Raw genomic sequence first — 67,695 nt, 5'->3', positions numbered from 1 at the left:
AAACTTGACGAGGCTGGCTGGTTTCATTCAGTTACATTGAGATGCATCCTACCTGAACAAATGAGAATATGCATGGACATGCTTCATTGTAATGTAAATCAGTAAATCAGAAGTCAGAAAGGGGGTCTGCAGCCTGTTAAACAAGCAATCTGGGAAATTAAAGAAAGGATTTGGAACCACTACTATATAATTAGTCAATCAATCAAACTTTATATATATAGCACTTTTTGTACACTAAAATGCAGCACAAAGTGCTTTACAGGGTAAAAACAAAATAAAACAGAATGACACCCGCCCGTCCGCCCTCCCCTGCCATTGTTTATACATATACATAATGAATTAATGAATAAAAAAATCTAAAATCCTACATCAGGTTAAAGCCAAAGGGAGGCCTTGGGCCTGCATTTGAAAACATGAACATTCTCTGCAGCCCTCAGGTTCTCCGGCATGCTGTTCCATAAACGTGGCGTGTTATGCTGGAAAGCAGTCTCACTGTAGGTTTTTGCATTAAGAGTTTGGACCTATTAAAAGACCGGTGCCGGCAGGCCTGAGGGTTCGTGATGGTTCATAAGTTAAAATTCAATCTGTAAGATAAGAAGGCAAAAAAACATTAAAACATTTAAAAACCAATAAAGAAGCGATTTTATCAATCCTAAAAGGCGCGGGGAGCCAATGCAATGCCTCTAAAGCCAATGTAATGTGATCCCACTTTCTGGTCCTCATAAACAGCAGCTGAGTCCCGGAGAAGCTGAACCTGTGAGACGGTTTTTATAATAGTCAATCTGAGACAAAGGCATGCATCTCCGTGTTGACCCGAGAGAGAAACAGAGTCTGGGTGTTTTCCTAAGATGATAAAAACATGTTTTAACCACCTACTTTACATGTGGAATAAAAAAACTAAGCTCAAAGTTGAAAATGACGCCCAGATTCTTGACTTGATCTGATGTTTTAAAAAACAGTGCCTGTAATTTTGACAAATGTTTCTGTCTCTTAGCCTTAGGACCGAAAGGCCGAAAACTGAAACGCCAGTTCTGTTCTTACTGAGCTAAAAGAAGTTTTCTGCCATTCACGATTCAATCTAAAATGTAATTGAATACGTCATCAATCGGTTGCATGTTTTCAGGAGACATGGCAATGCACAACTGTGTGTCATCGGCATAGCTGTGAACGTTAATGCCATGGCCCGTGATGACATCCCAGAATGGAAACATAAACAAGTTAAAAAAAAAAAGAAGAAGGCCTAAAATTGAGCCCTGGGGCACACCAGACTAGATTTCCCAAATTCCTGAGAGAGCATGTATCAGATAGGCGCAGACTGAATTTTGACTCAGAGTGCCTGCAGAGACAAATGAAATGCAAAGAAATCTTTGGCTTGTTTGGAGAACAGGGAAAAAGCTCTATGGTTAGGCGAGTGGTGACAGTGCAGGATCGGAGGCACGAACATGATCAGAGTTCAAACACTGATAGAAAAATGGAAGACATGTAAAAGATGGCATGACAAAACCATCACAACACCCCGAGACAACAATCACTGACAGCAAATTCTTAGTTTCATCCTTGATTTTCCTTAGCTTTATTTTTATACAGGCTCTGCAGCAGACGGGGGCCGTGGAGCCAAACAGGGCTCCAAAGAGTAAATTTAATATGTGTAAACCCTGAAAGTGATGTTAAAATCCAAGCAGTTTGCTTATTAAAAAAAAAAAAACACACACACACACAAAGCACAATGAACATCATCTGGTAGAAACAGCATTATATGAATCTGGGCCTGAGCTGACCTCCTATCGGTCCTTTGGTGTGTATCAGGCTAAAGGATAAGCCCTAGCTTGCCTTGTCTGTGCCTTTGAAGGGAATTAGGCTAAAGAGTAAGCTTTGGCAAGCCATTTTGGCAATAGTGGAAACCAATCTGTAGTGTTGATTGGGTTTTTTCTATATTCTGTGTCATCTTACTTGTCGTATTAAACCCACACAAATGTTATGAAAATATTCTTGAATAACATTAGAGCTGTAAAAATGATATAATATACTTGAATCCTGTTAGTTCTTTGGTTAATGTTAGCCTAGTGTTTACTGTAAATTATCATAATCTATTTAATAATTATCAGGAATCTTGTACAAAGTGTGCACTGAATGAATGTCTACTTATCAGCACTGTATGTTTGTGTGTGGATTTCATTGTTAGACCCTGCAGGCCACTTTGGGTGGTGCCTTTGTTGATCCGTAAAGTAACTCTGGTACCATCAGTGTGTCGTTAAAAGCTGCTAGTGCTCATCGTTTTGACCGTGCAGTGGAGGACCACGTGCGAGGAGAGGCTCCCTATGGAGATGAAGCAACGTCTGGTGACGAGTAGCTGAATCTCCATCTTGGAAAATAACAACGCTGGCTTTATGAGGGAGAAACACTGAACGTGACGCAAGCAGCCGAAAGCATTCGACTCCGAGCTTCAAATTAGTTTGCAAATTGCAGAGCTCCTGGATGTTTCTGGTTGTAAGACATGCCATTTAATTTCCCAATAGAGCCTGGATTTAAAAAGGTTTCACTTCATGTGAAATGTCTGCAGCTGAAAAGGCGTGACATGAACTTTTGTTTGATTTGATCATTTGATTTTAATTCTGATGTGAAAGATTTTATGCTATTTCCCTCATATGACCCAGATCCTGCTGTTTTTCTGTCTTTAGCTCATCAGAAAGGATCGCTTATATAACACGAAATGAAATTAGTTATTCTATTTCTGTTTATTTGTCTTTCTGTTCTACTTTGGAAGTGCTTAGATAAACATAGTGCAGTCATGGGGCATCGGGAGTTTACAGTCATGTTTTGGGTTACAAAAAATGTGCACTGTGCCTTTAATGTTGGCTATGATCTCCTCTGCACTTGAAGATAACAATGACGAGGTCAAAAAAAATGTACATATTTATGGTATCAAACATAAAACGCTTGTCTTTCAAAATTGCTATTCCGAGGATTTTTATTCCTTTAAATTAAAAAAAAAAAATAAATCTTTTTATTCTTCAGAAGTCACTTTAGGTCATGGTGAAAATGATTTTCAGTGTGTCTGACCTATACAATATCAAAATGAAGTGTATTTCTTGTTTTTAATAAAGGAGAAACACCTTCACCTTTTATTTATAATAATAACAGTTCTGCACAGACACACACAAACAAACACACGCGCGCGCGCGCACACACACACACACACACACACACACACCAACACACACGCGCATAATTAAATAAGTCAAAGGCCTGTTCGGTCCACATAATTAGATGTGCTAGAAAGTGAAATGGACAACCTCATCCTGGCTTTCTCTGGGCTTGGTTCAGTTTGCTGTGGGTTGAGGCAGCTGTTCACATCTTGTGTTTGTCTCTGGAGCACAAATGCACACATCTGACCAAACACACGAGGACACTCAGGAGAATAGCACTGTGAGGACAGAGCACTGTGCTGGGCTGGGAATTCAAAAGCCAGAGGGAGAGACAAGCGGCAGATGAAAAATAAAATGGCAGGCTGTTTGTTAGCCCACCGCGCTGCACAGTTTAATCAAAAAGGAACAAAAGGGAGCTATAACCAAAGCTGTGTGAGAGAGACACGGCTAGTCAAGGAGCTTTTTTTCCCCTGTTCGAACGAGTTGCAGTCTGTTAATAGCACTCCTCCTTCTCCCAGAAATAACACGCTTTGTCTTACTTGAAAGCTCTGGTAGCATAACCTTTTATTATGTTGACAGGCTCCTGGATTCAAAATGAGAGTCACACTTCAGTGCAGCTACTGAACACCTTCAGCAAATGCAGGAAATGCAGTGAAGGAGACGAGGAGATGCTACAAAGTGGACAAATCCTACACACAACATTTTGCCGGAAACCTTTTGGTACTGTTCATTGTCATATTCATTTTGCAGTAGCAGATCTGAACATTTTTGCACAAGAAATCACCTTCTCATATTTTCTTGACACTTTGACTTGGACCTTCCGGGCCAAATTGAGCTGCTGCTCCATAAATACCTTCTGTTCACCGTAACGTGAACCTTGATGGTTTAAATATGGCTTAGGGAGAAAATGTAAATTGAAAAACTGTGTGCAACAAAGTGATAAAACCCCAAATCCATTAGCAAAGAGATCACTGAAGGCTTCCCTCTCCTCTACTCTGTTAAAGCTTTTTGGAAAATGCCAAGTTTATTGAAGTCACGAGGCTTTTGGCTTTGGTCTGACTGAGCATACGTGTACACCAGTGTTGTACAAATCACTGGAAAATAGTAACTGGATGCAATTACGAGTTGCTTTGTTACAATTGAATGAAATTACATTTCTGGCTACTGCAAGTTAAAAGTAATGGACGAGGGAAAGTGCGCCACTAATAGAGTCCATTTTATTTGTTGCCCCATAGGGCAATTGGTGTTGTGCAAACCAATGCATATATATCCAAACATACAAAAATGGCTCACAAAACACACATTATGGCTACTTATGTTTACTGCCTTAAACGTAGACGATACAGGAAGTCATTAATTAGGAGGTGTGATTTCCCATGATCTCCCAGTAGTTTTATTTTGGCCCTTTCTTTTACCCTATAGAAAAAAAACATGGAACTGTGTTTGAACTAGTGTTTCTTCAGACTGTTTGCAACTATTTTGTCCTTTTGAAATGCACAACAGTTTGGTACTCAGACCCCAAGAAGATTTATATAAAACTAAATTCATTTGATTGTGATTAACAACACTTGACACAGAGCCTCCATCATTTTTCAAAAGTAAATGATTGCACTTAAAACAACTTTGAAGGATTTCTTTGTGTGATTTAGGAAATCTTAACAGCCAGCAGGCTCCAACTGAAAATAGACTGATGAGTGTGAAATAAGACTGAAACACAATTAGTGGCTAATGAGTCGTAACCTGACAAACCACCGGTGAAGTGCTGCTCTTAATCAGAACTGGATGCTTAGGAGTGGGGAAAAAAAAAAACATTTTACACAAAGGAAAACAAATGTTTGTTTTCTTTTTAAACCCCAGCATTATGAAAACACTGTGTTAAATAATTGAAGGTATTTCCACAAATTGTCTATTAACTGTTATTGAGTTTGGTAGTGTGGCAAACTGCACTTTTGTTTGATGTGTGTTCACTAAATTGGAATGGATTGCTTACAAGAGCTGTTCAGCTGTTTGGTCTTTCCTTATGTTAAAATACTCCAAGTAATCAAGGTACTGTTATCATTTGTTTTGTATTTAATTGTTCCAGACAATGGGGGTTTGGGGGGGGGATCACTAACTATGATATACTGACATTTATTTCACCGTTATTAATAAAAACTGTAATCCGATCGCTCCTTGAGCTCCATAATTTAAGAGTTAAACTTCAGTGCGTTGTTGTAAATGACAGAACTGTTACATATTGCACCATATAAATTGTACCTGGTATATTTTGTGCATGGGTAAAGTTATATTTACTAACTGTTGAGATGTTTCTAGTATGGAGAGAAAATGCAAGAACGTTTTTAAAAGGTTTATATGACTGGATGGTTTGGAAAATTGCTGTGATGAATTGACTAAATCACAACTTTGCACTGAGAAAACGCCGGTGTTCATAAGGGAAAGTAAGGTATTTATTGTATGTTGTTCCATTTGAGGAAAGACTTTACTATCGTGGTCAATGTGTCTCTGCCTCTGGAGAATTTTTATTGTAATATTCATAAGGTGAGAAACTGAAACTATTACGGATGTGTATTGTATCTGTAATTCTGTGTTTTTCCGTGTGCCGCATTGTTGGACTGAGCAGATCAGGGCAGATGGGCGACATTGTGAGGTGAAACAGAAAACAAAAATACAGTAATATGTTCCAGCTCAGTGGTCTTAAAGTGTGTTGAGGACTTTCAGTGAGTCCTTCAAGTGGGGATCCCTTTTCCAAAAGTTTTTAACTTTTAATTTTAAAGAAGAAATCTAGATAATAAGACAGTAAAACTATGAAATAATGTATCAAACCACACATTTTCACTTATTAAAAGTGTAATATAAACAAAAAATAGCATAAGATATAATTTAACATTCATGACAGTTGCAGACTATATGTTTACAATAATGCCTTATAATGTTAAAAACATCAGGAAGCAAAAAAAATAAATAAATACGCATAGATCCTGACATGGATATTTACAAAACAAGAGGATGTTGGACATTTCCAAGCCTTCAAAGTTGCCTGCTACAGCAGAAACACGATTAATGTCTAATTAACATGAAACATGTATTTACATGAAAGAAACAAACCCAAAATCACCGAAGGTCTGACATTTACTGAAAAAATTGATTGATTTTCCTCAGTCAAGTCCAATAAGTAGCAATCCTCATCAGTTAGACGCTCCGCTGTGAAAATGAGGCTACAGATCCATGATCACAATTACAAATCTTTGATTTTTGAAAGGCTTGGGAGAATTTTTAGCCCTGTAAATGTTATTTGGCTACAAATAGAAATCATGCTGCAGCTGAGGAGAGATGATTTTGCAGGATTTCTAACATAAAATATGTACTAATGGAAGAGATGAAACATTTATAAGGTTCACCTAAACTGGAAGGAAATTATTTCTAGAGCATATCATTATTTAATGTGTATGTATGCCATTTTTTCTGGTATTCTTTGTGCATTTTTCTTTTTTTTTTTTTTGTTTTAGGAGGATCTGATTAGAACAACTAACTATTGTATTTGCCTTTACTTCTTTAATGCAGCATCTCACTGAGCCACTGTTAATTCTGGGCCGACACTAAGAAAAGCAGAGGGGAGAAATGGTTATAGCACTTAAAAGCCTATAAAACTGCATGTACTCCTCTGTGGAGACACATTCTTAAATGTCAAACATCTGACATGAGATCAGGATCAAATGGTTGAGGAAGACTGAATGAACCACAAGAAAACATGCAACAATCTTCACAAATATCTGTCACCTTCCTCATAAAAGACAACTGTGTGAATATCTTTGACACTATTGGAAGAAGATGTCAGAAACTCTCCAAAGCCTGAAATAAAAGCAGAGTCCAAGTGAAAAGATGATCTCTTTCACCACCTGAGTACGAAACACGATTTTATTTTACTGAAAACAATCTGGTTCTCTCCAGGTTGTGAGAGGACACCAGTGTAGAGACTAGTCGCGTGCAGTTCCTGGAAAAACATGCAAACTCCACACATTCAGGAGATAATCAAGCAGCAGGTTTGTTTTGGTGACATAATTGCTGCAACAGCCACATTCATTGCTGTGCCACCTGCAATTTAATGTTTAATCCATTTTGATATTGAGTCTTTACATCTTTAAATCAGAATTTAGATTTTATTAGTTATTTTTGCCAAGGATTGTTTTTTTTTAGAGGAATTGAAGAAACCAGTTCATTAATGCAGGCTGGTTGCATTCCAAAATTGAGTTTAATATAATCTAATCATCGACCGATGGTGCCTATATTAGTTTTAATTTCTAATGTAACTTCCTCCCACTATTTAAATGAAGCACAAGTGTGCTTGTTACAAACTCAGAGCAGGTGTTTGCTATCCAGTTTCATGAATACTCCAATCAAAATAGCAAAGAAAAGCCTAATTGATTACAATACAAGATCATTAAAGTGAAAATAGTTTAACATTACATCATTCAAACTGATTTATTTTAAAAGTAAAGCAGATCCAGAGATTAAAAACAGGAAGGATAGAATAGCAATATTAGTATTATTTCAAAAACAGGAAAACATTTCAGCGTTTGCTCACAGTGCAGGATGAAAAGAAATACAGAATATGAGAGCACTGCAGCAAATTAGAATTTGTCCAGTATGTTTGAGACAACCTTCAGCCCCTGTGACCCAATAAAGCAGATATGGAAGATGGACCAAGGGATTATTGATTCCTCTTTTTCTCCCCCCACCGTTTGTGCAAAGCTTAACGTAATTGGCCCTCCACTCCCAGGTTTATGTTTTGGCATACAGATCTGAAAACTGCTAAACTCTTGGCTTAGAAGTGATTAAACAGAGTTTATAATATGTTTACTTTGCCCCCATGTGTTGTTTGTGCCTGCCTCTTTCAGCTGTTATGTTTTCCAGCTGATGTTAATCCATTTTTAGAACAGATAGCACTGGCCTCACAGAAAAGCCCATGTGTCCTGATCTGGAGACTGAGTCGGTCTTGTACGCTGACATATTTCAGGACCCTCCACCCACCCCCCCACCTTCCCTGAGTCCCTGTGAGGGTCCCGACACCTCCGTGCAGTACCTCTGCAGGACAGTACATACCTTCTGTTGTAATCTCTGTGAAAACCTCAGCACACTCTCAGTGCCTCTGAACAATGTTGCCAACACACACCACAAAGAGACTGACTCACTGGATGGATGGATGGACGGACGGATGGATGGATGGATGGATGGAATACTGATGTGCTGATCTCTGAAGCTGTGTGTGCGTGCGTGCGTGTGCGTGCGTGTGTGTGCTCATTCTGACAGATGAATAAACTGTGCAGATGATAATAACTGACCCGAGTTGATGATCATTACAGTGAATGTGTGTCTCGTGTGTTTTCTTCCCCGGCTCAGTTCGCACCGCTCCGGGGGAAATCAGCGCTCTGTTAGCTGATGCTGTTATTGGCTCACAGGGGGAAGACGCTCCCCATAGCCTAGTTTCCTCTGTGCTGATAACCGGGCTTTACTCATTATTCTTTATATTACTTCTACCAAGAAAGCTGTCTTTTGTGCCTTTGGTAGTTTTTTTTTTTTTTTCTATCTGCCAGAAGGGTAACTGTCCAACCTTGTGAACACATTGCCTGAAATTTGGGTTTAAAGTTTGATTATTAGTCTTTAATGAAAAGCCACAATCTCCATTTTCTGCGAATTGTTGTAGCCTATTTGAACTGAGCCACTATTCTTGTACAGATATTGTTTTTATTGATATTTAGGCGAAATAGACATGTGCAATAAAAACAGATGCAAACAAAATTTTCAGTCCTTTGCTTTCACGTCATCATACTCTGTTCTCATCATTCACATTGACTACACTCACTCCACCTCTGAATGGGATTTATACACTGAATCTAAAAAGATACTCTTCTCTTTACATGCAGAAGCATCAATTTTAATCTGCATAAAACTTCGAAACCGACTCTTAACATTTAACTTTTCAGCTCGAGCTCACAGTTTGTGTATCTGTCAGTGTGCTTCAGGAAGATTTTTTTTTACTCCACAGAGACAGTTGAGCTTAAAATAAATTATAAGTATCTACTTTAGCAAGACAAATGTGCATCCTGTTAAACACCACTGTTTAGTTTTCTTAAATATTGAAGGGGACATGCTTGATATGTAGGGTGCGGCACAAAATTTTCATATACCGTACAAGTTTGTGTGAGAAATGAGGAAGTCTATGGAAAGACCTGATTCAACACATAAAGGACATTCAAAAGGAGCAGACACTGCAGTCTGTCAATACACTATTACTACTCTCAACCCTATAAACCAGATCTGATGGGAACATTGACCTAAACTTAGATCTAAACAGTCTTCATTGAAATGAAAAACCATTAGCGAAATCTGCTTCACCCTTATTTATTTATTTACTTACGTCATAAGTCAAAATATCTGCCGAGTAGAAGTAAACAGTCTTATTAAACACCAAAGATAATATAAATGTGACATTTTTAAGAGCTCATGATAGTTCAGGGCTTTTATAGACCAATCACTAAGCAGGCAGCCTGTCTTATGATGTTCATTCACGGTGTTTGTTGGAAATTATTACATTTACAAGTTACTTCTGTAAAAAGTAGTGGATTTATTCAATCAGGTACTTAAGAAACAGGGAACTTTGAGAGGTGATGATGGGAAGACACAGCATCAAAATGCTGATGTAAAAGTGTGGGGACTAGTATAACAAAACTCTGATCGGAAAAATGGATCAAAGATGACAGTGCTTATTGTCAACCATCATCTGATTCAGCAGGAAACAGTCGCTAAACACCTTTAAAATGCTTAAATATGATGAAAAACCACAAGTTTATTAAAAAATAACTATAATGTAAATTTCAACATGAAAATCAGTCCAGGGGAGAACCGAATTTGAAACAAAGGTAACTTTATTTGCTATGAAAGGAAGACAGATTAGAGCATTTTAGCAGAAATGTGTGTATAAAAGCATGTAGATCAATGTGAGGGTCGACCCCACCAGACCCAAGGCCAAATCGTCTCCTGGACAACATATTCCTGCAAATTAACTTCTTAGAAGTTTCTTCCTTTCATGGGAACACAACTTAAAATCCTGAGTTATACCAGGCATGGATGCTGTGTTGTGTTCCTTGACTTAATGTTCCTCCCTGTAACTTTTTGTATTTTAAGCTTCACATGAATCACCAGGAAGAGTCTGGACAAACACAAACATGAGTGCAGCCACGAGTTACAGTCCTCCAAGCCCTGTCAGGGCACTGGGAATGAAGGCAAACAGTTGTTTAGACATTTATGAGGAAGTGATGACCCCCATGTGGAAACCGGATCTTTCCTGGATGAGACACAGGAACACAAACATTGCGGTTTCATATGAGAGGCAGCTGTGGATTTCCGACCGTGTCCCGGGGAGCCGGGGGACACGCAACAGTGGTCTTTGTTCCACTGTTTTGACAGAACAGTTGAGGAAGGGAGGAGGGCATTCAAAAACAAGAAGTCAGCCAGTGAGTATAAACGCAGGACGCCCAGGAGTTACCTGGAGGCGGACATTTGAGGGGAGCATATCTGTAAAACTGTGCAATGCACGAGTTGGAGGGATTGGCTCCAGTATTTAAGAGAGAATGGCCCTTTGAAGGCCAGTATTCTTCCACCGTGCTCTGTTATCATTTTACTGTGATTTTAGTGCATAAATCGATCTATCTACTCTTTATATTATCAAATATAACAGAATTTCTGATATGATGAGATGATGTGAGAATATTTACAATGAAACACTAATTTTATGGTACGTGTTTATGAGCTCTGACTTAAACTTTCCACAGGCTGAACCTTCAGGCCTGTTCAGTCAAATCTGTCCTGCAAACTAACTCTGTTCTGCTGTGTCACCACAATGTCCAACCCTATTCACTGACTTCTTTCCCTTTGTGACACATGAGGATGTCTGTAATTCACAGCTCCTAATCGCACAGTCTTTTTTATTAAAGCATTTGAATAGTAACCAATAAATTTCAGTAAGAAAGGAACTTAAATACTTGCTTTTGATACACATGTAAGTAATACTGTGATTTTTCTGTGTTGACTGGATTAAACTTATTTGTTAACAACACAAAGCGTGTTGCTTTCAAACTTTCAGGATTTATGCCTTCATGTAGTTCTTGTCATAGTTGTGTCCAAACTGTTCTTGTCATTTAGTGCCCTCTAGTGATGCTGACACAGCCTACCATACAAACAGACTCAATAAAAAAACTGTGATGATGCCAGTGGTAAAGTGTCAAATGCTGGTAACCTCCAAAACCCAAATACAACAACATGCGTATGAATATTCATGCATCTATTTCTACTGCTGAAAAAAGTTTTTCTTAATGATTCACTCTAGCGGGATCAACCTTATATTGAACTGACTGAAAACACATGGACATTTTTAACTTAGCTTATATGTTTAGTGACTGTGAAAACCATAATTTCCTCAATGTACTGGTTTTTATGGGATTTTACCAACTAGAGACCCAGAGCTGTATAAAAGCACCACGACTTTAAAGCTGAAACAGAAATCATTCAGAGCAACATGCAAAAAAATCAACTTCAGACTACTTCAGTGGTTATGCTTTTTTTTTAATTGGCATCCATGTCAGAAAAAAAACATAACCTGTTCTGTGTTTTGAACTATGAAAATTTGCTTCACATGATAATGTGTTTCATTTGCATTGCACATGTGCATGTACAAACCCATTGGGCTTCGTTTCCTCCTTGCACCATTTTTGTTGATGTCTAATAAATAAATAAAATAAATATAAAACAATGATTTTACCTAACAGTGAAATCTGTGGTCATTCACTATCTTTGTGGCTGCAGTGCCAAAAAGATGAAGGACTACCACGTTTTCTGAGAATATACAGTACAAACACCCGATTTAAAATGCCCATATATCAGATCATTAGGTGAAAATCTGGTGTAACACATCCAGCAGAACCTTTTCTTGCACCATGTGCACGTCATTATGTTACATCCTCCAATCTTCTGCAAAAACAAAAAAGAAAAAAACAACAACAACATATTTACATGTAAAGATATCTGCCGGTATATCAGTTAGAAATGCACACACACATCTCAAACAGATAGATAAATGAATACCTGTATTTTGCTGGAGCAGTGAGGACAGTGTTTGGTATTTCTGGCCAACCAGCCTTCACTTAAACCTGCTTCCAAAACACATTGCAGGATATCTCGTCCATATTTCATCTCCAAGAGGCGCCTCCTCTCCTTGCTGCCAGTGACATAGTCATTCCAAAGAAGCTCCCTTTGCACTGCAACACAGTCAGGAGCACAGATCCTCCCTTCAGACACACACATGGAGGCACACCAACATCCGTTCTTCACATTTAAGAAATAAACATCCGAGATATAATCACTTAGCTGCAATAATAGTGTGCATTTTTTCAGGTACAAGGGAAACAAAAACACTAAAAAGTCAAACACATCTGAGATACAACATTTGAACCACCTGCTAAATATTGTTTGACTCCTTCAATTAATTAAATGTTTTCAATAAATACATCATTGCATGAAATAAAAGGCCAACAACTCCTGCTGTTCTGGCGATGCTGTGACCGAGACTGTTATAAGGATTTAGATCCTCATGCTTGCATCTTCTGTTTGCATTCTCAGCTCAGTCAGAAATCTTGATGTAACGTATCTGCAAAAGCACATTTATTCAGAATAATCTACTTATACTGATAAACTGAAAGTGAATCTGAATGTTCTCCCTAATAGGTGCACATGCTAACCACTACACAGCCATTTCGTCCGATGTGTTTCCCTTCACTTGTCATTAGTTTTAATGCTGTTTCTGATCGATGAATGCTGTGTGTTCTGGTGTACCTTCAGATTCGGGCAGTTTCCTTGCACGTATATAAACAACCCTCTCCGATTCCTTCGGCGTTGTACACTCATCTGTGCCATGGTAGGTTTTCTTGCACCTGACACAGAAGGCAAAGCCGCACACAGAGCACATTGCCAGAGCGCTGGACTTCTCCAGGATGACGGCTGAAGCACAGGAAGGTCGAGGACAGTACACCACATCTGGAGACATGAACAGAGACACTCTGCTAAATGATTACATTGCAGGTTTTTTTTTTTTCCTCCTTAATGATAAGAAGGAGATTAAAATACTGTTGCTGTTTGTTGACATTACTGGAAGCAATTACTGAGATAACGTCCAACCTCACTTTAAACATATTGAAGAGAAACACACCAGACATGCTATCCAGAGTCGACTGCAGAAGGAGACGATCATAGCGGATGAAAAGTTCCTCTCCGACCAAACTCTTGACCTACAAAAACAAACAATGGACAAAAAAAGATGGAAACTCAGAAGGACACGGGAAACAAATTAATTATCTGCAGAAATACACATGAGAAAGAAATCAAATCACATCAAGTTCTTCAAGGAGCAACACAAAACCACTGAAAGCCATTCATTCATCTTTACACTGCTTTTTCTATTTCATAGAATCTGATCCCAGCTGACCATGGGAAAAAGCAAAATACACCCTGAACACATAACCAATTGAAAATCAATATTAGGGCAAATATATTCACTCTTAGAAATCAACACTAAGATGCATGCAGTGGCAGTAACCTGGAGTGGCCAGGAGAAAAGCAGGTGTAGATGGATTAACTAATTAAGATATGTCTATACATGTGCAGACTTTGTCAGAATCAAAATCCTCAAACATAGTCTTCAGAAATATGCTCATTTTTATTTAGGAAATACAGACTGATGATTGTACCTGTGCAGGTGTAGGTGTAGCAGTGCAGTCGGCCTGAGGACAGCTGACATTGCGGACGTTCCCCTCTGAGATCTGGAATTTGCAAAACTCCCCGAGACAGGTCTGGCAGAAGATGTGGCCGCACTCGAACAGCTGCACACACTCTGAACCCAGATAACTCAAAAAACAAACAACACAGTCAAACACTGTGCTGTCAAAAACTCTCTGTTTCTGTGATGCGTCATAGATCAAAATCTGGGACAGGAGGGCCTGAGATGGAGCGACATCGAAGAGAGATTGGTCTTCATCCTGAGGGTAATCCTCGAAGTGGGCCAGCAGAGATGCTGCTCCTTCTGCACTTGTTTCTAATAGGCCTGAGGCTGAACGATCTTCTTCATGCAATAAATCTTCCATTTGATTAGACAAGCTTTGATGAGAATCTGTGCAGCTGGCTGGAAGCACGGTGTCTGGTGAAGAAATATCCAGTTTGCGTGGATTTAGTGCATTGCCACACTGGGCGTCTGCAGGTTTTGAGTCTGAAATGAGAGGATTAATCCTCATTTCTGATGCTGCAACACTGTGTTTATCCTGCAGGGTGCTGCCTCCATCAGAAGGAACTTCCAGCTCACTACAGATACCCAGAAACATCAGGGCATCTTTTCTCAGAAACTGCACCCAAGAGAAAAGTACAACAGCTCCCCCATTGGCCCGGTAGAGCTCAACGAGCTGAGCGCTCAGTGCATCAAGCTGTGAAAGGAAATTACAGTAATATAATAGCAGCAATCCTTGTGATTGGACATTTAAAATAGTTCCACATTATTTTTCATGATTACCTGTGTGTGAGTCAGCCAGCTGCAGATGAGGGTGAAGGAGGGAGGGGAGGAGGATGGGTAGTCCTCAGGGAGCTCAAAGCTCAGAAGCAGAGGTGGGAGAAAGGAAATCTCATACTGCCTCCGAGACTCACCTGATGAGGAAATGCTATTAATCCGACTGTATTTCATTGAAATCTGGAGCAAAAAGTGCTCATAGTTCAAAGATGAAAGGATGATGGGCAATAACAATTAAAAGAAAGTGGGAACATTATGAGACATAAATTACTGTTACAAATCAGAAAAAAAGTCTAACTCCTGAGTTTTATTGAACAGTTTCTGATCTTCTTTATTTTTATTTATTTGGTCATTTTAGGTTCATTTAATTCATCACATGTTCGGGTCAATAAATATGAGTACTTCTAAAAATAAAGTATTTATTTGCTAGCACACAGTACTGAACTGGGCTGATGGTTTTATTTACCTTCTGTCAGAAACACGATGAACTCCGCGTGAATGTCGGCGCACAGTCGGATTTTTCCGGCAAACTTCGACTCTTCCCGGACGAACTCCTCCGAATAGATGCTCTGGAGCGCGAGAAGTTCATCTTCCTGCTCCTGCAGGTCTGCGCTCATAATCTCAATCGACCCGGGAGTAACGACACACACCTCCCACTCACACCCGTCTGTATTTGTTACCGGGAGTATTTCCGGTGGAGTTTGTACGGTGACAGTCGGATTCGTGTCTTTACGGGGGGATTATTGTCCTGCCCTGCAGATATTTAACGCTGGGTGTGTGTTGAGTGTTAGCAGCCTCTTCCTGGTGCACGCTGGCTCGTCCCTCTGCTGACTCATCCGTGCCTGATGCAAAACAAAAAGAACAACAGCCAATCTCTGGTTTCTCCACAGCACACCTCCTCGCTCACGCCCTGTAGCAACTTTCAAGAAATAAAAATATCCTGACCTGGACTATGAAAAGATATTATCCCTCCAATTCATCCTGACGCAAGCCCAGCTTTTCTCACATTGTTGTAGATTATTATAGTTTCTACTCTGAAGAAAAAAAAAAACCAGTGATTGGTGTAATGTTTTGCATTTGTGCACTGGCTCTACTTCTGCTGGCACATCCACACATGTTGCTAAGACCAGAGATTCAGACGTGGCCTCTCTCTGCAGGCCTACAGCAGTGCATCTCAAAACAGGTCAAGCCAGTCTTTCACCAGCACCTGTTTGTGGCATTAAACATGCATCTCTTCGCACAAACATCAAGCTGGGATTATTGTACAAAATCCCCTACATATTATATTGGGTTATAACTACTTGGTGCATTCATTATTACTGTGCCTGCCAGATGAACAACCTAGACATACAATACAGGAGGCTAAAGTTATACATAATTTACAAAATGTTAGCTTCTAATATATAATGGTTTATTGATTATGTTGGAAAACTGCCTTGTCTATGTTAAATACAGCAAGTCAGGTCTTCAATAATAAGAGCAGCTTTTTCCAAATCAAAAAATAATGATTTGTAATCAAACAACAGAAAGACATTTCATTAATATTAATAATGAACTGCAGTTGTTTAAATGAAACCAGCTGTATTGTTCCTTGTTTTTTCACAAAGGGCCAGTATTTCAGTGCTGAGCCCAAGAACTCCCTCTGAGATTGCTAAAGTATTTCTTTTCAGTTCTAACTAAACAGATGATTTCTAATTTAAAACGTCATTGCTTGAGCTTAATTAAATATCATTGACATCTGAGCTATACCATGAGGGTGAGATTATTAAAACATGGAAACTGAAGGCTGCAGAAGCTGTGCAGTCTGCAAAATGACAGGCTTTTGCCAGTATATGGCCATGTCTGCACAACAAAAAAGGTTTTTCGATTAGATTAGATAAACCTTCATTAGTCCCATGCCCAAGTGAGGAAATTGCAGTGTTGCAGAGGTAAAGTGAACAGTCATACACCTACAAATTTAGAATTATAAATAGAAAAGCAGGAAGGGGGCAACAAACAAGAACAGCAAGCAACAAAAAAATGGGAGCAGTCAAAAAGAAAACAAGAATTTTAAGAAATTAACAAATGCATATGAACAGTATACACATTACAATGCTCAGATAGTTGCAATCTGCTCAGTTGCACCTTTAAAGAAAATAGATGTTGCAAACAAGTATTCCACAAAAGAACCAAGTGTTTATTGCACAGTTGATGACTATGATGATGATGATGATGAAGATAAGCAGTGCTTATTATACAGTCTGACAGCAGCAGGAAGGAAAGACCTGCAGTATCTCTCCTTCACACAGTTTGGGGTGAAGCAGCCTGTAACTGAAGGAGCTCTGCAGAGATGTTACTGTGTCCTGTATGGGATGGTAGTGATTGTCCAGCAGCTTAGCCATCGTCCATCAGTCTCTCACTACCCGCACTGAGTCCAGGAGGCACCCCAGGACAGAGTTGGCCTTCCCGGTTAGGCTGTCCAGTCTCATTCTGTCAGCAGATGAGATACTGCTGCTCCAGCAGACCCCTCCAATAAAAGCTAGCAGATGCCGCCACAGTGTCAGAAAATGTCCCCAGCAGTGTCCCCTGCACTCCGAAAGACCTCAGTCCCCTGACCAGGTGTAGCCCACTCTGGTCTTTCTCAGTGGAGAGCTATGGCGCTTGTTGTCCAGTCCAGTCCAGTGTGTGTGTGTGTGTGTGTGTGTGTGTGTGTGTGTGTGTGTGTGTGTGTGTGTGTGTGTGCGTTCCAATCATAATTTGGATGTAAATGAATAGATGTATGGAAGTTTTTGTTTAATACATGACACCATTGCTTTGCTTTACATGAACAATGCATTGAAAATAACAGTGATAGTTTCAAACACAAGATTTTTCGATGGTGAACTTCAATAATGTATGTGACAATTTCTTTGACAAAATCACATCTAAATTGCTTATTGATCAGCCCCTTATTGTCATTGGTGAAGAGAACAACCGCCCAGATGGAAGTGAGAGTATCCTGATTTCCTGTGTGCAAGTTTTGTGAGGCATATCCAGCAGAATGACTGCTTACAGCGAGAGCACAACACCAGGTTACAGCCTTCCTCCTTCTGTTAAACAGAAACACAAACAAAATAAAACAGCAGACAAGTTCATTTAGAAATTCGATCCGACTCCTCTTTGGGATAACGCTTAGTTTGGTCAAAGCAAACATTTACCTGTATTTTGCAGAAGCAATGAGGACAGGGCTTGCTATTACCGGCAATCCATAGGTCACTGAGACCACACGCCAATGTGGACATCAGGATTTTGCGGCCGTATTTACTCTCCAGTGTGTGCTTCCTGTTCTTTGTGCCGGTGATATAGTCATTCCACAGACCCATCATCCCCTCTGAGACAAACAGAAAAGCAAAGGATTCAGACACATCTGCATCCAAGTAAACTGACTTATCAGCCAAGGGGTGGTGCTGTATAAAAAAAAATTAATGTTATAAAAACACCAACTATTGTTAGCCTATGCTTCCTTAGCTCTCCTTTCAGAGGTCACTGTAACAGGTCATCTTCCTCCACAACTTCTGTACAAAACATCTACATCCTCATCTCTGCCACATTCATCTCACTGCATAGATTTGGCTATTTGATTTCATATTTCTTTGTGTTTTAGTAGATCAGACAATCATTAGGGGTGATCTGAGCTCAAATAATGTTTTATTATGTTTCCTTTAAATGATTTGATTAAGAAGGACTATTTGACTTATTTGGATATTTATGACTGTATTTATTATTTGATTGGTTAAATCAGCAATCAGACTTCAAGTTAGTTTGGCATAAACTTCTAAAATCTTTGGGGCTCTAAAACAACTCTGAAACACAATACATGACCTTACAGCGCCTCTGGCTGGCATTCAGGTTGTCTCCAATAGAAGTGAGCACATAAAACACATGACTTGCTCTTAACCGCACAATATCATAATGAATGTGTAAACATACTGTGAGACTCAGGCAGGTATTCATGGAAATTTGACTTTTTCACTTTCTTCCCTGCTGGACACTCCTCTGTGCCGTGGTAGGCACTTCTACAGATGACACAGAAGGCGAAGTTACACTCGGGACACACAGCTTCGCTGCTGAACTTTGTCAGAATGACAGCAGTTCTACAAGAGCGCCGAGGACAGTACGCCACGTCTAAGAGGAGAGAAATCAAAAGAATAAAGACAATGATGTTATATATATATATATATATATATATATATATATATATATATATATGTGTACAACAATACCTTCTACGTGTGGCAGATAAATATCTTTCTGACTGATCATGTTTTCAAATTTCCTCCCAGCCTGACACTTATCTGTGCCATGGTAGGTTTTTCTGCAGGTGGTGCAGAAGGCAAAGTCGCACACAGAGCACATTGCTGCATTGCTGGACTTGTCCAAGATGACAGCCGAACCACAGGAGTGCCGAGGACAGTACGCCACATCTGAGAGGATGGGAGAAGAAAGAAGTGACACGAGAAGGTTCTCCTCAATTCCTTTTCACAAGAAAAGGCGAAGTTGCTTTTGTAACTTTGCCTGTCAGAGCAACTGCCTCAAGCTTTGAATACACACTCAGTTTGATAAAAAAAAAAAAAAGAAAGAAACACACCAGGCATACTGTCCAGTGTCGACTGCAGCAAGAGACGATCGTAACGGGCGAACAGCTCCTGTCCAACCAGGGGCTTCACCTACCCAACAGAGAAGCAGAAAAAAAGTATTGCACCATAATACTATGACTGTCTCAATCATGTTTGCATGAAAAATAAAAACAAAAAAAAAAAAACTCAATTGTATTTAACTTATACTACTGTATATGGCAAAAGTTTCATTCCAGCATTGATTCAATGTATCACCACACAAAAAATATTCACATGAAAACTGCAAAACACTTTTCTAGGACTGCCACATCAAGGGTGGGATACATTTTACAGAGCAACTACAAAAAATATGAAATACTGTAAGTTGCTGATTGTAAGAAGGCCTGTACCTGTGCAGGTGTAGGTGTAGCAGTGCAGTCAGCCTGAGGACAGCTGACATTGCGGACGTTTCCCTCTGTGATCTGGAGTTTACAAAACTCCCCGAGACAGGCCCGGCAGAAGATGTGGCCGCACTCAGACAGCTGCACACACTCTGAACCAAGATAACTCAAAAAACACACACCACAGTCAAACACCGTGCCGTCAAAAACTCTCTGTTTCTGCGATGCATCATAGATCAAAATCTGGGACAGGAGGGCCTGAGATGGAGTCAGAGACAGATCAGAGAAGATGTGGTCTTCATCCTGAGAGGAGTCTTCGGGATCTTCCAGCAGAGACGCTGCTCCTTGTGAATCCGTTAGGTCTGGGAAACTGGAGTGAGGTAATGAGGCAGAAATATTCTCTGTTTTTGAGAAATCATCTTGAATGATTTGATTCAACTGTGCAACAAGAAGATGGCTGGCTTTTCTTGCTCCTGAGAATTGATCCTGAATCTCTGTCTCTTCTGGCTTCGTTACGTCTGATGCTTGTGCAGTTTGGTTTTGGACGTTTGATGGAAATGTCTTTTGATGATCTGCGTTAGATTCATTGTCCGCCCAATACCGGCTGGGATGTGAGGATGAAGTACTGAGGTCAACTGTGTTTGATTTTGAAGAGTCTGTGCTGCTCACATCTGATGTTGAACAATTTGTTTTTAAATCCAAGGAAAATGCAGAATGATCTGATTTACAAGGATTCACATCACAGCGTGGGTTCTCTGTAGGGTCTGATGAAGGGAGGTTTGGATCATTCTTCAGTTCTGCAGCACTGTGCTTATCTCCATCTGAAGGAAGCTCCAGTTGACTGTGAATATCCAGAAATGTCAGGGCTTCTTCTCTCAGAAACTGCACCCAAGAGAAAAGTATCACAGCGCTCCCATTGGCCTGGTACAGATCAATAAGCTGAGCGCTGAGTGCAGCAAGCTGTGGAGCACAGAGCCAGTAAACCATTACACTAGATTCCTTCAGATATCCACACATATGTTGGAGGTTATACTGATGAAGCAATGTGTAAATTGACCCACTTTGTTTCACACAATCTGACATACATTTCTCAGGCTGATTACCTGTGTGTGAGTCAGCCAGCTGCAGGTGAGGGTGAAGGAGGGAGGGCAGGAGGATGGGTAGTCCTCAGGGAGCTCAAAGGTCAAAAGCAGAGGTGGAAGAAAGGAAATCCCATACTGCGTCACTGACCCACCTAAAAACAGTGAAAAACGAAAACATTAACCCAAATGAGGTTTATGGGAGGGTGGAGCCTTTTACAGCCAACACAGAGTGATAAAGTCTGGACAGAGTTCCACCACATTATCCATTCAGTGCATGTATTTAGACTTTGGGAGGGAACAAAACTCACACAGGTAAACCGACACAGCTGAACCTGTTTTCTCACAGTAATGAGTGCCGATAACTACCCAACCATGGCGGCGCGCAGCAAACATAAACAGATCTGCAGACAGTGAGAAACTCATCCACGTTTCCTCTTAAACATCAGCATGATCATGCCAGAGCTGGAAAGGATTCCTTGACCAGGTTGCTGGTGGGCAGTGAAAATTTTGACTTAGGAGTATGTATTCACTATTTCCTTCTTCTTTGTCTTTAAAACTGTTGTCTTTTCCCATTACAGTGACATATGACCACAGTGTAATATTCGTTTAGGCATAGCAACAAATACAAACACTGACTCAACTTTACTGTAGTTCATTACTGTCATTTAATGTTCGTTGTTGTGTAACTGCTCCACTTACCTTCTTTGAGTACTACACTGAATTCAGCAGGGAGCACAGCACACACTCTGATTTCTCCAGAAGACTTGGTTCCATCCCAGACAAACTCCTCAGGATCAAAGATACTCTTGAGAGCAAGAAGTTCATCTTCCTGCTCGTCCAAGTCTGTGCTCATACCTCAAGTTCAGACACACTTCCTCTTTCTGTTGTGGTAAAAGAAAAAAAAAATCACCTTTTGAAAGAATTTATCTTCCAGAGTTCCCCTCTAACAACTGATGTGTAGCCTGTGATCAGTTTAATCAGCTGTCTCTTTTCTCAGTCGCTATTTGCTTCAGTTTTTAACCGTCACAGTTCAGAGTCAGTTTATTGCCAGGCTCTGGTGACTGTCGCTTTACGGACTACAGCAGGTAAACAGGCCTGACAAGTCTCCTCCCATGAGCTATCTGTGGCATTAACACACCTTATTGTAGACAATAAAACTGACCTGCATGGTGATTCCAGTACTGCTGTTTTAACACCACATAGATAGGCCATCATTACAGTGTAACACACACAAGAGCACACTTTAATGTTTAATACACTTTAATTTGAAGCTGTGCATGTTTAGACGTGAGGTTTGAGTGTTGTCACAGGAAACTGAACCAACTCAGTACAGGATGTCAGTTATCTATCTATCTATATATCTATAAAAAAAAAGTAGGCAGTGTAAGATCTGAATCGAATAACTGTCCTGTAAAACACACACACACACACACACACACACACACACACACAGAAAAACCCAAATAAACATAAAGCTGGTCAAATTTGAGGTTGAAAGTTGTTTTTTAATTTATTTTATTTCAATGAGAAAAATCAAAGGGCAACATAAAAAGCAGTTTCAATGTAAGATGCTGGCAAAAAGTGTCAATTCCATTGAATGGTGGCTGGGAAGATCTTGGCAGGTTATGGAAATAAAATGCAAGAACCATCCTGAAAGTGTGTGGATGTATTTTTAGCTGAAAAAACGGTGAGACAGGCCCAGCAGAAACAGTGGTGACACTGGGTGCAATACATTCTGTTACATCCCCCATTTTTCTGCAACACAAAACAGAACAACACAGGTTAAAGAGAACCACACTTGTTTAAAATCACCAGAAACAAAACAATGCTTCAAAGTTTGTGTGTTGATAAATGTGCATGAGTGGATAAATTCGCACCTCTATTTTCCTGGAGCAGTGAGGACAGGGTTTGCTGTTTTTTTCTATCCAACCGTCACTCAGACCTGATTCCAAGAAAACCATCAAGGTCTTGCGACCATATCTATTCTCCAGGAGGCGCTTCCTCGCCTTACTGCCGGTGTTGTAGTCATCCCAAAGTGCCGACCGCCCCTCTGAGACACAAACAGCAGCACAGGAAATTCAGTTGATTTATTAAATGTTCTGAAAAAAATCATCTGGGGAAAAAAAAAACAAAAACAAAAAAAACCAACAAGAACAAGACAAAATATCCAATAGAAAATACTCAATATTCACACATACACATCAAGGCATCCAAACATACTAAAGTAAACTGCTGGTGTGTGAGTGTTATTTCCATACGAGGCAGAAGAAAGTGACCAGATATACAACATTTCATCTCAATTACTATGAAGAGATGGGCAGAGTTCTCAGTATCTGTGCTCAGGCACAACTACATTGGGTAACCTGTACTCAGTTGAAAATAAAAGTACTGTTGTTTGAAATAAGTCAAGTGTAAATATGCTCCAGCATGGGCTACTCAAGCTTCAGTTACCTCAGAACCGCATTTAAAGCGATACTTCAACATTTTGGCAAATTGGCCCATTTAGTGCAATTCCTTAGTCATTTCAAACAGCATACTTACTTTTTTTGTGAGGGCGAGCTGTTGTTTATTCAGAGGTGAGTCGGGGAAGGTTTTCAGGACAGACACAATGGAAGTGGATGGTATTTTTGGTTCCCCTCAAACTCATCAAATACAAAATCCAACAACCCCAAAACACTTTGGTGGACACGTTATAATCCACACATTCACTACGCTGTGGAACACCAACAAATAATATTGTAGAGTTACGACACTGAAGCAAATACTGGGAACTACTTTTTCTTTTGAAATCACTACGCCCAAATGCCATGTTTAGTAAGTAGTTCCGTCTCAGCAATCTTTGCATAAACAACTCAATCTCGTAATGTGGCATTAATATTTCACAGCGTAGTGAATGTGTGGATTATAACGTGTCCACCAAAGTGTTTTGGGGTTGTTAGATTGTGTATTTGATGAGTTTGACGAGGGGGAACAAAAACACCGTTCACCTCCACTGTGTCCGTCCCGAAAACCTTCCCCAATTCACCTCTGAATAAACAACAGTTCGCCCTCACAAAAAAAAGTAAGTATGCTGTTCAAAATGACTAAGGAATTGCGCTAAATGGGCCAATTTGCCAAAATGTTGAAGTATCGCTTTAAAGGTGCTGTAGGCAGGATTCCGTATCTCCGCCATCTTGCTTAGGTTTACCTAAACAAGATGGTGATTTGACCCATCTAAGATGGCGATTTGAAACCCAGCACAGCCAATCCTGTCCTGTTTTCTCTGACATCACGCCCTTACGCAAGTTAAGCCCCTCCCACAAGAATGTTCGACGAACGCCCCTCGACCAATCACGGTTAGAGCCTCAGGGGCTCTTCTGATTGGTCAAAGATACCTGGAGCTGTCGAGATTCCTTTTCAGCTCAGAACAGAGACAGATGGAAACGCTGCGGCCTCGCGGTAGTGCAATTATGCTACACTCCTAAAGGATTATCAATGGATACTCGAACATTTAATCCAAAGAAAACACAGAAAAATTAGCATTGACTATCAAAATCCTGCCTACAGCACATTTAACTGCACTGTCATCGCAGTTATTAGATTCAGTTTATCTACCTAGACCACATTCCTCAGACAATATACAACGTATAACAATTACACTGTGGCCATTTCTTTGTAAATAAGTGTAGATGTCAAGGAGGAATTTTCACTTACTAAATAAAAAACGTACTGCCTGAAACAATACAGATTGAAAAATGTGAAAGTTAATCACAATTGTTCTAATTTGCCACCCTTCATCCAGCATCTTATATACTACTTTCTCCAACCTATAGCTACATGGAGGTTGGAACCAGCTGATTATAGATGGAGGCAAGGTTCAACCTAGGGGATCATAGTCCATTGCAGGACAAACGCTGCACATCCTGGAGTACCTTGGGACTCTGGTAGTGGTAGGCAGCTGCCTACAATTTTCTGGTATTCCTCTTTTTCTTTTATCTTCTTATCCTCACATTCATCTGTGCCATGGTAGGTTTTCTTGCACTTGACACAGAAGGCAAAGCCACAGACAGAGCACATTGCTAGAGTGCTGGACTTCTCCTGGATGACAGCTGCAGCACAGGAAGGCCGAGGACAGTACGCCACATCTGAGAGGGGGGCAGAAAAATGTTTACTAATTGTTAGTTTTACAGTAGTACCTGATATGCTATAGAAATGATTGTCTTCATTCCAAAGCTTTGGAAATATCCTATTTTTCAAAGGGGAAAACACACCGGACATGCAGTCAAGAGTAGTTTGGAGCATCAGACGATCATAGCGACTGAACAGCTCCTCTCCCACCAGAGTCAACACCTGCCAATTAGCATGTATAGAGAAGCAAAGAGGGCAGAAAAAAATATGCAGTTCAGTAAAATGCACTCACAATACAATATTTTAAGAACCCTTAGTGCGGCCACAAACCAGAGACATATGTGAGGCCTGTACCTGTGCAGGTGTAGGTGTAGCAGTGCAGTCGGCCTGAGGACAGCTGACATTGCGGACGTTCCCCTCTGTGATCTGGAATTTGCAAAACTCCCCGAGGCAGGTCTGGCAGAAGATGTGGCCGCACTCAGACAGCTGCACACACTCTGAACCCAGATAACTCAAATAACACACACCACAGTCAAACACCGTGCCGTCAAAAACTTTCTGTTTCTGCAGCGCATCATAGCTCAAAATCTGGGACGGAAGGGCCTGAGATGGGTCTTCTTCATCCTGAGAGGAGTCCTCGGCCTCATCCAGCAGGGACGCTGCTCCCTCTACAGCTGGACTGAGTTGGTCCACGGAGTTGGAGGACGGCACAGAGGCTGGTGCAGAACCACCTCGCTTGCCTCGATTCTTTGCATTGCCACGCTTGCCGTCTGCAGGTTTTGAGCCTGAAGTGAGACTATTGTTCTTTACTTGCGGTGCTGCAGCGCTGCGTATGTCCTGAAGGGTGAAGCTTGAATCAGAAGCAACCTCCAGCTCGTTACAGATACCCAGAAACTTTAGGGCTTCTTCTCTCAGAAACTGCACCCAGGAGAAGAGTATCACATTGCCACAGTTTGCCTGGTAGACCTCAACAAGCTGAGCGCTCAGTGCATCAAGCTGTGGAGGAAAGAGCAAATGCAGTCAGTAAATACTGTCTGTTATAAACAGTCCGTCGTTCAATTTATGTGACACAAACTGCAAGTTGTTATGCAGGTCAACATTTGAACTGACGTACATTTCTCAGGCTGATTACCTGTGTGTGAGTCAGCCAGCTGCAGGTGAGGGTGAAGGAGGGAGGGGAGGAGGATGGGTAGTCCTCAGGGAGCTCAAAGCTCAGAAGCAGAGGTGGGAGAAAGGAAATCTTGTACTGCCTCTGGGATTTACCTAGACAGAAAAAATGAATGGGGATCAGCAAAATTTGTTATGAGCTGCAAGGATGGGCATACAGACTGACAGACAGACAAAAAAATTAACCTGCCATTCACGTTGCTATTTTAAATCTATAATTGGGCTGCTAACATGGTTATTCACGTCCATATAACACTCAGGCCTTATGTAAGAGAAATTGTCAGCAGTTGTGTATCGGTGTCGTATTTACCTGCTTTCAGGAAAACAGTGAAATCCGCAGGAAGCTCAGCAGACACTCGGACTGTTCCGGCAAACTTCGACTCATCCCGAACAAACTCTTCGTTACTGAAAATACTCTGGAGAGCAACAAGTTCATCTTCCTGCTCCTCCAGGTCCGTGCTCATAATCCTCCAAAACCCCGGGATTAAGCTCTGCCTCACACTCACACCTGTCAAAACGACTTCTTCTCTTTTTTTTTTTAATATAAAACAAATAAAAAGCAAATTTAAGTAATTACCTAATTTGAAGTTAAGACGATGTTTGTCTCTTGGTTGTTAAACGGTGGAGTTGTCAGAATGTTGTCGTTTAATCTTGTCGCATGACTGTGTGTGTGTGCGTTCGTGTGTGTGTGTGTGTGTGTGTGTGTGTGTGTGTGTGTGTGTGTGTGTGTGTGTGTGTGTGTGGAACGGGCTCTTCCTGGTCCACCCCTCCACTGACTCATGCTGAATGATGCAAACAAAACAAAACAAATGCAACTGCAAACTCACTCTACAGCCCGTCAAGCCAGGAGTCAGTGACTGGACATTACTCGTGTTACCAAACAGGTATGAATGCACACCTCCTCATTTTGATGTCACGATCCTGAACATTTTTAATAATAATATAGAATGCAGTGGTTGTATAATACATGCACATAGTTGTGTCCAGCAGATGGGGCTATAGGAAAAGTCATTGCAGTTGGGAAAAGAAACAAGTCTGAACATATCACCACTGGACAGTGACTGGCTCTGAGGAAGCAGCACTCTTCATTTTATTTCATTGGAGGAATTTTTAATTAATTAAATCGAATTTTCAGCCAGTCAGAGTAAAGATGATTCTGGACCAGAACTAACTTTCCCTGTTTCCATCACTTTAGTTTATTTTCATCATAGTCTGACATATGCAGGTTATTAGTTGTTACTTGATTCCCAAATGGGCCATAAAAGAGCAATGAAAAAGCCCTAAATAAAAACAGTCAGTGATAATCAACAAAACTCCAAATCCAGATTGAAAACAGTCAAAATGTTTGTTTAAAAAAAACATACAGGCTGTCCAATTATCCTGGTCACATTTTATTAATCAGCTGTTACCAGATTCTACAAAAATAAATACCACAAAACCTACTACAAAGCTGTAGGAACTGTTTCTTTTTCATATCATACTCATGCAGTTCAACCAACTTCTTTTCATCTGAAGATTTAGGCATGAATGAACTGAAATACAAAAAAAATCTAGTACAAATTCACTCTGATTTTCAGGCAAGGTCAAATGCATGCCACAAAAAAAAAAAAATCTTGGCATAGAGATATTTGCATTAGGTACAAAGCATTCAAATAAAAAAATATGCTTCATTTTTTCAGTTGAAGCTGTAGTTTTCCTTCGGGTTGATTTGGGTCTCTGGGACCTTCTTCTCCATGCTGACTGGCTTGGTGACCCGTTGGGATTTCAAGGTGACACCCGGTGGCCCTGCTGCTGTTTTGGACTTCAGCATGACAGTCAAAGGCCTGGTGCCTCTGGAGGCTCTGATCTCAGTTGCCTTTGGAGGGCCTTCCACTGACGCTGGATGGAGACAAACAGACAGACATTACACAAACCAAAATACAGATTTTGCAGGTATGCATTTCAGGATTTGTTGCACAGAGCATTGTTGGACTGAATCCCCACCTGTCGCCTCCATACACTCTTTCTTGTGTCCTTCATCCCATGCCTTGCGTTTGCAGGCCTTTGAGCAGTAGAGGACTCTGTGGCAGGAGCTACAAGCAGTCAGCTTCACAGACACAGAGCGGCCGCAGTAATAGCAAAATTTAAACTGCGGTTTCCTAAGAGAAGGATCACATGCATCAAGTTGGAAATTCGCCTCTGAAATACGTTGTCTAGAATATTCGGAATATGAGCAAAGGAAACAAATGAAAATGCCCTACATGAATATCTTTGTATGTTTACCTCTGGTTTCCCGCTTTCCGTCGGTCAGTAAAGGACCTGCTTGTGCCAGTGTTTGCAATTTCTTCTGCAATATTGGCACCTGTTATGTATTTAAAGGAAACATACAGTTAAAAACACATTCTATGACTCAATTAAACTTTAAAAGACATTTACAAATTTTCACTTTTAAAAACCAGATATCACAATGATCTTCAAATGGATGAAGTAGTGTAAAATATGAATAGATAAGCACAGATAGGTTGCATTTACTGTTTAACTTAAGGATTCGCTCTCTCTCTAAATTCTCTTTCTCCTTTTGGGCAGCAGCGTTTTTGACAAACTCTCCCATCATGGTCAGCAGCTGGCGTCGTGCTTTGTATGTTTCCATCTCACGAACGTTTAGAGCGTGAAAAGGAGTGTTGGCAATTCTCACATCCTGAAAAATGACACATAAACATACATTCATGTGAAGCTCTTCATTGAGAAATTAAAAAAAATAAACAAACTTATGTTATCAGTAAAACTGTGTTAGACTTTACTTTGTAGCTCAAAAAAACAAAACAAAACAAAACAAAAGTTAAAGCGACACTAAGGAACTTTTCAACCTTAATAAAACATTTTAATATCTTTTGTGATGACACATCGACTTACAACGGGTTGAATGACCCCTCTGTCACGGGCTGAGGGCGTCAGTATTGCTTTCACTTGGACTAAGAAACTGTGAGGAGGGTGGTAGGAACCCAGCACACGGCATGCGTCACATTATGATATAATATTGTTTAGCCACCATTAGATTCATTACCTCGTCGCTATCCGTCCTTCACACAGCCACTGGAAACAAATGTAGGCGAGTTCAGTGTGACAGCACGCCACCGGGAGCAGCATTTTACGACGTCACGCACTAGTCCTCATGGGAACTGTAGTATTCCTTTAGGCAAAACACTACCGCTTTTGTCCACTGGCGCCGCCAAAATCAACGGAAACTGAAAGTTCCTTAGTGTTACTTTAAATCAAAACTTTGTAATTGTGTTGTTTCTTTTTTGTGCAGTGGGAAAATGAGATACACAGAGTTTATAAAAACAGTTGTTACCTGCTTGAAGGAGTGGTGTGCATAGTCAATCACAGTTCCCATATCTTCACCTACTTTAACTGGCATCAAGAAGTCAGCACCGGCTTTGGCTAACATCTTTAACTGGATCAAAAACACAAATCAGTTACACCCTTTTAGTAAATCAATACAAGAGATCAACAAGAAAAAAAAAAACATCTGGTATGTTCTAACAATTAGATTATTGTATGTGATGGCTGCCAGAATGTAAAGTATAGAATATAATTAAGGTTAAAAGCTTAAAGATAGCAAGCTATTTCTGAGTTTTGTACACAGAAAGAGAACAAAGTTTATAATGCTTAATATGTAAATCACCTGATTAAAAAAATGGACTGCATTTGCAGAATTGAGGAATCTAAAACAACATTTGGACAAACATTTCCATCAACACTTCTGGATATGTGCGTGTGAGTTTCTGTGTGTACCAGTTTTATCCGGTTGCCCACGAAGCTGTAATTGATGTTGACGAGAGCACAAAGGGCGCTGCCCACTGTGGGACCCAGCAGTATGTTGGGATCTGCACCACCATTCAAAAGCACCTCCACTGCCTGAGTAGCAACAACAACAAAAATGTCTTTGACAAAGTGAGGTTTGGTAAACGTGTCTCTGTTAGTCTGTTTGTGTGTGTGTGTGTGTGTGTGTGTGTGTGTGTGCGCAGGACGAGGAGTGCTGCTACCAGGTCATTTCCGCTTGCTATAGCCAAAGACAGGGGTGAGTGTCCACTCCACAGGAGGTCTGTTCTGGCTCTGTGGGACACCAGGAGGGCAACCACTTCGCTGGCATTCTGCAATCAAACATTTATCCCATCATGAATTTCATGATTGAGTTCTATGTGCTCTTTTGTGTCACCCTCATGAATAAACTAGCCACTTATCGTGCACTTCGAAGTATCTTAGCAACACATCCCGTTGGACTGGTGGTCCTATGGACACCACAGATTTGACTGACCTGGTAATCACTGTCTCTCTGACATGCTACATGCAGGGCTGTTCGACCTCCGCCTTTCAGATGTGGGACCTCACTGGTGCACAATAATTCTGTAGCCGTCATGGCAGTCTGTAAAAGAGTCACATTTTCTGTTCTCCTTTTTCTTTTTTTTGCTAATTCAGATAACAGTTCCTTCACCAGTAATGTCAGCAAGTAATGAATTTTGATGATTAAAATCACATATACCCTGTCCTGTTCGTACATCTCATCCTGGTCACAAGCCTGCGAGTCTGGGTCAGTGATAGCATGCAGCAGCAGCTCTGTGATTCTGGGACCTGCTGATCCTGGAAGTGCTGCAGCCACATGAAGCGGATATAAACCTTTTTTCTAAAAAAAAAAGAAGAAAAAAGAAAGAAAGGAAAGAAAGAAATAAAGATATGATATTAAAGGAGATTTACAAAAATCACTGAAAAAATAATATGAGTAACCCAGAAACACAAAAAAAAAAAAAAACTGAACTTTTTTAGAATGTACATATATTTGTTGTTTTTCCAACTGTATTTTCATGCTACTAATTATATTTCTAATAAAGACAAATGTCCTAGAGCAGTCCTTCACAATCCTGCTCCTCAAGGACCATGTTTTGGTCTTTTGCTGCTCTAGCACACCTGACTGTGGGGAAATGAGTTTTCATGGTGCAAAATGTTTTCGTCTTGCAGAGGCCCGATAATGAGTCATTTATATGAGTCAAGTGTATTGGAGCAGGGAAACATTTAAAACATGCGGGACAGTTGTCCATGAGGAGCAGGCTTGTGAAGAACTGTTGTTGAGGAGAGAAAACTTGACTCCCTACCTCTGCTGGAAGGGGAATGTCGGTGCGAGCTCCACACAGCAGCAGTCGTCTTACTGCCTCAGTGTCGGCAGCCATAATAGCCAAAAAGAGGACAGGCATTGGCACCACGGATACGTTTGGGTCGGCTCCTCGTTCCAGTAACAGTTTGAGGGTGTTCAAACGAACACGGTGCCTGGTCCGGTCATCAAAACAAGTCAAAATCACAGACAGAAATACACAAACGGTGTAACATTAGTGTCATCTGAACAGAAAAAAGAAGCGGTGAAGTGAGTTGATGGAGAACTAACTCAATTTTCATGGCAGCCATCTTTCGTACAGTCCCCTGTGTGTCACAGTGCCGAAGAACACCTATACGACTCAAAGCTTCTGCTGAGCGCTGCATCACTTCCTCTGTGACTTGGATGTTGAAGCTGCTGACTGAGCCTGCTGAGTCAAACGCCTGCTTTGTGGTCGGATCCTGGTCTTTGTCCTTCTGCAGACAGAAAAAAATCATAAAGGAAACTTCAATATGAACCAGGTATGTATGGATCAAACCAAACATGGAAAAGGATTTCTGAACACAAACAACAAAAATGTGTCCCGCTACCTTAACTGGATGCTCCCGCCACTGCACATGGCCCAGTGCAATGTGACCGTCTAATACTTGAATGGATCGCTCCACAGCAGGCACTTCCTCATTTCCTCTCTCCTCTATACTCTCCACATGTTCCAGAAGTTCCGGTCCCTTCTCTTTATTTTCATTTCTTGTCTCAGTTGCTGTGCTTTCCATAGTCTCAACATAAACCTCTTTCTTTTCCTGTGTTTCATATTCTCCTTCCATAATTTTCACTTCACTTTCTCCTTTTCCCCAAGCGTGAACACATCCACTGTCAGTCTGATTTCCCTCCTCTTTGCTGTCTTTGTCAACCTCCCTTCTCTTCTGGTCTCCTTTGTCTCTCCTGGTATCTTCACGGTATGTACACATTCCATGATTCACTTCTCCCTCATCATCCTGTAAATGTTCGCAATGTGCTGGGGTCAGAGGTTCATCCACGTCAAGGTAGCATTCACTGTCACGCTCACAGTCATTGGACAGTTCACTTCTGGTATCTAAGATGTGCTCTGTTGATTCTCTTGATGTCCTTTAAAAAAAAAAAAACACCTATAATTACTCTAATAAATTGTTTTAAGGCCTCGTCCATAACTAGTTAAATGGTTGTAGACAAAAGAAATAGTAAATCTATTAATACAACATTTTCAAGACCATTATTAGTGTTTTGCTTTGTCTCATTACTGGATAAAGGCCGATTAATAAATCAGAGAATGCCCAGCACCAGTCAGCTACATACATACCGGTGAGAGAGGTGGCTCTGGCTCGTGTGATTTGTGAAGGTTGTGTCCGTGGTCTGAGGTCTGTTGTTCAAAGCAGAATCTTGGTTGATCTGCCGACTGCTGCCACAAAAAGATGAAGACTCCAGCAGCTGATGATATTTCACAGAATGAGTTTGAGAGAAAGGTGTGGAGACATGTAATCAGGAAATTAACAGAATTTCTGGGGGCACCACTGAAATTTATGTTAGGCATTATTCATCAACAGCATGAATTTCAAAACAACTTATTGGCTGTTTGAATAGAAGGCATGCTATAGACATGTTTTGGCCAGTCTAGTAAGTCAGCTGACAATAATCAATATATGTATAAAGAGGCTTCAATAACTTGGAAACAAGTCCTACCAAAGCTTTGGAAGAGGATTCAGTCAGAGCTGTGTCCAGACACTGGAAAGGGTAGTAGAGGATGTGGCACACAGCAAGGGCAGACATGCCTTGATGGTTTAATTTGTCAATATCAACGCCCATATCCAACAGGAGATTGATCACGTCATTGTGACAATTTATCTAACAGGAGAAGAAAACAAACAGTGTGGGAAACTGGAGGACTATGTGAACCCTGAATAGACAATAGAAAAACTGCAATGCATTACTGTTGCTGCAATCAGTGCAGTGTGTCCTGATGCATCTGCGACGTCAGGGTGGACATCGCCGGTCTGGAGAATTTGTGACAGCGCATGCAGGTCTCCTTGGGACGCGTGCTGGATCATAAGCTCAGAACTAACTTCTAAAGGTCCTTTAGGACCAAAACTTTCCCTGTTCATAGAAAGAACAGCTGCCATATCCCATCCTATATTTTTGGCATAAAGTCTGCAAGAAAACGTACACAAACACATTGTTAAATTCCACTCGTAATCCTGTGAAGAAAGACGTTTGGGGATTTTGGCAAAGTAGTGTGTACAGAAGACACTTTTCAGTATACGAGACCTGTGGTTGTTAATGTGAGCCTGCATGCGGGTCTGTAAGGGCAGAGAGGACAGAGGGTCCCTCTCATAGCCTTTGTGTGGATGAGCGTGTGACTCCCACAGCTTGCCGTGGAAGAGTTGGTCCAGTTCTCTTCTTCGACCAGGGGGAAGTGGCAAGTGGTCACCATCTGCTGAGTAACTCTCAATGCCAGGGGGAAGGATGAAGTTGTCATCTGAGAGAAGATCGCCGTCTACACTCGCCTGAAGGTGAGGGAACTGAATCTTACCAACATTGCATTTAAATGATTATTCAATATTGCAGTAATTAGGCCCGAGCCCCTGGCCTGCCAAGGGCGAAGGGCCTATTGTTTCTGCAACACAGACAACGACTAGTCGAGCGCGCAGCGCTCGACCTCAGGCCTTTCACACTCTCAAAACACACAACGATGACAAGTCGAGCGCGCAGCGCTCGACCTCAGACATCATACAACATGTCCAGACACACACACACCGACACGCACTCACACATACGCGTGTACAAACACAAAAATGCACACACACACACGAATTTTCGAGCGCGCAGCGCTCGACCACAGGCCTTTCACACACTCAAACGTACAAAAGTGACAAGTCGAGCGCACAGCGCTCGACCTCAGACATAGGCCAACATGTCCAGACACACACACCCCGACATGCACTCATACACACCTGTACAAATACAAAAAACGCACACACACTCTAACACACAAACATGACTTGTCGAGCGCGTAGCGCTCGACCACAGACATTCACACTCTCAAACACCTGACAGATGCGTCGGGCTTGTCGAGACCTTTCTGAAAATATATAACATGTGGGCGAAATAATGGCAGAAAAAAAAAAAAAGCATATTGTTTTTGCAAAAAATATTATTCTTTCTTTCTTCTTCTTCTTCTTCTTCTTCTTCTGCTCTTTAAACTGGAATTTGACCCCCTGAACATGCTCGAAAACTCACCAAATTTTGCACAAAATTCAGTTCCGGTGAAAATTTTTTTTTAATATGTGTTTCAATATTGGGATTTAAAAATTGGCTCTACAGCGCCACCTGCAAAACCCAAAATGCATTGCGTCAATGGGAGGGGGTCCGCAATAAACTTTGTCGTACAGCCACAAAATTCGGTATACACATGCGCGTTGTTGGGACAAACAAAAATTATTATTATGACCCCGACCTCAAAACAGCAGGAAAGCAGCCAGCTCGGATTGAATTTTCAAAATTGCTGAGTCAGCGTTTTCCAGGACGTCGTACAAAATGTTCGTTTTGATCGTGCGCTGCTCCAAATGAGCTGAAATTTGGTGGACACCATCTACACAAGTAGACAATTAAAAGTTATCCAATTCACAAATCTTCAGATTACGGTTTCCGCGTGGCAACGCCGCAAAGTTGATGTCAAATTTTGCCATTTTTTCAGTGTGATAAATGGCTGCCATTTCTACATAATGACTCCAATCCACACCAAATTTTAAACACTGATTAATCCTTCCTTCCTGGACACATAGACAGTGAAATTTTGAAAATCGGCGTTACAGCGCCCCCTACAGAATCAAAATAAAATCTGTATGGGGAGTAAAATTATTAGTTTGTCAGAAATTAATGGAATTTGGGTGATAATTCCTTCATGTCGTCCCGATCAAAAACGCAAATGGTAACCATGTTGTAATATCAACGGTGTTGCCGTGGCGATGGCTGAAGTTCCCCATGTTATTCTAATGGGCCCAAGTGAAAAATCTCCCATTAGATCAAATGTACTTGTTGCCATGGAAATGTGCCAAATTTGACAAACATCAATGAAAGAATAAAACGGGGCGGGTCAGGTAAGCAGCGGGCGAGGGCCTTTTGACGCCGCTCGCGGCTTTAATTTACCTTTGAACATGCTCTACCATTTGTCTGAGTACCGCTGGAGAAAAACTGTTTCTGGTTGGGAGATTAGAAAAAGCAGTTAGATGAAGTATTGTTGGAAAATTAGTCCCTACTTTTTACTTTGTTGATTTGATATATAGCTAACTCTGAGAATAATCTCATTTTATTTGTTACATGTAAGATAATAATGGAAAAACAATTCATTATCAAATTAAAAAATATGTAAAAAAAAAAAAAAAACTCTTTACAGAAACAAGAATTAGTGAATAAATAGTTAACCTGCAAGAATTAAAAAAGTCCTGCAGCATCACTCATGCTCCAGTCTGCCCTCATGTTCATGTAAAGACACTTGTATTTATGCACTGGGCAATAAGTGGCTGGTTGATCTCAGCCATGGAGCACTCAGTGATTAGATATAACTGGCAAATATTTGGCTTATTCATGGAAATTAATAAACAGCATTACTGTGTTAAATGTTTTATGAATAGAGAAGGGCAAATAAATGGAGTCTAACACTTGCATGTGGAATGGACAATTATTGTAAAACATTTAATAAGGCATGTGGAATTTAGACAATGCAACTATGTCAACATAGTGTTAAAATGATCTTCTTCAGTTTGAATCACTTTAACAATCAACGCTTTTTAAACGTTCCTTCAATGAAGACTGCCAGCGCTCAGTCAAGTTTTTCCATTTTTAGTGAAACATAGGATAACAAGGAGAATGTCGCTGTAAGCTGTTCACAGACAGTGGTCTTGGCATGTGGCACGTACCTGAGTGAAGGAATCAGCTGTGGCATTTGGGTCCAGGTAAGCAGCATACTCAGGGAAGGACTTGAGGCTGAAACAATCCTCTACAGAGGAACAGAGCTTCAGCAAGCGCTCCCCGAGCCACAGACCCACATCTTGTCGCCCGTCTGGATAACTCATCACACCTGGGCCAAACCTCTGGTCATTGTGGTACAAACCCTGAGAGGAAGGGGACAGTTGACTAAAACATGCTAAAATCCAAAGTTAAAAACAAAACCCTAGTGTCTGTCATCCACGCTGAATCCAACTTACCTGAAAGGTGGTTCCATCAGGGAACGCATGTTGTCCATGCCCCTCCCTTCTGTTAAGGTAAAACTTCCCAATAAATTTGTGTCCTGTTGGCCAACAGTACACAGCATCGCCATGTCTGTAGTCTTTATAGAAATAACCCTCAAAGTACTAGAGAAAGAAACAAAAAGATACAGAATGTAAAGAACAATGTGCTTTCTCTACACCAGAAAAACAATACAGAAGGCACCAAACTTTATTGCTGCATGACCATTGACCACAAGATGCTGCAAAGAAAACCATTGGTGCTGTGCATCCCCCTCTCCAGGACACCTCCAGGACACCTTTGACTTTTAAAAGGATCCTGTCATCCCAAACACTCACTCTTTGAGTTGCAGGGAGTAATGAGCATACCTGCACTGAGAGGCAGGTTCATGGTTATTTGAGTTAGGGTTGTCTTTCTATCATCTTGAATCGTTCTAGCCACTCTGCGCTGATGTCTGGCATCAAAGATGCATTTCAGCACTGAGACCACACTTAGACCAGCCGGTCTGACACCAACAACCATGGGACAGTCAAAGTCATCATTATTCACCATTCTTGTTCTAGTCTAGACAAAGTTTACATGCTTTGAAATAGCTAACCATGTGATTGGTGAACTATTTGTGTTATTAAGCATTTGAACAGTAATGTCTATAGATTCGCCAGTTAGAGGTGATGCTGTACATTTCTGCATGTGACTGCACGCTGTTGGCTTATATTAATTCATCTTATGGCTTTGCAACTTCCATCCATCAACATTTTATGTGATTCAGGGTTGCCAATCTAAGTGTAAAAGAAGGATACACTGGACAGTACTCGCCTATCGAAAGGCAAACATCGATCATCAAAACAAGCTTGTAAAATGATATAGCCTCGACAGTCTCGCGTTTTCAGTAGTTTTACTACAGTTTGATAGCCCAATGTCATATATGCACACTTCCCAAGTGGGATGAATAAAATGTATTTATTGTTTTCAAACACATTTGAGCTTGGAATGAGTGGCACTGGACTATTTCTATCATTACATTTATTTAAAAATCACGTTACGTATTCTACCTTCTGTTTGGAGTAGCTTTTATTTCAATACATTGGAGCCCTCGTGTGGTGTTTCACCATTGTGTAGCTGCTACATGATGATGGATCGTTTCTGCACTTTGCTGAATCATCTTATCGCGCCACTTGTCTTCCTCGTATTACCTCTCCATTTCTCCAGCTGAACCTTCCTTTGCCGTGTTTTAAGCCATTCACAATGCCCCCCTCATATCTGGATCCATCATTCCACTCCTTAACACCGAGCCCTGTCGGTGTCTCCTCCCTGGCTCCTGCTCCGGATCCCGAGACGCTGCAGTCCGCCTGATCCGCACCTCCTCCTCTTCCTCCGCCTTCTCCCACAACAAACCCCGCAGCACTTTCCCCGTCCGCCGAGTGCATTTCACCCCGAATATACTCCTGAAAATAATCCCGTCAAGTCCATTTGAGCATTTGATTTGTAGGTAGTAAACTTTAAGAGGTCAGATTTGAGGCTTGACCTGAACGCGAGCGCTGGTTGTCATGACAACGACGCAGTCCTGGAGGGCGGAACTCACATGCGACGCATGCGCGGACCAAAGCTAAAGTAGCTTGAAGCTAGTAAATTTGTAAACAAAACACTTCGGGTTGTGTAAAATTACTTTCACTTTCCATCTGTTTCAAGAGGGGTCACAAACAGGTTTTATTTTTTTTGACTATTTTTCCTCCTACAGATACAACGTTAAAGAGATTATAGAGCAATTTACGATGATATTTTTGGAACAATTTTTGACACTATTAACTAAAAGAAGCTTATTTTCGTGCGAAACAGATAAAGTCTGACTGAATGATGTTCCGGGAAATTTTCCACAACAAATTTGCTCTTCAAACAAATAAACAAAACAAGAGCAGATTCTAAATACATAAAATATATAATTTTCATGGTCAACCCGTCTTCTAACCCTCATTATGCTGGACTACCAGTCCGCAGTATTAACAAAGTTATCTTACCACAAAGTAAGTTTGTTCCTATTTTGATATTCCTTATACAATAAAATTAAGTGACTACTTTCAGATTGTTTGTGGAGTGAGATGAATTAATTTCAAAGATTAACAAAAAAAAAAAGAAAAAAAAATGCAAGTAGGTCATTGTCAGACAGCAAGGTTATCCATGTTAAGTGGAAGTACTTGTCCATAGAGACCGTGGCATTGAGCCACACTGTGTCTGTGTGTGTTAAGTCACCTGACACTTGTTCCTGTCACTGATATGGGTTCACTTTGTTTCAGCTTCTGTTGTGAAAGTAAGATGATAATGGATGACAATTCATGAACACATTCTGAGAATTGTGTGACTCTTAAAATTTTGAATGTTTTGAAATACTTACAATTAAAAGTCAATTAACCAACAACACAATTATCAACTCTAAACAGAACCAGGTCAGTGAATGGTGTATGAAAACAGTGAAAGTTGAGAGGACCTACAAATTTAAAAGTTCATCTATAAATTGTGTAATTTTGAGAGCTGTACATGTGCTAGCTTTTCCCCCACTGTATCCAAAATGTTTGATCAAGTATTTGATCAAACTATGAACAAGCGTTCTCCAGACATTGTTAATGCATATAACCCACTTACCACTTTAAAGATTTAATGCACCTCTCAAGTTTAACCTTTGGAAAAAACAGAAAACATATTAGTTTCTGTATTGTATAGTCTCGAGGAGCCAGTGAACTGTCTAAACTTCAGGTAACAGAATACAAGGAAGGAGAGCGAGTTAGATACGATCTTGAATTAAGGATGCCTCGGATCTTTCCATGAGGTTCACGTCGTTTGAAGTGCAGTGTGTTCATGGCTTTACACAGACCTCTTCTGTTTGTAGAAGTGGCTTAGTTTTCTCGTGCATAAATTGTTTTAATTATTCAGATTTTATCCATCACATTCACTCAGGACAAAGATGTGTTTTGCTGTATTCCTCTGCATTCAACTTAATTTTGCAAGTTCTTGAAAGGTTTTCTTATGTTTTAAACACATTTTCCGTGAAGCTATTATTATTGATGAGACTGCAATTTCAATTTGACAAACAAACAAAAATATGAACCACTTCATCTCTTTATTAGTCAGTTGTTCAATTACAGGAAAACGTAAATACTCTAGGTTAAAAACTCTTCAAAGCACATTAGGCATTTCTGAACAGAAGTGAAAAAGTCAGCATGACACAGCAGGGGCTCAGTGCTTACATACAGTATATACACACACATCAGGTCAATGCTTCTACTCGCAATCATTTCGTCTCTCAACATCTTTAAAAGATCATTCAACCTGTAACACCACAATGTTTTAATGGCCAAGGCACAAACAATTAAGCAGGTTAGACAGTTTTTACATAAAATATTTGCAAGGATGAGGTTGGTTAACTTTTCTCACCATCAAATCTCAACATGATGCAACACGTTTGAAGCATACCATTTTACTAAGTAGGGACTAAGATAAAAGAGAACTTTCCCTCATCCCTACAACAGTTTGCATACCATGTTTGAAAAGAAATAAAGTTGTGTATAAAGTAAATTCCCTTCAGTATTCCAAACAGGAAGACGAGTTGAGTGCACTGTGCTGGGAAAAATGAGACATAGGAAAAACAGGGAGTTTGGGGAAATACACTGTGGAAGGCAGACTTCTCAGGCGTTGTTCCTCTCATCTATTGTGAAGACTTCCATCGGGCCTTTGCTCAGGGACTTGATGTCATTCACGAGGCCAGTGGGAGTCAATATGTGGGATGACCCTAAAAACAAAGAATGATCAAGTGATCAATCATTAACGACAAATTAGACATTAACAGTTCTCTCAGTTTTGACTGGGTCCAGTAGGTGGCGCAAGATAACTACAAATGAAAACCAGCAGTGAACTGATTCATGTCTTCTTTCATTTCCAGCTGGAAAGACAAATAATCCAATCATGTGTGTCAAAGCTGTTTTTTGTCTTAGAGCTGGACAGTTTCAAAATCAACAGTCTTCAATCGATTACTGTGACAAACGAAGAAACCCTTGTCTGACTGAGCACAAGAAGAAATAAGATCCCCAGCTCAAGTAGTTTTTTTGTGCAGCTTACCGATGATAACCTCGCAGGACTTCACTGCCTGAGTGACCTCGTAAGCACAGCGCATCTCAGAGTAGGTGACTCCTCCAATCACGAAGATGATGAGGCGAGAGCCGGTCCGCCGTTCGTCCTGAGAGCTGGGTTTGTGCTTCTGTCGGGCACTGCAGAGCAGAGAGACGAAACACTTCTACAAACACTTCCTCAAGAAAATTACAACTCACACTGATGAACGAAACTGAGAAAAAATAGGGTCACATAAAAAAAGGGCATGGGGTGTGAGCCACCCAAATTACCACTAGAGGGCGCTAGAATATCAGTTTTTTACTGTCTGCCTCCTGAATTTCCCCTAACAGGAATGACACAAACATTTGAGTAATAAAGAAAAGCTTACAAACAATGCCTCCAACTCTATAATTGCAGCTAATGAGATACTTTAATCAAAATACAGTGAGATCTGAAGCTTAAAATTTTAATCCAAATTCAATATCAAACAACCAACAGTAAAACAATGAGTGAAGCATAATTTAAAGCAAACCAGTAACTTCAACCACTGGGGGGCAGTGTTGTAACATATCCTCTGTTTTCTCTTTTCATTGAAGAACAAGAGACTGAAGTCATGACAAGCTGGACTTCTTATATTAGTGCTCATGGATAGCAACCAATAAAATATCCATCTACTGTTTTGGCTCGCAATGATTTTTATTTGCATCAACAATCTTACAACCTGATTACAAATAAGACCTTACCTGACAGCCCCAGAGCCGTTCCAGGCAGCAGGACTCTCAGACTGGTGTGGCCACTCTTTGACGTCCAATTTGTTCTCCACAGCCTCCTGAAAATAAAAGACCTGAACTGTGATTCACGAAACTTAAATCTCATCAAAATAAATCTTTGTTTTTTTTTTAGCACTTGTCACACCATTTAAAAAAGCAACACAAGGTGCTTTACAGAATTTAAAAACATTACAAGGGAAAACAACAAGCAAGAAAGCCTGTCTCTCTCGCCCTCCATATACACACACGACTACACACAGTCGCACAGGGAGACCTAACCGCCACCATTGGGGCCGTCCATACAGAGGAGACGCAGGTCAGACTGACGAGGAGGTTAAATATTGTGAACTTCAACAGTTTAGAAGTGAATTCACAAATGCAGAGTAGTGAAGGGACTCTCGCTATGTTCATGTAAAAGCTGGCTGATAAACAAAGAAAACTGCTTCCGATTTCTTCAAACCTCCAGTACCTTAAATTTCAAGATCAAAAGGGAGTATTTCCAACAAAAAAGCAACATAAAAAAACCTGTTGTTTTTTTCTATCAATTTACTAAACTATGGATGTCATGCAGTATATTTCTGTTAAGAGCAATATGACGGATCCCAAGATCTTGCAACAAGGCATAAATTAAACAAAATGAATAAATAAAAACTGATTTATAGCCATTCTCAGTCTAGAGGGTAGCTCTGTCTGATAGTTACAAATTTTACAGATGTGCGCAGACTACAAGATACGGTGCAGATTTTTTGAGCTTATTGTTATCTGTTACACAACAAACCAGCATGTTTTCTGCAGAAAGGGGAAATTTCTTCACCACATTTTACAGGAAATCAAGTGCTCAGAAGGTAAAAACAACAAAGGAAAGTGTTTTCAGGTAACGTCAGGGCAGAGTTAAAACAAGGAGAAAACACAAAAGCCTGCACCATAGGCCAGCCTTAAAGGTAATGCTGTAGATAGATTTCACACTGAAGTTATGAGTTAAAATCAGGATTATAAGACACTTGTGTGAACTTCCTTTGTTGTTAAGTCAAAGGTTATTGTATGGCTCCTTTGAAAATGATGAGCTTTTCACTTCATGAATCCAAATTCAGCATGTAGGATTAAAGAATGAGACTCAGTGAACTGATAGGTGAAAAATACACTCGAGTCACTTTTCCTTTAATTTTTATTTTTAATCTATTTCTGGGAAGTGAGAGGTTTCACCAGGTGATATATTATCTCTTTCTGCTTTATGACTCATGTAACTTCCTCAAGTCTATAGAAAGCGGAACACTTTTAACGAGACAAGAGAGAAAGGGTAACAGAGTACACCGCATTTTCAGAAATGTCTCATTTGACAGCAGAGTGTTGAACAAAGCAGCAGCTCATGGTAATCATCTCAACTTACAGCCAGAAACTCTTATAGGGAGCATATTTACCAATCACAGCATTTAAGTGTCAGCAGAGACTCGGAGAAAGAAAAAAAAAAACCCAAACAGAAGGATCATCTTCAGGGAAAAACAAATGGCATCCTGATTGTTCTAGATGTTCAGACGTTTTTCTTACAGGTAGATGGAACAATACCGAACAACACTAACATATAGGTGACACTGTTTATCAGATGACCTGAATCTGATAACCTGTTTTTGTGCTGCTTTCATCGTTGTGTTCATTTTTCACACAGACCACTGAGAGGGGCACTGAGGCAACGCAGTGACCCACATTAGTCACATGTTTAAGGGAAAAAACAAAACAAAACAAAACACGATGCGGTCCGGTGACTGGACTGACCTCCATCACATCTTTTATGACAGGAGTCCATCTGGACAGGTTGTAGGTGTCCTCCTGAGAACGATCTCGTCGGGTCGGCTTGCGGCTGAAGAAACTTGGCTGCAAAAAGAGAGAAAACGACAGTACAGAAACAGTGAATGAACCATATCAACAACTACAATGAACATCCAATTACAGAGTTTTGTGTGTGTGTGTGTGTGTGTCTGTGTGTGTGTGTGTGTGTGTGTGTGTGTGTGTGTGTGTGTGTGTGTGTGTGTGCGCGTTTCTTTTTTACCGATGTTATGATGGGAACACCCAGTTCTTTCCAGTTCAGGATAAACTCTCTGTCGGCTTCGATCTTAACGTGTTGGATAAGTTTGTTCAAGTTCTCATCTGTTGTTCCTGTTAACATACAAAGAAGATATTTATGTTAAAATCTGATTTTCATACCTTAGGAGGATTTCAACTCTTTGTCAAATAGCTTCTCGCTGAACAAAAACAAAAATGCTTGCGGTTATAAGTTACTGAAAACATCTTTAGTCTTGACACTTATATTGCTTATCGGGTTTCTCAGATAAAAAATACAATGTAATGTTCCCTTTGATATCTTCAGAACATCTGTGAAGAGCATGAATACACAGCCATTGAAGAATTGCAGTTAAAATAATAGAAAAAAGGACATTCACATATAAGGGCTCAGATGAGTCGAAGAGTTTTTTCTCCCTTTCTTTCTGTAAGAGAGAAAAACTCTTGTCTTTCTATTTACTTTGAGAGAAACGCTGCAGTTTGCAGAAAGGTTTCAAAGCAAATCAACAGAAATCTACTTTTGAACAAGCACTGAGGGTATTTCATCCTGCTGGAAGAGAAGGTCGTCATACCATTGACGCTGAAGATGTAAAGCAACACAGCTCTGATCTTGTCGTGAGTGCTGTATGGGTGTAGCAGTACAGGCAGCAGGGTCCTCATAGGATCCTTCACCTTCACGCCCTCCACATCTGAACCTACTGCAAGGTCCTAGACAGAAAGACACACAATAGTCTGTCAGTGCAACATCGCCTGGAGAAAAATCTAAATTCAAACTCAGCCTCAGGTGTAAACAGCATCTATTTCAACATCATGACGCTTTTGATCTCGCAAATCTCTCCTTCCTGAACCACCACACACCCACTAACTTGTTCAAGCAAGACTGAGCGGTGAAATTGTTTGACACGTGTTCCACAAAACACTGAGTTGACTGAGCACAGACAGACCTGTTCGGCTTTGCAGAGCTTTTCCACGTTGTTAGAGAAATGCTTCATGCAGTCCTCAGCCAGCTGCAGATGAACCGTTTTCTGTAGATTAAGACAAAAAAATGAATGAATGAATCAATCAATCACACTGAATATAGATCAACAAAAACCACGGAGCACTTCATTAAAGTGTAAAATCATTTTGTTATTACAGGACATTTATCAAATAATTTCGCAAAATGACTCCAATCTGATTGGTTTCGGTCTACAAGCATGATAAAGAACACTCCCACATGATGACAGGCTGCAGAGGCACCACACCTCACCACAACTTAATCCCTGCCTGGCTCTATGATCGCTTAGAAACTACTCATTTGAGAAACTAGTGGTATTACCATGACCTGAGAAAAAACACAGCTAAAACTCACTGAAATTTACTTTGTTCAACAAGAAGAAATTCAACTATTATTTATAATGACAACTTAGCAAATGGCAAAGTCGTTTGAAGGAGAGGGAAGAAAAAGAGAATTTCTTTTCACAATACAAACAAGTCTGAAGAGTCCATACCTCAGTCAGTTGTTTACGAAAAGCCGGCATCTTCTTCATCATTTGGGCCAAATTGTTAATTGTGATCTGGAGAGAAATGTGTAATAAAATAAAGTGCTTCAAAAAATGTTTCTTCCATTTATGTACAGAAGACACAGTTCAGAAGGTCAACAATCCGCATTACCTTCCCGTCTGGTTGTTTCCTGCTGGCAGATATCTCCTTTACCATCTTCGGGATCTGACTGTTGTGGGACAACAACAAGGTGAGTGTACTGTGGCTAGCGACCAGACCCAACACCTGACAAGGCTCAGATAATGCACACTCACGCTGAGACCTCCGCGATGTGCTTGTGCCTCAGCCGAACCCAGAGCATGTCATCCTCATTGAGCACGGCCTGCTTTTCTGCACCGTCTTTAGACTTGTACCTGAACACAATTCCAGAGAATAAGATTCAGTTAGAAGTATAAGTAGCTTTTCTGGTGCCAGGAGACACGACAGGTGAGGGTCGGTTACTTGTAGGTGTCATTCTGGATATCAATGAGGTCGTAGGCCATGGCCTGGTAGGTCAGCTCGTGCAGGATGGGGCTCACAGGGTCAAAGCCTCTTTCCACTATAAGCAGCTGGGCTTGAGTTTTTCCCTGGCGGCACAAGTAAATTCAGAGAGAATCAGTTACAATTCCATTAATAAAACTAAAAAACAAATGTCAGCTGAAGGACTATAAAATCTGACAAATGAGAAAGCGTCTTTAACGTGGCACCTTCAGCCGAAAGCAGTTCTCTAGTTTCCAGATCCAGTTACCTCCCAGAGCTAAGACTTTGTTTCTTCTGTCAACAGTCTTTTTTTTTCCAGCTTACCTTTTTCTTACCACTGTCATCCAGCTCAAAGTATCTGGCCAGTTTGTTGTCCACCAGCTCGGCCAGAATCTTTGCATTCTCCATGTTGTTGTCTCTAGTGATGATATAGATTATCATGAGTTCCGATTAGTTGTCAAAGCGATTTTAGTAATAATTGGTTATCTAGCAAATAACAGAAAGAACAACAGTCAAGAAAAAGAAAAATTAAAGGATCCTTAAAGTCAGTATTAGAAGCTCACAGTCACATTCTCAGTACAATAAATACCTTCAGTCATGTCCAGCAAGAAAGTGTGACTTACTGTAAATTAACCACATTCAAATGGACAAACTGTTTTCCGATTCAGAATAAACCGTACAATCTGCTTCTGCTCAGCTTTGAATTTTAATTGTAGTTGTCATCTACTGTACTGACCAAAAGCAAAGCATGACACTTTACAAGAACCACTTCCATAAATGTCATATCATACAAATATTACTTCTACTCCAGACTTTTATAAACCACTTCTGTTGAGAGATCGCAAAGCATACTGTTCAACCATGTTTCTCTTATTTCGTAATAATTGGCTGTACCTGTAACGTAACATTTAATCTGCATACGTGCGTACATCTGTACATCTGTGCACGGTCCGCATGCTTTCAGGTACAGTGTGGCCACCCAGAGCCATGCTTTTACACAACTGATTCATGAATGGGGTCAGACAGCAAGTGATACCGTTCACTTCTTTTCTAGAGAGGCTCACTTCCTCTCACAGTTAGGTAACTCATTTTAAGCTTTTCACATAAAAAAGTGGAACTTCCCTCAGAGGCTGGAGTATGCTGTAGGCTCAGAAACTAAATCTTTGTTGGCTTACTTCTTATATCTGACCCCTGGGTACTCATCCAACGTGGCACACAGCGTGACAAGCTGGTCTGCGAGAGTCTCCAGTGTCTTCTTTTTGTCCTGGCTGTTGGGACTGTAGATGCTTTTGAAAGCCCCAGGATTATCACATGTAAACACCTTAACAGAGAAGAAAAAAAGAGGGGAAAAAATTTGTTTACTTGTAAATACTTCAAAAACCGTGCCATTCATTAAAAGCCTAGAGTAAAATATCAGACCTGCCAACCTTGGTGAAATTTTTTGAGTACCAGTTGCCGGAACACTTGTTGACCGGGGGGGGGGGGGGGGGGGGGGGGGGGGGGTTCAAAGACTTAACAGATGTTTTTCTGATACACATTACATTGCGGCTGACCATGCACATTGTCCCCAGAAAAGAGCTTCAAAATGCTGCTACATGTCCTTTAACTAAGCATTTTTTGCTGTGTGTGTGCGCATGCGTGCGCGTGTGTGTTCCATTACTAAAACCTCTGATCAAGCGGTCAATACGGTGTTTCAAATTAACTGGTGTCCTTGTTACCTGGTGACTGACTTCCTTTAGCATTTCCTGCTGCTGCTGCTAGTAGCCGCAGATGTTGAAATCAGACTCATAAAAGGTCTGACACGACTTTTTGTCTGGTTTTTAATATCTATCAGCAACAAGGGACGTGAAAGAAACCCAGTCGCCAGTTAAAAGGGACTCAGTTATTCCAAAACACCGGCTCAGGTGACTGGAACTGCTGCGGAAAAGTGAAACTCGGTCGTTAACACGAAAGCAGCGGTGACAGCTGGACTCAGGAGACACTCAGGAGACACGTGAAGGAAGCGAGGACTATTTGCACAAAGGAACGACTCTCAGACAGCTGTGAACCGGCTCTCGTCGTTCACTTGAAAGAGCCGTTCAAACGAACGACTCGTTCATTGAACGTCGCAGCACTACAGGCTAGCACATGTGTTTCCTCCCGGTTCCATAGCTGCGGCGCACCAGCCGAATTTACCGGTATTTTTTTTCAGCGTGACAAATACAATGTGTGCCGTGACTGCGTGACAACACACCGAAATGCGTGACACTTCAGAGCCCTGCTGCTGCATCGTGTCCACGGTCCACATTTATAACAGCGCTCACAGACGTCTGCAGCTTTTTGCGTAGTTTAATGAGGCGGAGCGTACCAGCGTATTTTGATGTCAAATTGCGTACCTACTACGCAAAATGCGTACAGGTTGGCAGGTCTGAAAATATATCAATTTCAAAGAAAAACAAGAAAAATCTTTAACAAATAAAGATTATTCATATCGCTTTTTAAATAACCAATTTAAATTACCCATTTCAAGCCCCTGGGTTCACATAAAGTTTGTTACATCACAGCCTAAAGCTGCCAACGCCCATTTAGGATTCAAAAAGCGCATCAGAAGCTCTCTTCCTCTCAACAACATGACCCAGAACAAACTACGTACAATTGCTTTGTAAAAGAGTGATGATGCAGACTGGACGAAAAGAGGAATTTGAGCATTACAAAACAAAACAAAAAAGCACACTCTGCAAATGTTCATCACTCACTTGTGCCTCCTGTGGCATGAAGGATATGTTAATTTCCTTACAGACTCGTATGTGCTTTGCACAGTACAGCTTCATGTTGTTGAACAGATCATCGGGGCAGTCTGAGGGGCAAAAACACTTTTTAGTCACACTGCGATTATAATATTGTTCTGTAAATTAATTAAATTAAGTTTTTGATTTTTCTGCTACTTACAGTCAGTGAAATAAACGTATGCTGCTTTGTATTTTGGTTTGGGCTTGAAGTCATTGATGAAGGCCTGCACACTCTGAAAATAACAGAATTAGACAGGAATACATCAGAACAAATTGAAAAAAAAAAAAAAAAAAAAAACCCCAGCAGAAATCAAAACTTGAAAGACATTGTTGATCATTAGAAGCAAACCTCGGCAGATGGTGTCATGAAGTAGATGGCTTTCATTTCTAGAACCGGCTCTCGGCTTTTGTACAAGTCCTCCACAACTACAGATACACACACAGACAGATGGAAACCTCAGTCAGTTTGAGCTTAAGCCTGTGAGATGGAAAATAATATTTCACTGTAATGCAAACTGAACTTACTTGTGATCTTCTCTGCCATCAAATCGGACATTTTGCAGCATGAAGAGAGGAGCTTGGTGGTGAAGGGGTCCAGAATCAATATCTGTGTGGAAGATAAACTTATGAATTACAGGCCTCTTTAGAATCACACTGCACTACACCCAAGTTTAAACTGTAAAGAGTCATGCAACTGTAATCGCTGTTCTCTGTACTGATCGTACCTTCCATACTTCTGATTTTCTGCAGTCTGCAATGATGGTGTCTTGTATTCCTGCAACGACACAAAGCATGATATCTGGAAAACCAACACCTGAAAGCTATCACAAGAAGACAGGACAGGATATGAACAGATGTGAGGCTTTTGATGTGAACAATGATTAAAAGTTTATTAAAAGAAGCGCCACTAGATATTTTTTGATTTAAAAGGAACTTTTTAAAGTGTATAATGCCTTTGTGTATTTTTCTAATCACACACATCTCTAGTGAAAGAGCACAGAAATGCTTTAATATTCACAATATATTCAGACACAACAACTCCCCCCCCCCCCAAAAAAAAAAAAAACAAAAAACAAAAAAAAAAAAACAAAGACTAATACATTATTATGGATGACAGGGTTAAGTTTTATGCATTTGTGCACAAAAACTCTAGGCGGTCCAAAAAGAGAAAAATATGGCTTCGACTGCAGAGTGTTGAAAGAGCAAAGAAACACTTTCATACTAGGCCTTCCGGCATGAACAGAACAGTGATTCCTGCATACGTCAGGCAAACCCACTTAAATGAGACTGAAAGACACAACACTAACCCAATCATGAAGAAATGCAAAACATCAGACATGAAACAACCAAGCTGAGGCACAAAGAAATACACAGCTTCAAACAACTCTAAAAAGCATGCACTGGTATGAAATGACGTTAAACAACAAGCAATAGAGCAGAATTGTAACTCTTACTGAAATCAACCGTGACAACACACAAGGAAGAGTAATGAGAAAATATGTGCAAGAAGAATAGCTGTTGATAGAAAAAAAGATGCTGTCATTGGTGCTTCTCTCAAGTTGTTTCTCTGATTCTTAACAAACTACAGTTTTTCTTTCTTCAGCCAGTGCGTTAGCGTCCATTGCTCTACAGTCCACCGGTGCCCATGTGTGCTTTTTGAAAATAGTTCTTTGGTCACTTGGTGACATTCCCTATTTTTATGGCCAGGGCTCACAGCTAAAAAACACACAAAAAACATCTTTAATTATCATAATATCTTTTAAGTGGTACAAAATCAGTCTTTGTACAGTATGAATGTCTCAGTCAGTTTGGTAAATACCTCAATCATGAAGTGTCTGACTTGACAGGTGTTCAGGCCACACCACCAGCTTCTGCTTCAAGACTAAACCACAGACAATTCACTACACCGAGCGCAAGCAGTTCACAGAGTGCTTAATTAAAACAAATGCATCGAAACCGAGCAAAGAGACAACAAATAAGTGTGCCACACAGACAGCAGGGAAGTTTATATGCCTGACCTGAACAGTCAACTAAAACCCATTCAAGAGTCAACCAGTCACATTCATAGTGTATAAAGTACCAAACCAGGTGGTTTCAGAAGATACACAACTACTTCACTGTGAAATGTGGAACTCCTGACTTAATATTTAAGAATATTGCTCTCCATGAGTCCAGAACTCCTAAGATGAACTTTTACATGTGAGAATAACATTATCCTCTAAATATCCCACATATGCCTTAGAAAAATAAACTAAGCAAACCATGTATCAATGGTTTCAGTAGCACTAAGAGGCAGAGAAAAAGTTTGGTAAAGAAGATGGATAATGTTCACTTAGCCCAGCATGACGACTCCTTGAGAATCTATAGTTAAGTGTTTTTTGTGCAATCATTTTCAGCAGCATGTCTATGAAAGCAGGACAATATACAGCAAATTTGCTGTTTTTGTAATTACAGTGTGTGTAAAATACGTTCAGCAAAATACTGACTGAACTGTGGTTAATTATGCTTATACTCACTGTACATTCACACTGTGAATTCAAAGTGAAAGAATTTCAAACACGTAAGAAAACAGCTTTGAATGTGAAAGGCTGGAATTAGGAATTGTAGACACACAGCTCGCTCACAGCTGGTATCAATTACAGAAAAGTTAAACAGCACTGTTATTCAGAAGAGGAAATCTCAAAACACAAAGGAAGGAGCATTATCCATTGAAGTGCTCGTTTTTAATCGCAACACTCAATATTATTGGAATATGATATTTTCCTAATGTTGCACTGCTGTAGCATACACTTGTGTTCGCACAGTTGGGAAAGCTCATCTGCACTCTGGCATGGACCAAACAAGCAAACTCTAGTTTGGTTTCCCTGTAATTGAAGCAAATACAGGAACCAAACACAGTGACTTAGAGCACGTGGTGCATTTTGAGTAGAAAATAAGCAGAAACAGTGCTACAACAAGGAAACTGTAAAAGCAAAGAAAAAGTTAGGAACATGTCTTGAGGGCAGATGTGGAGTAATGATGGCGTATGAGCACTGATCAGCATGGCCAGGTTACTATATAATGTTATGCACCTGCTTGTGGCCACCCATAAAACCATGATGTGTTTAAGGTGCTCACTTGTTTGTTAAATGTGTTTTTTGGAGGACATGTGATGTGAACTAATCAGGGTGAATTTCCACTTTCAGTCCTAGTCAATAATTCTCTGATTCCGAGGGTTATTTTCGATCAGAGTCAGTGTTTATTTAGGGTAAGAGTACTTGGAGTAGACTCAACTGAGTGACCAAAGCATTGGACAATGAGCTAAACCAAATGCAAGTGTGTTGCACCTTCTTCCCAATTAAACTGAGCCTCCTGATTATCCCCAGACTACCCTGGTGTGAAAGCAGCCATCAGCAATCCCTCACCGTGTGATAAAACATGGCAGATTTGAACTCATGATCAAAAATACTGCCACAACCATCCATCTCATCTCAGATGGCTAAACTGTGTTTGTCTTCACTGGGACAAAGGAGGAAAGACAATGGACCATTTAAGTGGCCCAAATTCAATTTTTCTCATAGAATTTGATTTGAATTTCATGAGTAAGTGTGAAGAACAGTGAAGTGACTGCAGTGTGTAAACATTTGTCATGTTGTGTCTTATCATCTTTAGTTCAATTAGATGAATTTAGACTACTGACTGATGCTGTTTATCTTCTCCAGCAGGGCATTCTCATTATCCACGATACCACAGTTACTCACGATTAATTCCCTTATCATGTTACTTAACCTGAAGCCTGTGGAGAACCATAGAGCTTGTCGTGAGGATGATGAGACTATCAAAAACAACTATACAGATGTGATCAATATCAATGCAAACTCGCAGTGCTATAGCTGGATCACATCCAGATGTTTGGAAATATTCTGAATTAACGGCTACACGATTCCCACGCTAATAGCCAGAACTATAGAAAAAGGAATGAACTCTAATTTTAGCTCACCAAAATAAGATGTAGCTTAATAGTTCGAAATAAATAAACGACTTTTTTTAGCATATTTTTTTCCATAATTTCCCACTTTTGGTAGCACACTTTAAAATACCATATTAAACCTTCGTCAGTGATAGTCGACTTTGTACTATGTGACGGCGCTGAGAAACGTGTTTTTCAAAAGGAAACACCAGACTTTAGCAGGTTTCTGAGTCCGTTAATGTGAGCTGATCTGGGACAGACCGCGCAGAAACGAGGTGGGGCTCCAGGCGACACAAAGTCACCTCACACAGCAGGCGAACAACTCTCTGAGTCCGATGTTGATAACTTTTGTCGCTTCGCGCGGAAGCCCAAACCTGAAAAACGCATGTTGTTGCAAGAAAGTAAAAAAACAAAGTGACAAATTGAAACGGAGCGTTTCACTGTCAGTTCGAGATGCGAAGTCCTGAGAGGCGGCGACAACACGGAATTTTCACCATTTAACTGAATAAACTTGGAAATGAGCGGGTGCTTTCTGCTGTTGATCTGAAATGCAAATGCAACGCTCATGTTGGAGTGAACTTACTTTTCCAAACTATTCTTTTCAGCCCGTGATCCGCACCCGCTGCCATCTTGGTTTTTTTTTCTTCTGCGCCTCTTCCTGTCGGTCCCGTGTCCTTGCGCTCTGACGTCATCGACGTCAACAAGTGTGCGTCAGCACGAGGTTGTAGTCTTTTATGAATTAAAACAGCTATCTACCTGTCTATATCTCTATCTATCAATGTATTCATTCATAAATAGTCACTCTCCCTAGAAAAATAGATACATTTATTCTGTTAATAAGGGAAATTGCAACTTTATATGTCAATCACCATTGCAGTGCAAAATGGTAAATACACTTTCCTTCATATGTGTCACTATATATCAGTCACATTTTTCAGTAAAACTGCTCACAGACCATTTGAGAAAAAATGAATTTCTGTCTTGACACAGAGACCGGAAAAGATTGTTGTCAGTATTTTGGTATTTGTTGGACTCTTCAGAGTTAGAAATATTCAGAAATGTGCCATTTACTTGTAAAGTCTATGAAATTGAAGTGCATTCATATTCTAAAAAAAGGTTGATGTTGTAATTTCTATAAAATCCTAACTCCCGAGGTAATCTTCAACAATGCACCAACAGGTAGGCTTATCAGTGGTGTAACTGCGTTTGTCATATCATATTTAATACCCCCCCAACACACACACAGGGAAACTCCAGTGCTTTTGCCAGACCCATATCCATGCAATATTTCCTGACTGCATCTTCAATACCGGATATCATGCCTTTGGCTACAGCGGTGTCTCCTTCTTTTCCTGTTCAACCAGCAGCTGCTGAAGATGCATCATTTTGTCCCAGTGTGATTGGCTGTTTGACCTCCAGTAGGAGGAGCTGCATATAGGTATTTCAGCTTACACAGACAGGACACATACAAGAAGAAAAAGAAAACATTACAGACAGGTTTTTTTTAAAGAGATCATACAGAAGAAACAGATTTGTCCAGAGACCAACGTGAAGAATGGGTGCTGTGATGAGGTTGATGGTTTTTGCCTTACTGGGCATATGCTCACAGGTACAGTAATGGTATCATTTTGCAGAATTGATTATTTTTATACTTTAAGCTTAAAGTTACATAAAAGCTAGTTGACACACACACTTTATGAAAACATATCTAATTTCCATTATTGTTTTTTGTGTGTGTTTTCTAAAATTGCAGGCTGCAGCAGAATCAAGTATGTTTTTTTTGTTTTGTTTTATGTTTTCCTCACCAAATGTCAAGGCACAAAAAGCTCTGACGATATCACTCAGAATAATGAAGTTCTTTCTCATGATCAAAATGAAGTACTTATAGCTATCTGCTGTTTTCAACAGGTTTCAGTGTATCTGTGTTTTCTACTACATCCAAGACTGTGATACTCAGATGGACCAGGATTACCGGAGCAACCTCGTATAAGATCAATGTTGCTCTTAAAAGTGCACCAGACAGCCCCTTTGCCTTTGTCACCTTTGGTCCCGACATAGTGATGGGCTCTGTCTCCTCTCTGTCCTCAAATGTCATGTACATCTTCACTCTCGAGGCTTTGAATGACTCCCAAGATGCACTGAGCACCGCATCTACTGAATCGTCGACAGGTGAGTTTGACAGTTCTCTGTATTTATACAGTGAAAGCATGGATGTAAACCAAAAAAAAAGATATAGGTTTTTGATATTATTGCTTGTGTCAGTCTTGTTACATCTGCTAAGTAGAATTAATGGTATTTTTATGAGTTTTTTTTTTCAAATATGTAAGTTTACTAATACTTAAAGTACTTATAAATAAACTCTACATCATGTGACACTACTCTGACAAACAAAAGTTGGTGAATTGTATGTAGTTTTTTATCTGCATATATGTCTGATAAATACTTTTAAAGCAGACATTTTAGAAAGTTGAACTGAATCAGATGTTTGCTTATAACAGCAACTTTAAATGTGGTTTATAAGAAATTAATGCTTTAATTTTTTTTGGGGGGGGGGCGGTATTTTCTTACTTTTTTATTTTTTTGTTTAAGTTTTACTCTCAAAGGTTTTTAAAATCTTGTAAATATGTGGGAAAATTATACCTCAGTATTAATTTTTAGTGCCAAGTTTTTAAAAGCGAGTTTTTTCACCTATCTTGAATTTTATGTAATATAATGTGAGTTCAAATATATGTAAAAAAAAAAAAAAAAAGAAAAGAAAAAAAAGAACAGTTTTCATTGTTCATTGAGCAGAGGAACCTGCAAATTCTCATGGTAAAAGTCAATATATTAAATAAATAAATATATCAAAATTTTACATCTGGCAAATCAATTTCAAAATGTATCACAAACATTCAAATGTCATTATCACTTCCTTGTCACCGAATATCAGATATGATATGGAGTGTTTATGAATAATTTATCATTTCCCATCATCAGTAATGTACAGCTTTCCTGTGTTTCCTCTTTTTGACAGCCATGCCTGATCTGAGCTTTGTATGATTGTTTCAGCTCTTGACCCAATGGATCCCATCCAGGTCGTGAAGCCACAAGACAGCAGGACCCTGATAGTGGAGTTTAACCCGAACCCCCTGGCAAGTCATTACATCATTCGCATCCAGGACACCAACGGTCTATTCAGAGAGGACACAGTGTCCTCCTCCCCAGCCCAGATCGCTTCTCTCACACCCTACACCGAGTACTTTCTCAGCGTCTTGGCCGTGAACAACGCAGGCCGCAGCCAACCATCTCCATCTGTGACTGTAAAGACAGGTACTGTTGTTCATCACGTTTCTTTTCTCCCTGTGGGATATTGGATTGTCAATATGTTTCTAGCTGCACACATGAGAAACAAAGACACATAAACAGACTCCTTGTAAAAGAAAGAAAGAGAGAGAGGAGGAAGAAATAACACCCAGGGGGGGTCTATGTGAGCAAGTGAGTCTCACATTTACTGGAAAAGCAACAATACTTTTGTAATCAGTCCCCATGCCCTGCAGAGGTCACTTGATCTGCTGCATTGTCCCACAGTAGAGGTACTATATAATATACAGGACTGTGAGCACATGTACACACACACACAATAAGAGGAAATCCAACTTTATTCTGCCTAAGAAATATATCAGTGGCCCTGAGGACCTCTCTGGTATCGGTGGTAACTGCATACCTGACCCCACACCCTGAGAGTATTTCTGTCAGTTCAAGGTGGGACATGTGATTCCTATGAACCGAAAAGCCTGCAACAAGTTGGTTTTTTTTCCACCCCCACTGTATTTACTTTACTGTATAGAGAGAACAGGAGGTCTCAGCCTACAGCAGCTTGATTAAAACTTTGTCCAGGCTGACCTCAATCATCACAAACTATGTGTTTTATCAAATACAAAAAAATTTAAAGCCTATTCATAAAAGTAAATACTGTTTCAACTTCAGGTCCTGGAAATGGAGCCGTTCCCATACAGGAACTGAAAGCGGTGTCTCATAATTTACATTGAAACTTGAAACTCCATACATTGAAATTCCAATAATCCACCACTTTGAGTACTTAAAGTTTTCCAAGTTTTCCTTGGGTTATATGGGACTCGCAGCTGCTCAAGATTTGATGGTTGTTCAGAGTTTTAAACATCAAGAGAAGATTTTTAAATTATCTTCTTGAATAAAGAAAAATCAGCAGTAGGAATACAATGTGTCTTGCTAATTTGCTCCCCTGTGGTAAAACCCAGATTTAAGACTACAGTTCCTTTTTTTAAATCAATAATTTTTTTTTAACTTGATTGTTTATTATTTACTTTTTCATTTGCTGGAATGTTAATTGGCTTGGGTAATTTCCAGCCCCTCAGGATTACAATAACTAAAGCAACCATAACTGATTAATGGCCTCCATTCTCTGAAGTAACTTGAAGCATGAGCACATTTGATAAGTTCAAATTCATTCTGTTTGGCAGTAAACCATCATAATTCCTTTAAAGTGCTTTTCTCAAGAAAACCATGTAATACAGTCTTCTTCTTCTTCTTCCTGACAGTTCTGCCTCCTCTTGAGCTTTCCACTTCGTCGCCCAGCAACAACAGCATAGTTGTGTCCTGGGCTGCTGTTCCTCATGCTGTCCAGTACACCCTGTCTGTGCACAAGTTTCAGTCAGCCACTAAGATGGAGCACAACACCTCTGACACCAGCTTCACCATCTCCGGCCTGGAGGCCGGCGCTCTTTACTTCATCAAGGGTTATGCTTGGGATGCCGAGGGCCGAGAGGGAGAAAACAGCGTGTACAGAAACCAAACGACACGTAAGGAGAAACTCATCTATTCTGTGATTTTAAGCCCCAAAATCAAAAATGCTGACATTTTGTCATTATTTTGGGCTTATTATATTTTCATGTGATGAAAAACATGAAAAACAGTCCAAGCCATGCCATAAATGTGAGGAGAGCCCCCAGACAGGAAATACCACAATTTATTAATAAAATAAAATATTTTATTCTCAGTTAATGTTTACTTAATTCTGGCTGAACAACTAAGGTCTTGCAAAAAACGTTTATCAATAAAGCCATGCGTTATGTAAACTTTATACATTTTTATCAGTTAGTTCAAAATATATAGTGAGTGATCATATAGCATATGACACCATGAATGATTAAATCGAGTGAAAAACAATGTTTTTGCTATAACTTCTGTCCACTTTATCAGCATGGATAGGCAAAACAAACCTTGCCTCTCAAATAAATAAATGTAAATATTTACATACTATTAGGCCAAGGGTAACAGCAGTGAAATATATCTGAAGTTTGTTTTGTCTTTGTCTTTTATCAGGACCTCCCACGCCGTTCTCGGTCAATGTCTCTCTGGAGAGGGTCAATGGTGTGGCATCGCTCTCTGTGACCTGGGAAATGGACCCGGACGTTTATGGGCCTACTGAGTTCTATGTGAGCAGTGACCAGAGCCTGACCTGTAACACCACGTCCAGCAGCTCCTGCAAACTGTCTGCTGTGGGCTGTGGAGAGGTCCACACCATCCAGGTGACGGCCTCAAACCGGGCCGGGCCCAGCTACCCCTCCAGTCCTGTGGTCTTCATCACCTGTGAGTGTCAGCACTGTAAATCTCTGACGGTTTCTAATCCCAGACTTTTACAGTCTCTGACAAATAACAGACAGTTTGAACAACATTAGATTAACTGTGTGTGTATTGATATTCATTACCCTTCATTTTTTTTTGTACTCCTTGGACATTTCACGTGTCAAAGCTAAAAATGAGATGCATCCTTATTCTAGTTAACTTTTACAAAAAATAAAAACTCTATTGAGCATTTAAAAAAAGATATATAAATATATACATACATATATATGTATATGTATATATATGTATATATGTGTGTGTGTATGTGTGTATATATATATATATATATATATATGTATATATATATATATATATATATATATATATATATATATATATATATATATATATATATATATATATATATATATATATATATATATATATATATATACAAATATCCTTTGATATGTCATTTTGTTGGGGAATGCATATGTGCAATTATGTGACATTACCACGACTTGTAAGCGATTAAGTGAGGCACACAAGGCTTTTAAAACACTGTACGTGAGCGGAGAATGATATGTTTGAGTTCACGTTTTGTGCTGTGGCACATTTTAAACCATGAAAAAGCATAATGGCCATGTTAGGCTAATTTCTCCTGATCCATGTTTCCAGTCCCCTGCCCCCCAGAGTCTTTGGCTCTTGTGGAGACGTCAGAGGAAAACTGCACCTTGACGTGGGACACCATGCCTCATGCTGAAAGCTACGTGGCTTTCATCAAGGCAGGAGATGGCAGCGAGATGAGCTGCAACACCACCAACAGCAACTGCACCTACCACTGCCAGTGCGGCTTCATGTACCTGATGTCTGTGCTGGCCTTCAACCCGGCCGGCAGCAGTCCTCAGGGAGAGGTTCTCAATCACACCACATGTAAGTGGCTGCACAGCTGCAAGTTTTGCGGCTCTTCCCGTCACCGAGATTTGTTTTCTGTGCGATTGTCTGTGCGTTTCAGTGCCCTGTTGTCCAGAGGACGTCTCTGTCTCTGCGGTCAGCACCGACACTCTGGAGATCACGTGGGCAGCCTCGAGAGGGGCAGAGCTGTATGAGACCAGCGCTGCAGACAGTTCAGAGGTCGTCCTCTGTAATGACACTGCACCGGTGTGTGCCCTGTCTGACCTCAGCTGTGACAGCACCTACAGCGTGAAGGTGACACCCTGCAACGAATTCAGTGGATGTAACCGTGCATGCAGAGCACATACCAAAGACACGGGTACAAAGCGTCTCATATTCACTAAATATCAAGTCATCCTTCATCTGTTGTGCTTATTTAACTCACTCACTGCTTATCTTTCTCTCATCAGCTCCATGTATGCCAACGAATCTGATGCTGAATGTGAAAAACTCCTCCTGCGTCAGTGTCAGCTGGACATCAACCAACCGGGCCGCCACTTACTCAGTGAGCGCAGACGCAGGCGACGTCAAACACACTTACACCACCAGTGAGGAAAGTTTGGAGCTCACCGACCTCCCGTGCGGCTCCACCTACGAAGTCAGCGTCACGGCATTGACTGCCGCTGGCCACAGTTTGCCCAGTTACTCTGACTCCATTGAAACAGGTCTGGATCAATGCCTTCAGTTATAAAACACAAAACAGTGACAGTATGAGGAGATATAAATTCATAATTACTTTACAGCTATGCATCTCTGTAGTGCCTGTAGGTATTCTGATAATATACGGTACATGCCAAACCGTAGGTGTTCTACTGGAAAAAGGTCTTTAAGGAAAAAGTAGCACTAAATCTAATATAATGTAAGGGTCATGTGTTTTTAAGGTATTTGTCATCTGCAGAATGTATGTAAAGAGGGGAAAGTTGTTTATCAACATAACAAGGCAACACAATATGCAAAAAACAATCAAAAAGTTTAGTCTTTAATGAAATGCTATATTTTGTAAAAAAAAAAAAAAAAAACTCAATAAAGCAGACAATGACATCTTGATTTATAGCAATAGAAACATAAACTAGAGAAGTAGTGCAGGATGTTTTACATTTTTTTATGCAAGAAGTGTAAATACCAGCTCTAGTATGATTGTTTTGTTTTTTTTAACTACAGTCATGAATCTGTAAATACCGCCTTGTTTCACAGAACCCTGCTGCCCTGGTAATCTGGCCGTCCATCAGGTCACTCAGGCGATGACCAACGTCTCGTGGTCTCACGCCAAAGGAGCGCACTCATTCATCGTATCTCTGACGTCGCCTCGGGGTCACGCCCGCTGCCACACCCAGGACTCCCACTGCCTCATGGGATGCATCACCTGTGGCACCAGCTACACAGTCACCATGGAGGCCTTCAGCCACAGCGGGCGGATGACCGTCTGCACCGAACAGGGCTTCTCATCCAGTGAGAGATGGTGTTTTTCTACAGTCAGAGGAGCCCAAAGGCTTTAGAAACATTCATTACTTATCGCTCAGTAAACAGGACGTAGCATGCAAGTGAACTAATGAAAAATAAGATGAACAATATGGAAAAATCTTGTAACATGAACACGTTGATGTATTAGTATTGTGTGAATTAGAATCATAACGTAACCGTAGATATTCAAGTAATTAAAAAAAACCAAACTGAATTCACTACTATGAATGTATACAGTTTCTTTTTTATTTTTTTTTAATCTAAGATGCATGTTTTCTTCCTTGCAGGTGCCTGCTGTCCATCGGGTGTAAAGCTGCTCAGGATGGCTGATAACTCCCTGCGGGCCTACTGGCGCAGCACGGGCAGCGGCCACAGCACCATCACAGAGATGGTGGGCAGCAGTAACAACTACACCTGCACCGCTTCCCCGGGGAACAACCAGTGTAATATTGACAACATCCAGTGTGGGACTGTCTACCACGTCATGGTGGCTCCACTCACAGCAGATGGCAGCAAAGTTCAGTACTGCGGTCAGCGGCTGTATTCAGGTATGGTGTTGATCTACATGTCACATTTCTGAATCATTCACACTTGACCGAGTCAAAAATGTACCACTTTTTTCCATGATATTTAAGAAAAAACAAACAAACAAATAATGCAACAGTTTTAACTCCTAAAAGCAGAGTAACATAACTTTCATTTGGTAGAATATAAACTTTGAGTGAATTCCATCTTTCTGCTTCTGTCTTTTTAGTCACTTGTTCAGGAAGCAACATTGGCGCAGGTGAGTGTATTGCATTCACTGTCTTTAAAACAACATTGCATTTGCTTTATGTCTCTCATATGATTCAACTCTTCCTTTTCAGTGATTTACAGAGGAAAGAGAAGTGTGGACTAGCAGACGGTCAGTACAGCAGCTGCTCATTTGATAAGTATTTACAACCAACTAACATCGTCCAGAAGCCTTTTTCACATCCAAATATACAATGAGGAAGAAAGCAAAAAGGGAAAATCTTTTGGGCCAATATGAATGAATCTGTTACAGTATATCAGTAGTTGTGCTACAGTTTCATCCATCTCTTCCTTTTAGTTCAGCCTGAAACTTAATTTAGTTCATACACATTTTGATATTGTTTTATGAGTTTATGCACTGGAATAAACCCATTGAGATCTACTAATGAGATGCACTCATCTAATTGTTCTATTGATTACACACCAATTTCCAAAAACAGTGTAACTGTTTTTACATATTCATGCTTTTCTGGAAAATAGTTAGTGTTGTGACTTCCGAGTTGATGTCTCTTGCAGGCTTTCTCATAGTTACACAGGAACTGGATTTGAAATTGTTACACTGCCATCCACTGACTAATGATGTGCTGGTTTTTTTTTATTATTATTATGTTTGATTTAAGTTTGTGAATTACAATAATATGCAAATACTTGAATTTGACTTCAGTTCTGATTTTTCTCCATAGATTCATCAGACCTTCTGCATCACCCCTCCCCAATGGAAAGAAACCATTTCATTGAATAAACATTAGAACTGTTAAACAAACTCAGATGTAATAAGCAGCCATGGCACACATGTTAATAATTAGGACTAAATGTTTGAAAAATCATTGATGTTTGCCTGTCAAATGGATTGTGATCACTGTGAGCTCAATATCCACAAAAAACCACCTAAAGCACAAAAAGATTTTGTGTGGTTCTAAAAATAAATTTTGTAAAGCATCATGATGGAAAAAATGAAAAGAATAGCTTGCCACGATCAATGGTTTCATACATGGAAAAATTTCACTTGCATTCCTGGACTATGCTTTAAAGCTCAATTGTATCTAAACTTCATGATTTCCTTCACATATTCAATTGAAAACAAAACAAAAGAAAAAAAATAAAACAACAACAACAACAAATTACCACAGCACCAAATTAAATGAAAACACAACGATCATGAAACATGTTTATGCCCGTTTCCTTTATGAGGAGCTGATTGGAGAACGAGAGAATAAACTGAAATTAATTTATAGCTGAAGCCCCAAGTAGAAAGCCTCCTGGTGATGATGTGACAGAGCAGAAAACATCCCTCCGTTTGCTCTTTCTTATTCTCAGGATGAATTTAACCATTTGAAATATGTACTACTCTGTGAACTCGGTGCGTATTTCGGTTAATAAAGATTTCCCAGCATCAGCTTCTTTGTGTTGTGTGTCTTTTGTTTTTCTTAGCATGAAGAAGAAACAAGACAACCTAATGATGAACATGCGCTCACTGTTGAGTCATGCACATAAAATAAAGTGGTTGTTTAGAGTTTATTTACTGTGATAGATTTCCCATGTTCGGTTGTCTCATTTTTGTAGAAGTCACAACTTACATTGCGATTACAGATGTAGTGAACTACAGAGACAGATCATAAGGAGTTGTCGATGTATCAACTAAACAATTAAAAGTAAAACATCACTTTTCAGCCACAAGGTGGCGAAAGACATCAGCAGTAGGCTGTATTTAGGAGAACAAGTTGTCAAAGGTAATTGACCACAAGAAAATTAAAAGAGACTATATAGTGCAATTTAAAGTGATTAATAGCTTAATAGGTGATTAATAGGAAAATAGAAAACAGTCAAATAGAAAACAGAATCCATCTCAAACCAAGATTTTCAGCAATTCTGTAGTTTTCTGATCTTGTTTCAAATACTGTTTGCATAAAATCTGAAAGTTTTCATTCATGTGACCTCATGTGACTCAAGGAGAAAAGCTGGCTTGTCATTCTGGCCAATGAAACAGTATAATGTATAAATGCAGAGTGTATTTCTTTATTTAGCGTTTCTACTTTTTTAAATGAAGCATGTAAAAACAAGTGTCTTCATGACTACAAATCCAAAACACAATGATAAAACAAAGAAAGAAAATTTTTATTTCAATTCAATTTACAAGTATGTTCCTACAGCTTTAATTTGAGATTATACACAAAAGTTGTTCTTTATATGGTCTGTTAAAAAAATGCATTAAATGTTAATATTTTCATAACACAATCAGAATAATTTGCACTACAAGAGATAAATAAGCTTCAGTAGTCAATTATTTTTTGGTCATTTTACTGGCATTGTCGTAAAGGTAAAGAGCTTTGCCACTTGTCATCTAAATAAGTCGGAACTTCAAAGACGTCTACACTTGTGTTTTGAATTGAATTATGTGGTTGACAGGATTCTGTGCTCCAGAAGACACGTCGCAAACACACAACATGAAGTGAGATCAGTAATAAATGTACAAACTGGAAACAGCTTCAATGACCACAAGCGTGTGTCTCTGAATGAAAAGCTACTAACCGTCATTATTAGGCAACAATCTTAATACTGCTTTATCCAACTTAGGATGACAGGGTGGAAATGATTTATCTGCACTGTCGGGGTGGATACAGGTGACATGGTGAACAGGTAATCCATATAGGACAAACAACACAGAAAGACAGACAACCACAAATACTTTCCAGTCACTAGATAATCTTAAACACGTTTTTTCTGACTGTGATTTGAATCAGAGTATTTGAGAAAAACCTCAGGCAGAACATGCAGACTCCGCACTTAAAGGGGGAGGTGAAGGATAAGGTGAAAGTGTTAACCACCACAACATGCAGTTATGAAAACATGAAAAACATCTGCCTCACGCTAAAATTATTCATTAACAGAAACCCTTGTATTTTCCTCTCATAAGTGATTGCATATCACACTTCATTAATTCATTCGATTCAAAATCAAGAAATAGAAATAAAAATTCCTCTTTGAGACTTGTAGGGTGGTATCTGTCTAATCCTCTCGCTCGGGTCTTCTACCAGAAATTCGAGAGTTGGAAGGCTCTTGAGACTGCTGCTCTCTTCTGGACTGAGGCTTCAGGTGTTGTTCCTGGGATCTGATGCGGCCACTGTACTGATTTCCTATAGAAGGTTCTTGTAGAAATCCTCTGCTTCTACTGGAACCACATCAGCTTTAGACCTCCACATCTGTTCCAGCTGTTCCTTCAACCATTAGCATTTCTCCTCTTTTTCCTGTTCTTTTTTTCTGGCGTTGTTGTCAGCTGGTATTGACACCTTTAACACTGTTGCCCTCTTCTGTTGTTTTTCGACCACCTCAATATCTGGCTAATCAGTGTGGAAGTTTAAGTCCCACATGGTCTGATCCGTGATGCTCTCAACCACCTTTGGTCAAATGTACCTCTGGAAATGAAGTGCTTCTATGTATTCTTGAATTTTGAATGTTTCATGTTGGATATTTCTTTTGTTGAATTGTGGAATATTGCTGGTTTATTGGTATCCAATGTTGTTGGATATTGGCTCCAACGCTTCCTCTTTTAGCTTAGTGCATACTCAGGATGGTGAAACCCTCATGCATGGCGAGCTGCTTTCTTATTTTGATGTTTAAGGCTTCTATCTTTGGCCAGTTTCCACCCGAGTGTCTGATCATTTGCAGTGTGTAAATGTTGATGACTTGGAAATTGTTTTTATCATCCACCTGACTTTTCAGGACTTCTCTCACTCTCTGAAGGTATTTCTCCATGTATGCCATTCTCAATGCATCCATCTCTCTTCGAACCCAATGAAGAGGGTAGTGATCACAGCTAACTAGAGGTGAAGACAGGTCACACTCTGGACAAGTCGCCAGTCCATGACAGGGAGAACACATAGAAACACTCTCAAACACTGACCATGCACCTACAGGCCGTTTAGAGACAGCAGATCATGTCTAAAATGCTTTAAAGGAATACTTCAACATTTTGGCAAATTGGCCCATTTAGTGCAATTCCTTAGTCATGTCGAACAGCATACTTATTTTTTTTTTGTGAGGGCGAGCTGTTGTTTATCCAGAGGTGAGTCGGGGGAGGTTTTCGGGACGGACACAATGGAAGTGGATGGTATTTTTGCTTCCCCTCGTCAAACTCATCAAATACACAATCCAACAACCCCAAAATACTTTGGTGGACACTTGCGCTAAATGGGCCAATTTGCCAAAATGCTGAAGTATCCCTTTAAGGCTATGGGATGAAATTGGAGCACCTAAAGCCATGCACACAGGAGCAAAAACTCCACACAGAATGGTCCTCCAGGCTCAGAGTTGAATGCAATGATGCTAAACACTACGCCACCATGTGGCCCATATGCTTTGCTGCATTATATGATACTGCAGGAGAGTGCCATCTATTTTGTATACAATGACCATAAATACTATCATCTTATGAAAGGAATTATATATATATATATATATATATATATATATATATATATATATATATATATATATATATATATATATATATATATATATATATATATATATATATACACACACACTCACACACACACACACACACACATATATATATATATACACATACACATATATATATATATATATATATATATATATATATATACACATATATACATATATATATATATATCTACAAAATGTTTGGTTTTCATGAAAAGAAAATTTGTCTTGCATTAAAATTCTTTTTTTAATGCTTTAAAAAGTGCAAATCTGCAAAAGTCTTCAGACAAAATGTTGTTTTTCCAGTTTAATCCATCAAAAGGCAAAATTTAATGAAGCTGAACATTATCAGTGATAAATGAACTGGTATCAGAGAGCATGTAAATGATAATGGCAGGCAATGCAGGCAACGATAAAAGTAAGCTAATGATAATTTCTGACACAAAGATTTTTCAAAGCCTCATTTTAATGCACCATGCATCGTGCAACGATGAGTGAAAAAAAGGGGTAAATGCAACACAAACCTGTAAAAAGCTTAAAAAAGTGAAAATAAAAGTGCAAAAACGAATAAAAGTAGAGTAAAAGTGGGTTTTTCCCACATGCACTGTTGCACAGTGAGTCATCCACTTTGAAAGAAAACAAAAAAAACATGCTCACATACAAGCAGAAACAGGTAAAGAGGGAAAACTAAGTGGAGAGCCTTTGCAACCAGCAGCTGGTCGCCCAGCGCCATCTTGAAAAAAATGATGGCGCTATATAATTTTCATAAAACATCTTTGCGACCACTGTGAAACATTAATTTGAACATGAATTGTACTTCGTTGCAGCTCAACATGCAGCTGGAGTAAATGTTCAGAATCAAGCAAGATACCAGTGGAGGATCAGCTTTCTGCAAAAGAATATCATCACCACAACTTATGACACAGGAAAGGGGTTTAGATTTCTCTTTGAGCTCGGTGCCAAAGATTGTTGCGTATTAAGTAATAACATGTTACGTAAATGCCAGGCTTGTGTAATGGTAACATCAAACTAAAGAGGTGTCTGAGTCTGCGGTGGGTCAGGGTTGAGAGTATGTATTCATATTTATTTAGAAAAAACATTTTTTTAATGCTACAGTGATGTAATGTTGAGCATATTGGCCCATGTTGTTGTTCAGGTGTGGAGCCTTTAAGTTCCCTGCAAAGGTTTATCTCACAGTAGAGAGGTTTTTCTTCAACATAGTAGCGAGCTGCATATACAGGGAAAATTAATTCTCAGTTGTGTTAATATAGAAATATTTTTGCAGTGTAATTTAGTGATTTGCAATGTTGCACAAAATTTAAATGGTTTATCCTTAACTTAAAAAAAAAAGATTAAAAACACTTTTTATTCAACTGCAATGGAGGCTGCAGTGAGACAAGCAGCAATATTAGTTAATGTCAGGTAAACGAATCTAAAACATCCCAAATAGACTTGATAACAAAACACATCGATGGAACAGCCCGGGCAGTTGTTTCAGCCAATTTTACCAACGGATTGTAATTTGTCTCCTGATTAACAAAAAAGGCAGATAAATTGGGGGTAGTTGCTTGCATGTTAATATTTGTCAGTTGATTTGAGAAACTGTTCAATTTACTATTGTAAGAAAGGGGTTCATTTTACTTCTGCCTGCTCCTTTTTGGACACTGTTCTTTTTAGTTTGTATTATGTTTCTCTTTTTAATGTTCAAAATCCATCAATAACTCAATAAATAACTCAATAAATAAATAAATAAATAAATTCATTCATTCATTCATTCATTCATTCATTAGGTTTGGCTTGAAATCCTGATAATGTTGTTCACTATTGTGACAGTCCGTGTACCTTGTAACTATGAAATAGGTATATAACATTTTTTTACTACATATTTAACACAGGTCTTATCCATTCTTTATTTGATCAAATTCTTTAACAGATAAATGTATTTGTCTTTTGAAATACAGCTATACTGCGTGATGCTTTAGCTGACGAAAATGATGAATAAATCATCCTCACAGGAGTAAACATTCCTCCTTTGGGCGCTCTGCTGCTGTATGCTCAGGTTGAATAATGGCAGCCTCTCTAAGAAGGTCAGCTGAGTGACTTCCACACAAACTATGTCTCCACTTTCTATTACTGCGGAGCTGTTTGCAGGCCCATGCTTTGGCGTTCATGTCTGTTTCTCCTCTAAAACACACCCAGCTTCACGTTGCACCCACCCATCCTCCTTTTTTTGACAGCATCAGTTTCAGTTGGCTTAAGTCCCTGAAATCACAAAAGCAGCGGATCTGGTATTACTCCCAGTGCACTGTAAATAGCATAGGTTATTGATAATGATCC

General features: G+C 40.0%; 6 protein-coding genes across 6 annotated transcripts; 1 reads left to right on the top strand and 5 right to left on the bottom strand.

Moving 5' to 3' along the window:
• Positions 1 to 11,902: 11,902 nt before the first annotated feature.
• On the bottom strand, positions 11,903 to 15,435 carry LOC115381525 (E3 ubiquitin-protein ligase RNF14-like). The gene is made up of 7 exons (XM_030082984.1): positions 15,215 to 15,435; positions 14,755 to 14,885; positions 13,943 to 14,668; positions 13,405 to 13,483; positions 13,032 to 13,232; positions 12,285 to 12,457; positions 11,903 to 12,170 (listed from the first exon to the last, which is right to left on the bottom strand). The coding sequence occupies exons 1-7, from the start codon at positions 15,363 to 15,365 to the stop codon at positions 12,024 to 12,026; spliced, it is 1,608 nt and encodes a 535-aa protein (XP_029938844.1). The 5' UTR covers positions 15,366 to 15,435; the 3' UTR covers positions 11,903 to 12,023.
• Positions 15,436 to 16,733: 1,298 nt separating this feature from the next.
• On the bottom strand, positions 16,734 to 21,716 carry LOC115381524 (E3 ubiquitin-protein ligase RNF14-like). Its single transcript, XM_030082983.1, has 8 exons — positions 21,505 to 21,716; positions 20,827 to 20,957; positions 19,733 to 20,683; positions 19,355 to 19,433; positions 18,990 to 19,190; positions 18,697 to 18,891; positions 17,925 to 18,097; positions 16,734 to 17,816 (listed from the first exon to the last, which is right to left on the bottom strand). Exons 1-8 carry the CDS (start codon positions 21,656 to 21,658, stop codon positions 17,682 to 17,684), a joined length of 2,019 nt encoding a protein of 672 aa, XP_029938843.1. The 5' UTR covers positions 21,659 to 21,716; the 3' UTR covers positions 16,734 to 17,681.
• A 528-nt stretch (positions 21,717 to 22,244) lies between these two features.
• Positions 22,245 to 26,788, bottom strand: LOC115381526 (E3 ubiquitin-protein ligase RNF14-like). Its single transcript, XM_030082986.1, has 7 exons — positions 26,390 to 26,788; positions 26,045 to 26,175; positions 25,267 to 25,908; positions 25,056 to 25,134; positions 24,717 to 24,929; positions 22,683 to 22,855; positions 22,245 to 22,560 (listed from the first exon to the last, which is right to left on the bottom strand). Exons 1-7 carry the CDS (start codon positions 26,541 to 26,543, stop codon positions 22,429 to 22,431), a joined length of 1,524 nt encoding a protein of 507 aa, XP_029938846.1. The 5' UTR covers positions 26,544 to 26,788; the 3' UTR covers positions 22,245 to 22,428.
• Positions 26,789 to 27,754: 966 nt separating this feature from the next.
• ankmy1 (ankyrin repeat and MYND domain containing 1) lies at positions 27,755 to 37,890 on the bottom strand. Its single transcript, XM_030082560.1, has 17 exons — positions 37,657 to 37,890; positions 36,442 to 36,588; positions 36,154 to 36,348; positions 33,503 to 33,741; positions 33,169 to 33,385; positions 32,921 to 33,082; positions 31,795 to 32,199; positions 31,496 to 31,677; positions 31,209 to 31,380; positions 30,602 to 30,742; positions 30,377 to 30,484; positions 30,105 to 30,212; positions 29,854 to 29,976; positions 29,411 to 29,512; positions 28,574 to 28,756; positions 28,063 to 28,255; positions 27,755 to 27,957 (listed from the first exon to the last, which is right to left on the bottom strand). Exons 1-17 carry the CDS (start codon positions 37,888 to 37,890, stop codon positions 27,755 to 27,757), a joined length of 3,114 nt encoding a protein of 1,037 aa, XP_029938420.1.
• Positions 37,891 to 39,556: 1,666 nt separating this feature from the next.
• stxbp3 (syntaxin binding protein 3) lies at positions 39,557 to 52,770 on the bottom strand. Its single transcript, XM_030083572.1, has 19 exons — positions 52,688 to 52,770; positions 48,881 to 48,930; positions 48,681 to 48,762; positions 48,505 to 48,581; positions 48,316 to 48,388; positions 48,123 to 48,223; positions 46,563 to 46,708; positions 45,712 to 45,805; positions 45,370 to 45,494; positions 45,183 to 45,281; positions 45,040 to 45,097; positions 44,877 to 44,942; positions 44,331 to 44,411; positions 43,959 to 44,094; positions 43,376 to 43,482; positions 43,102 to 43,200; positions 41,305 to 41,390; positions 40,571 to 40,719; positions 39,557 to 40,244 (listed from the first exon to the last, which is right to left on the bottom strand). The coding sequence occupies exons 1-19, from the start codon at positions 52,731 to 52,733 to the stop codon at positions 40,141 to 40,143; spliced, it is 1,779 nt and encodes a 592-aa protein (XP_029939432.1). The 5' UTR covers positions 52,734 to 52,770; the 3' UTR covers positions 39,557 to 40,140.
• A 933-nt stretch (positions 52,771 to 53,703) lies between these two features.
• Positions 53,704 to 61,773, top strand: fndc7a (fibronectin type III domain containing 7a). The gene is made up of 13 exons (XM_030082559.1): positions 53,704 to 53,713; positions 54,013 to 54,273; positions 55,153 to 55,413; positions 56,661 to 56,921; positions 57,445 to 57,711; positions 58,366 to 58,620; positions 58,703 to 58,960; positions 59,052 to 59,306; positions 59,836 to 60,090; positions 60,390 to 60,650; positions 60,857 to 60,886; positions 60,969 to 61,006; positions 61,578 to 61,773. Exons 1-12 carry the CDS (start codon positions 53,704 to 53,706, stop codon positions 60,998 to 61,000), a joined length of 2,406 nt encoding a protein of 801 aa, XP_029938419.1. The 3' UTR covers positions 61,001 to 61,006; positions 61,578 to 61,773.
• The last annotated feature ends 5,922 nt before the right edge of the window (positions 61,774 to 67,695 follow it).

The sequence above is a fragment of the Salarias fasciatus genome, chromosome 23 (genome assembly GCF_902148845.1).
Source record: "Salarias fasciatus chromosome 23, fSalaFa1.1, whole genome shotgun sequence".
Taxonomy (NCBI): domain Eukaryota; kingdom Metazoa; phylum Chordata; class Actinopteri; order Blenniiformes; family Blenniidae; genus Salarias; species Salarias fasciatus.
Note: the sequence above shows the minus strand (reverse complement) of the source record. Positions and strands in the feature narration are given on the sequence as shown.

Excerpts from the sequence above, each read along its gene's own strand:
- LOC115381525 (XM_030082984.1), bottom strand. The coding sequence starts at position 15,365 with ATGAGCGCAGACCTGCAGGAGCAGGAAGATGAACTTCTCGCGCTCCAG. Across the intron at positions 13,484-13,942 it reads CTACACCTACACCTGCACAG|GTCAAGAGTTTGGTCGGAGA; the intron begins GTACAATCATCA and ends TTGTTTTTGTAG. Across the intron at positions 12,458-13,031 it reads GAAACTGCCCGAATCTGAAG|TGCAAAGGGAGCTTCTTTGG; the intron begins GTACACCAGAAC and ends ACTGTGTTGCAG.
- fndc7a (XM_030082559.1), top strand. Across the intron at positions 59,307-59,835 it reads CTCTGACTCCATTGAAACAG|AACCCTGCTGCCCTGGTAAT; the intron begins GTCTGGATCAAT and ends CTTGTTTCACAG. Across the intron at positions 60,887-60,968 it reads AGGAAGCAACATTGGCGCAG|TGATTTACAGAGGAAAGAGA; the intron begins GTGAGTGTATTG and ends CTTCCTTTTCAG.
- stxbp3 (XM_030083572.1), bottom strand. The coding sequence starts at position 52,733 with ATGGCAGCGGGTGCGGATCACGGGCTGAAAAGAATAGTTTGGAAAA. Across the intron at positions 40,720-41,304 it reads AACGGCTCTGGGGCTGTCAG|TGCCCGACAGAAGCACAAAC; the intron begins GTAAGGTCTTAT and ends TCTGCTCTGCAG. Across the intron at positions 40,245-40,570 it reads GTCCTGCGAGGTTATCATCG|GGTCATCCCACATATTGACT; the intron begins GTAAGCTGCACA and ends CTTTGTTTTTAG.
- LOC115381526 (XM_030082986.1), bottom strand. The coding sequence starts at position 26,543 with ATGAGCACGGACCTGGAGGAGCAGGAAGATGAACTTGTTGCTCTCCAG. Across the intron at positions 25,909-26,044 it reads GCTGGCTGACTCACACACAG|CTTGATGCACTGAGCGCTCA; the intron begins GTAATCAGCCTG and ends TTTCCTCCACAG. Across the intron at positions 22,561-22,682 it reads ACTGCTCCAGGAAAATAGAG|AAAAATGGGGGATGTAACAG; the intron begins GTGCGAATTTAT and ends TTTGTGTTGCAG.
- LOC115381524 (XM_030082983.1), bottom strand. The coding sequence starts at position 21,658 with ATGAGCACAGACTTGGACGAGCAGGAAGATGAACTTCTTGCTCTCAAG. Across the intron at positions 20,958-21,504 it reads CAGTGTAGTACTCAAAGAAG|GTGGGTCAGTGACGCAGTAT; the intron begins GTAAGTGGAGCA and ends CACTGTTTTTAG. Across the intron at positions 18,098-18,696 it reads ATACCTGCCTGAGTCTCACA|AGGGGATGATGGGTCTGTGG; the intron begins GTATGTTTACAC and ends TGTTTGTCTCAG.
- ankmy1 (XM_030082560.1), bottom strand. The coding sequence starts at position 37,890 with ATGCACTCGGCGGACGGGGAAAGTGCTGCGGGGTTTGTTGTGGGAGAA. Across the intron at positions 36,349-36,441 it reads CTGATGGAACCACCTTTCAG|GGTTTGTACCACAATGACCA; the intron begins GTAAGTTGGATT and ends CCTTCCTCTCAG. Across the intron at positions 33,083-33,168 it reads CTGCACTGATTGCAGCAACA|ATAAATTGTCACAATGACGT; the intron begins GTAATGCATTGC and ends TTCTCCTGTTAG.